The sequence below is a fragment of the Emydura macquarii genome, unplaced genomic scaffold, assembly GCF_026122565.2.
Source record: "Emydura macquarii macquarii isolate MOO-44397 ecotype Brisbane River unplaced genomic scaffold, CSIRO-AGI_Emac_v2 contig_1253, whole genome shotgun sequence".
NCBI classification, from domain to species: domain Eukaryota; kingdom Metazoa; phylum Chordata; order Testudines; family Chelidae; genus Emydura; species Emydura macquarii.
Window position 1 is genome coordinate 14,714,654 of NW_027131390.1, and position 72,089 is coordinate 14,786,742.

At 40.0% G+C, this 72,089-nt stretch overlaps 1 long non-coding RNA gene across 1 annotated transcript; it reads right to left on the minus strand.

Annotated features, from left to right (window-relative positions):
• Positions 1–3,067: 3,067 nt before the first annotated feature.
• On the minus strand, positions 3,068–57,513 carry LOC137153130 (uncharacterized). Its single transcript, XR_010919709.1, has 3 exons — positions 57,494–57,513; positions 8,368–8,466; positions 3,068–3,136 (listed from the first exon to the last, which is right to left on the minus strand). It is a non-coding gene; the product is annotated as an uncharacterized lncRNA (long non-coding RNA).
• Between the last annotated feature and the right edge of the window lie 14,576 nt (positions 57,514–72,089).

Sequence of the window (72,089 nt, forward strand, 5' to 3'; positions counted from 1 at the left end):
TGCTCTCTGCCCCAAGCCCCGACCCAGGGACCTGCAAGGAGTAGCCTCAAACTGTTTAGTCCATGAGACTTACCACCTTCCCTGGGTCTCCTGTTCATGGCCCCACTGCTTGTGGTCTGCTTCCTGGAACCAGTGAGGAGGGTTGTTCCGCCTTCCTCACCTTAAGCCTCTTCATCTCCGTGATCCTCTCCTGTCTGGGGTGAGGTTCCCCAATCTCAATTCCTTCGCTCAACTGCCTGAGCGACTGGGTCCTCCTTCAGGCCTCTGGGCCTATGACCCTCGGCCCCACCGGACGGGCTTCTCCCTAGCTCCCATACCTGGTATTGTGACAGCAACAACCATAGCACTCAGCTCAGCTCCTTCTCTCAACTCCCTTCCAGCCCTGTCTGCCTAAAACTGAGGCTTTTACCTCCAGTGGTAAGCTCCTTAATTGGCTTCAGGTGACCCAACTGACCTGGAGTAACCCTGGCTGTATTACTAAGGGAACAGGGATTTGTTAAGCCTGGGGCTGATATATATGCCATCCAGCACCCTCCTGTAGCCATCAGTTCTGGCCCTGTCACAAAATACATACATGTAATTTAAAGGCTGGCCTAGCACTTGAATCTATGTGAATATTACACACACAAGAGACCTCCTGCATAGACTCTAAACACCCAGGTAACATTACAGTTCCTGTTTAGAAAACATTACTTACAAGTGTAAGGCATATGGATAACTCAAGACACCATCACTGGTGACACAGAGGGATGAATTCATCATCCTACTCTGCCACATGTTAGCCCATCCAGTGAATGCTTTAAGGGGTAAAAAAATAAAATAAAAGAGCGTCTGTAGGTGGGTCAAGTGAAATTTCTGCAGATGAATCTAGGTAGAGTCCAAAGTAGGCTAAAAGGTCATGTTTCGCTCCATGTTCATTTTAGATATGATTTAGAGTACAATAATTCAGCAACTCTTTATATTCTTGCAATAATAACTGCTCTTTGCATATCTCCACAAAGACAGCATTTACAACCACATGCAAAACAGCACTGCTTTATTTTACAAAGCATGACAGACAAAGTCTGGTATTTAATTCCTCCTATCTGCTCTACCCTCAGACTGGTTCCAATCAGAAGAAAAGCGTGTTTGTTTCCAAGCTAACTTGCCATATCTAACCTGAAGTTCCATCATATAAAAAGGCCAATAGTTTAAATATAGACATTTTATGGATGTGTCATTGCATTAACAAGTTCCAATCTCTTGCTCTTATTCCCCTTTTGACTCCATAGACACTGTGGACTTGGATGTATTCCATTTAATTCTGATTAGAAATGTGTGAATAGTAAATGATAGTATTCATTTCTTATTCTTGATAGACAGTCAATTATTCTGACAGCATTTACAATTCCATCCATTTAGTGGAGGATTACTATAGTCAAATAGCTGTTAAAAAAACTTCTGCAACTGCATAAATTAGAATTGTACATCCTCAGCTTCCACACTCCCCCCCCCCCCCCCAAGCAATTATCTCAGTAGATAACCTTCAATCAGGCACATATCACTCCCTCCCCAGCTCAATTCTCCACCCTGCTCCCACTAGGGGCAATTCCCCCCACCCCACTTATACTCAGGAGCACGTGTTATCCCTCTGTTAGCTGAAAGTCATCTGATGTTCTTTTTTCAGAGGCTTATTTTCATATGAATATGGGTAAGGAGAGAAGCTAGGGTTTAGTGGAGTCATTGTTTTTCTTTTGCAAAGTTTCATTTTTGTGGTCTCTCTCTTACCTAACAGCCATTTCAATCTACATTTGAGTTTGTCATCAGACAGAGCTGGAAAAGTTAAGCAGCAGGCAAGAAAACAAGATGCAGAAACTGTATATTATATACCTTAAGTATGGAGCCTTTCGGGGGAACAAGTTACAGGGTCTTGTCCCGGGGCTTTGTTATCGCCCATATATTCAGTCTGTGAAAATTGCTTAGACCATTGCTATTTTGGCATTGGTAATATCCTACTGCTTCAGAATGCTTTGGAAAGACATTACACTAAGCTTGAGGCTTATACATATGGAATATCTAAATTGGGGAGCAGGTCATTTCTCTTGAAGAATGTGAGAGAGGTAGTGATACTAGTACTAAATAGTTATGCTCTGGGATGAGCTGCCTTAGGTGACCACACAAGGAAGTAAGGATGCTGTTAGGGAACTACTCACTCTCCTGCATGAGCTACCCATGTCTGGGGAGACAGCAGCCTCTGTGGGGTTGGTCACTGTTTCTCCTCACATGGGGAAGAATGAGCAGGCGGGGTAGGCAGGAAGGAGGAGGAGCCAAGACTCCCCACCCACCAATGCACAAGCCAGCACATTGAAAGCAACCTGTGTCATTTATAGAGCTAGTGGGGGTTATTTCCCCTAAAATCGAGTGAGGAAATCCAGGAATTAGACTCCAACATTCTTTCACACTCTGGTTCCTAGCCTGCTCCTGGGATAAGCACAACTATGATGCTTCTCCTTGTGCAGGCTTGTAAGCAAAATGACCATTGAACCCTTAAGGACATAAAGGCACTAAATACTTTTCTGCAGCACACATGAAATAAAATATTTTTGCTAAATGATGCCCTATATAGAATAGCAAAAGTTGAACAGAAACTTGGGTTGTAAGAAGAATGTTCAATGTTTAGATACATTATACGCTGTGAAGGGTTTCTTGGAAAGTTTGCAACATACGAAGCACTGGCTAAAATCAAAGTATAAAAAGTTCCTCAATTTGGTGCTCTCTCAGGAAAATAATGTCAAAGTACAATGATTTTTAACACCATTTTTGATCAGCAATATACATGAGAATTTACAAACAAGGTTTCTGTTTAAAATCATAAAGTTCACATTTTCCCAGATTTTTCACAACAGATTTGGAATCAAAATTGTATATTTTGAAGAATGGGCTTTTCAGATGGGAAGACAGGCCACATTATTAATTATTATTTTACACAAAATTGAGTCACTGTAACTGCATGCATTTTTTAAAAAATCTGATTCATTCAAACCTTTCAAGCTTGTAGGCTGTGCATTTCCATTCCCTTAGATGAGTCTTCTGGCTGCTGCCGCCAGCTGATGAAAGTGCCGGTGGCCACTTTTTTCCCATAAGGGCCCCCCAGATCCTTGAGATACAGGGACCCAGAGGAAAGAGAATCAGGGTGAAAAAAAGCAGTTCATACTCCACTTGCAACATACTCCAGAATGGCTCCTTACAAGAAATAAAAAGGTAAAGGGGACACACCTATCAGCACTTCCTGAGGTGGTAGACACAGGCAGCCATAGGATGAATGGACAGACAGAAAGACAGACACAAAGACAGAGAGGGATATGACATGAAAAATCTTTATTCACATGAAATTAAATAGTTTTTAAATGTAAAAATGTTATAAAATTACAATACACACAAAGATATGAATAAAATAAATCAAAACACATCTTAAGCAAGTATTAAACCTGAATCACTAAAGCAGCGGCATCACTAAGTTCACTCAGAATATTGCTAACACACACAGTCATCCAAAAAAGGTGTCCAGGTTACAAGTCAATTTATAAAACATGTAATCAATCCACAGCTGGGCCACAATCAGTGCACGCAACAGCCCTAGCACACCACACCACTCCACACTGGCCATTCTGCTCCGGTGAGATTTCAGAATGGCTAGTTCTGCCTGACCCAGCAAAAAAAGTTAGCCAGGCAGGAAACTGGCCAAATGTGAGCACTGTATCTCACTCCGAGAACAAATAGGCCTGGAGAAAATCAGTCCCAAACAGCTGAAAAGCTGCTGGGGAAAAAAAAAAAAAAAAGGAATCCGTGGGGAGCAATGTAGGGAAAAATGAAACGCCATGTCTGACACCTGACAGAAGGGGCACTGTGCAGACACCTCAGGGGGGAACATGGTGTATAAAATGATTGGTTGATATAACGCTATGTAGGACCCTCCAATGCAAGTCATCAGAGCACTTAAGAAGAGGGGTTCGTACAATGTCCTCCAAGCCTGGGATAGAGTCATCCAGGGACAGAGGCATCCTCCAGGCTGTATCAGAGAGATCAGAGAGGGTGGTGGAGGGGCTATCCCAGGAACAGAGAGCGGCGCCCTGCAGGTCAGTGCACCTGCTGCTGCTGTCGGCGGGGGATTCACTGGGCAGTTCCACAGAGGGCAGTGGGTGCAGCTTCAGAGATGGGGCCAACGGCTGCTCCTGTTCCACTGACTGGCTCCCGTAAGTGCTGTCCTCCTTGAACTCTGTGCTTTGCAGCTTGTTGGCCTTCTCTACTTCACTGAATCCCATGAACTCCTCTTTGACCAGTTCCTTATCCACCTTTCAATTTTCATATTAATCCCCATCTTTTCCAATGTAACTCATAATTCCCCATGTGAAACCGTACCAAATGCCTTACTGAAATCTAGGTAAATTAGATCCACTGCCTAAAAAATCTGTTGTCTTCTCAAAAAAGGAGATCAGGTTGGTCTGGCATGATCTACCTTTTGTAAAGCCATGTTGTATTTTATCCCAATTACCGTTAACCTCAATGTCCTTAATTACTTTCTCTTTCAAAACTTTTCCACGACCTTGCACACTACTGAGGTCAAACTAACAAGCCTGTACTTACCCGGATCACTTTTTTTCCCTTGCTTAAAAATAGGAACTATGTTAGCAGTTCTCCAGTCAGAGGGTACAGCCCCTGAGTTTACAGATTCATTAAAAATCCTTGATAATGGGTTGCAATTTCATATACTATTTCCTTTAATATTCTTGGATGAAGATTATCTGCCCTTCCCTCCCCGATTTAGTCCCATTAAGCTGTTCGAGTTCGGCTTCTACCTCAGATGTGGTAATTTCTACCTCCATATCCTCATTCCCATTAGCCACCCTATCACTATCTCCAGGCTCATCATATGCCTCATTAAAAACGGAGGCAAAGTATTTGTCTAGATATTCAGCCGTGCCTAGATTATCCTTAACCTCCACCCCACCCTCAGTGCTTAGCGGTCCCACTTTTTCTTTCTTTGTTTTCTTCCTATTTATATGGCTTTTACTATTGGTTTTAATTCCTTTTGCAAGGACCAACTCTACTTGGCTTTTGGCCTTTCTCACTTTATCTCTACATGTTCTGACCTCCAAGAGGTAGCTTTCCTTGCTGATCCCTCCCATTTTCCACTCTTTGTAGGCTTTCTGCTTTCTCTTAATCACCTGTCTGAGATGCTTACTCATCCAGCTTACTCTATAATTCGTCTATGAATTTCCTCTTTCTAGGGATGCAGGTTTCAGATCGTTCCTGCAACTTTGATTTGAAGTAATTCCAAGACTCCACCATCTTTAGATTCGTGATTTCTTCAGTCCAGTCCACTTCCTCAACTAATTCCCTTAATTTTTTAAAGTTAACCCTTTTGAAGTCAAAGATCCTAGTCACAGATCTATTTTTGTTTATCCTTCCATTTAGTTTGAACTGAATTAGCTCATGGTCGCTCGAACAAAGGTTGTCCCTACAACCAGCTAGGGTATGAGGTCCTCACTACTCACCAATACCAAATCTAAAATGGCATCCCCTCTTGTTGGTTCAGTAACTATTTGGTGAAGGAATCGGTCAGCTATCACATCCAGGAAAATCTGGGCCCTATTATTACTACTAGCACTTGTCCTCCAGTCTATATCTGGGAAGCTAAATTCTCCCATAATCACACAGTTCCCAATAATATTTACTTCATTAAAAGCCTTAAGAGGTCTCTATCCATGTCCAAACCAGATCCTGATGGTCTGTGACACACCACAACCACTATCCCAAGGGAAACTGTAGTAGTTTTCTTCCCCAATGTGATTTTTTACCCAGACAGACTCTGTCTTATCAATTCCATCACTTCTAATTTCTTTACAGTCTTACCTCATCATTGATATACAATGCTACTCCACCACCTTTGCCTTAATATCTGTCTTTCCTAAACAGCACATACTCTTCAATACTTGTATTCCAGTTGTGACTTCTATTCCACTATGTTTCTGTTATCCCTATAATATCTGGTTTCACTTCCTCTACCAGAAGCTCTAGTTCCTCCATTTTGTTACCCAGGATCTTCACATTGCTATACAAACATCTTAATTTTTGCTGTTTGGCTTCACTCACGTTCCTTACCTGATTTGGCACAGTCATTCCACTGCCTATATCGCCTATTAGACTGGTATCTACGCTACCCTTCCTCCTAATGTCCATTCTGCTCCCCACTGCTGTGTCCTTTCTTACTTCATTTTCCTCCCTCTCAATGCTAAAATCAGGCATGGAGATTACCTGGGCATCTCCCAACCATCTCCCCCCCAGCGCCCTAGTTTATAGCTCTCTTAATCAGTTGGGCCAGCCTCCATCCCAGAAGTGAATTTCCCTCCCTACTCAGGTGAAGTCCATCCCAAGAGAACAGTCCTCTGTCCATGAATACGTCCCAGAGACCATACATCCCAACACCTTCCTTATAGCACCACTGCCTGAGCCATCTGTTGATCAGCAGAATCTTGTCACATCTTTGTTGTTCTCCTCTAGGGACAGGCAGAATTCCACTGACCATCACCTCAGCCTCCATTTCCTTAAGAGTCTTCCCCAGCCTGGCACAGTCTCCTTGGATACGTTCCAGCGAGAATCTAGCTATATCATCTGTACCCACATGAAGGACAATCTGTGGATTCTTTCCCGCTCCCGTTAGGATCCTCTTCAGCCCCAGGTCCACTTCCCGTATCTTAGCACTTGGCAGACAGCACACCCTTCTTGTTCTCTGGATCAGCTCTGGTTACAGGCCTGTCTGTTCTTCTCAGCATGGAGTTCCCAATCACATAGACCTGTCTTTTCCTGGTGACGGTGCGAATCTCCAGTCTACCCCTGTTCTTTCTGGCTGCAAGTCATCTCATCTACTAGTCTCCTTTGCAATCCTCTGCACTGTTCCTGTATCCTCCTGGGGCTCATATTTGGTGGTATCTGCATTGACCCATCCACTCCTCATATAGGACTAGCTGCTCTTCTCTTCTTCCTTGCCCTCCCGTTTTGAGCAACCACCTGCTGTGCCCCTTCTTCATTTTCCAACTCCGCAAACCTATTTCTGAGCTCTATTTCTTCTTCACTAGCCCGTCTTTTCCTCTGCCAGGTTCTCCCAGTCACATGCTTCCACTGGCCACTTTGCTCACCCAGAATTCTCTCCTCAGAGTTCATTGGTCCTGCTTCCAGCTGCAGGTCTGGGTTTTTTCCTTCAGCCTCCTCATCCCTTTGCTCCATCATCTGCTCAAACCCTCTTCTAAACTTAACTAGAGTTTCCACCTGCATCTCCAACCCTCAAATCTTCTCTTCCATCAGCTCTATGAGGCAGCACTTCATACAAATGAAGCTCTTTTGAGGTACCGCCTCCAGGATCATGTACATCCCGCAGCTTCCACATCCAGTCATCTTCCTAGTCTCTTCCACTGCTTGAGTGACTACCACTACCAACTTTGTATATCATTGTGTCTCATTGTGAAGTGGAGAGGTGCTGGTGCAATGGAAAAAAACAACTTTAGTAGCAGGAGTAAACAAGGGGAAAAAATTGAACTGAAGACTGCTTGACCCAGAGTCCCTCCTGTGCCAAATGATTCACAAACAGTTTCTGGGCCAGAAAAATCACTATAGACTTACTCATTCAAGTGACAGATTTTATATTAACACAGCCAATAATCTTACCTACACTCAACAACACATCCTCCACAGTGCAGGAGACAGCAATCACACACCAAACCCTGTGCTTGCGGGGCAAACTGCTAAACACATTTGAAATGAAGCCCATGGAGGAAAAAACTCCCAACCCACTAAAAGAAAGGGGGGGAGGAGAACCAACAACACATCTAAAACAAAGAAACAGCAAGTAACAACACATAAAAAACTCACAGACTAACAGAAACCTACCTAGAGAGAGAGAGAGAGAATGCGTGTTTGTGTATGATGAATAGTGTGAAGAGTTTACACTTGATGACCCTAAGCTTAGCTTATAGATTTATTTTTCATGGTGACATTTATTCAGAGAAGTGCTAAGATTATCACGTATGTTTTAAAAATATGCATTTTAAAGCTGTTTTGCTTGGCTTCCCTTTCTTTCTGGCTATCTGAGGGCATTGCAAAGCAATGTTCCCATGTGACTATTCTGTTGGCCTTTCTCCCTTTTATTTAATATGGATAGTGGGAAGTTTCTGTTTTTCTAAATTACAAATGGAAATTGTAGTACAACAGCTCCACAGACAATATATATTTATATTTATCTTATAAATTTGCATTTCAAATATGCTGCATTTATAACAGAATTACATGTGTCAGAGAAATCTGTTTTTGCTGTTAGGGAGAAGCTATCCTTACCATGGCTCACTGAAGAAAACACTTGTCTGCACTGCAGATTTGACCAGTTTTTTCCAGTCACGGTCTTGTTCACGTCACAGTCTCTTCCTGGTACAAGTGCTGAAAAAAGGGGGCCGGGGTAGGAATGATTTAACTCCAAGGTGTCTGCAGAACTTAATGCTATAATGGAAGGATTATTCAATTCACTGGAAACTTTCAATATTCTTATCTTATTCTTATCTTATTAGAACTATGTCATGCTGGCATTTTGTTGTATTGTAATGATTAGAAGTCAGAGTAATTCAAGTACAATTTGTTAAACCCACAGGAAAGAGTCTTTAGAGAGGAATTAAACAAAATGTCTATTTACTTACCCCTCTTTGCCTTTGGAGGATCTGTTCTGCTCTTATTTATGCCCCAAGAACCTTAACATTTAGATAATTGTTCTTTTAAAAAAAAAAAAAAAGAAAGAAAAATTAGGCAGCTATGGCTCTTATAAAATATTGAGTCCGTATGCTGCCCTTGAAAAACTAGGGCTCATACTGTGATGATTATAGATAGCATACAAGCTCCTAGCATAATCAGTAAGTTCTACTGTATATGTGCACCATGTACTAGACTGCTGAATTTGCTGGAAATAAAATTGTGTGGCTAAAGTAAGGATCAACCCAAAATATAAAGCTTGAATCAAGCCCGTACCAAAGCATTTTTGAGGATCAAACAATGTGAATAACCTTTCACCAAGTGTGCAAATGACTATCTTACAACTAGAAATGCTCATAAAAAATCCTGACTTTACTTTACTTCTAGTTTATGTTTTGCAGGCCAGATTCAGATGTTTGCAGAAGCACCTAACCACACCTCTGATTCCTGTGATTCACCCATCATTAGATGACCTACTTTTTATTCATGCTACACAAAAATCGATTATGCAAATGTGAGTGTAATTTAAGGTAATCAAAATACAGGTCCAGTATAGTCCACATGTTGTAAATGGGACTTGTACAATTACTTTTCAATGGCAGATTAAAGGTAGTCAGAGATCTGCAAAAATAAGCAGCATGGACCTGAGAATTAGCCATGTTCAACTGATATGACAATAAAGAGGACAGTGGCCTTGTCAACAAGGACCATATAATTGGTGTTAGTTAACATATGGCTCCAATACAATGAGTTTTGAAAATATATTCAAATACCATGTCACTAGAGAGTTCACAATTTTTGTCCTGGCTCCAGAACGAAGAAAGCAAAAATAAAAAAAACTCCAAACCTACTAGGTCCCATGGAGCTAACCTTGCTGCTTATGCAGTCTTGTTCTTACAGCACATTTTCCAATGTTTCATCCTGTCTCATTTTAAGTCTCAGCTCAATTTCAGCCATGAAAATGCATCTACAAATAGTCTTCTTCAGTTTATTTTAATCACATTCTCAAGTATGCATTAAAATTAGCATTATGGAGGGTGTAATTAAAGACATCAGCAGAGTTCTGAGTACAAGGCTTATTAGCTAATGTGCTCTGTGCTGGTTACATCTCAAAACACATTTTATGTTAATGTCCCCTTCCCCCTCATTATTATTTTGTGGCAACATTATGCTGCTGTGGTGGGATTTTTTTTTAAGAATTTTTTTTTTAAACTGGAGGATATTCCCTAGCAAAATATAAAAATGTTATGATAGGTTACCGTACATCTTGAGGCTATACTAATGTCCCTTAGCAGTTCAACCCTGCATAATACAATGCGTAAAGAAAAACAGTGAGGTGCACATTTCAGTTCAGCTTAAGATTCTCAATTTTTCATGTCCACTTTTGCATACACAATCGATTACACTCACAAATGTGAAGTTTCTATCACCATTCATAAATGCAAAACACATCTGTGATCACAAAACCCCTGCTTCTTCAGGCACAAGCAATAGTCCGCACAACTGTGTAGGCAAAATTATAAATCTAGGCTAAGAAACTTGCCATCACTTGTTAAAAAGATGCTTCCTTTCAGAGATCTGCACGTTAAGTACAAGGACGATTCATAATGTAGAAATAAACAGTGCCCTGATTTAGTCCAGCTCCAATGGCGGCACTGTTCCATTCTACATCCCCTTAATGATCTATGGATACACAGGGATCTCTGCAGAGATTCATTAAAAGGTATTTCTTTGAGAAGTCACAAAGTGACACTACTACAGACATTGCACTGAAATTAGATAATGTTTTCAATCCTTGTATCGGACAGCTTGCATTTCCCAATTCAAATCAAATGAAACAGTAAATGAATGAGTAACGGGAGAAAATTGGTGTCCAAAAATTAACCTGAAATTAAAAGCAAAAAGGACATTGATGGCATGATCCTGTTATTTTGCGCCAACTCTTCTTGAACTTGAAACAACAATTTCCCTATTTCAGAGATGGCATTTTTATGCTCCTATACAATGATCTTGGTAGTTTTTGATAGTTTTACGGATCAGAATATAACGGGACCACTGTAAAAGGTTCTGGATACAAAGAATACTAATTGTACGTATAAAATAGGCATTCAATTCCCAATACTGATATTTGGAGATTTTAAACATGTACAGTATTTCCTAATAAGAATTAATGGGAGGGTTTTGTTTCTGTAAATTGCTTTTTCAATGGTAGAACAGACACCAAAGTCTAAACCAAGCCTAGAATTTGAATCTAGTGTGATACAGAAGAATTTTTATTTCAGTTCAATGTTCCGTTGTCATTTATAAAAAACTTACAACTTTACATTAAAAAGACTTAAAGGAACTAACTGTAATGCAACATAACGTGTACAAATGTTAAAAATGCATGATAAATATGGTACCTGCTGTTGATTGCTGATATCTGTAAACCAAGCATGGGTCATTTGTGTTTGTGCTTGTAACCTGGCACAATTCTATTATTTTTCTATTTCAAATAATCCTTTGTCTGCATTTCATCTTATAGATCTTCTCCCTCACTTCTCTTTTCATCAATCTGTTACAGAAGATGTCTCACCTGTTTTTATACTTCAAAATAGTTTTGTTTCAAAGACAGAAGATAAGAGGATTTTTAAAAAATCAGAAGCATGCCTTGATAATGAGGCAGACTTTGAAGCTTTGATATAAATACTGCACAATGCTTTTCCAACACAGAGTTTTAATTTAACTCCTACATTAAAACTTAATAATTACCAGAGCCAATGGCAAAATGGGTAGACCCATGGCTTAAGCACCTATCTATGTAATTTCTCAAGCTTAACATCCTCATCCTCAAAGCTACCTCCCCATTTTTTTCCCTCTAATATTATTTTAGTGATATAAATGGTCTTCTGGCAACTATTACTTGTAGAAATCCTTCAGAAAATGTAATCAATCTATATAAAATTGAATCATTCAGAGCTCTACGAGTTATATCAAGAACTATATTGTGAAAGTATGTAGGCAATGTATTTCAAATATAGCTATATTCTAACATGACTTTGTCAAATGTGTAGATGATAGATTTGGACTGAAGTTCTTGGAGATCAAGCAACTTAGCATCAAAATATTCCTGCAAAGACTGAATTATGAAGGAATTTAGTCCCACTCTATTGGAATACTTCTGTCATAACCTCAAGCCCAATAATAAAGAGTTCTAATGTGATTTCCACTCAGTAGTTATTTCAAAAAAAAACAATGCATCTCAGCTGCTGACATGGGCTAAGAGAATAGGTTTCAGAGGACACCAACATTTGCAGAATTCAAAAACATGTAACAAATTTGGTTCAATTACTGTTCGATGTTAGAATTAAAACATTAATGAACTTACATTCAGACTTATTATTTTCAAATGAAGCTTAATCATGTGAGCTGCAAAGTCCATCACTGACCCAACAAATGTAAGGGAGAAAACACCTGCTGGCGAGAACTACAAAGTAATCCAGAAGAAATTAATGTCTTACTGATGTGAGGCCTGATCCAAGGCCCACTGAAGTCATTGGAAAAACTCCCATCGACTACAATGGGTTTTGGATCAGAGAGAAAGGACATGTAATCAAATAGGCTAAAGTGTTGGAACCAGTGAGGTGCTGAGTGCCTTCAAAATACTAATAAATCTCAACTGCCACCAAACTCCTCTTAAGAGGTTCTCAGCATCTTGAAAGATTAGGTGCCCAGTGACAAGAACTGAAAAGAAGCAAGCATAGCTTAGTAGGGTCTTAAGTCTTATTAGCATTTCAGATGATTTCTGACCTAGTCATACAACTGGTTAAAAGTTCTAGCTCGCCTTTTAGCATCAAGGCTAGTGAACTTTTATTGCTTCTTAAAATGCATGGCCAAGCTTTGAAACACACAGCCTCAATAAGAAATCATCTCTGCTAACTACCTGAAGAAGCCCAAATCTCATTTACTCACAGCTGCAGGGTGGTATTTCTGTATGTTTAAGAAGAGGGACAAATGTTTAGGCAAAAAAAAAAAAATATCAGTATCACTCTTGTTTTGTAGGAGTAAAGAAGAGGTGTGAGATGAGATCTCATAAGTCCAATTTTAAGTTACAAGTTTATGTGTAGAGGCTCAGCACACACAATTATATGTGCACTCCAAACTCTAATTCATGTGTGTAATTGATGCAGGCAGATGCTGACCTACTCAATGTTCATGTACAGCTGTGTTTGCTTGGCTGGTCCTAAATATCTGAAAAGAGCACAGAGAAATTGGAGGTTACATCACAGAATGAGGAGATTGGCAACATAAAAGAACTGAAAATCTGCCGTGTGACAATCACAGACAAAATTTTGGAAGAAAAAGAAAGACGTGTGGAGGGAAAAGAAAGATAAGGGAAAAACCTAAGTAATTCTAATCACTTCCACTACATACAAACTAATGTAATACTTAAAAATAATCAACCTGTTGTTACCTCACACTTCCAACTAAGACTTTTCCAAGCAATTTCTAATGTGCATATCTGACAGCCATGATTCAAAGAGATCTGCTATTTGGCATTAAAATCTAGGAACAGAATTGTATGCTGCCAGCATAAATGTAGCCAAAGTGGTGGGAGTTTCACAGCAATGTGTCAAGGTGTCCACACAACAGTCGATCCTGAATATTTTGTCACCAAGTGTGAGGCACAGACGAAGGGGGAAAGGTTTAAAAAGGCATAACCTTTCAAATGAAACCTCTTCAAAGCAATTACAAACCTGCTTCCAATTGCTGTGGATTACTTATTGGGGCTAGAACATCCACAATGCACAGATTTTGAGCCTATATTTTAAACCTCTTTAATAGGCCAATTCTCTACCCATCAACTTTACTTTCCCATTCAGATATATGAGATAATGACCCCATTAGTTACTTTCTTGAACAGCAATGTGCTTGCATAGTGCTCGCTTTGCGGAGCATGCTGCTAGTACAGTAATGATAATGCCTCAGAAAGCCGCTCATCTGAGCAACACTGAACATTCAAACAAAGGTCACTACATGAACAATGAAAAGTAAGAACATGGTCATAGGATAAATAGACAAGAGAGCTGTGAAACTGCCTGTTCTGGGAGTTCAGAGAATTCAGAAAGGGGCAGTTATTTCAAAGCCTGAGAACTGGTGTGCAAAGGGCGTGGGCTGGTGAAGGAAGGAAGAAATGTCAGGATGGATAGGGCAATACACAGCTGCTGCAATGACCCATAAGAGCTTGAGAGTTAGCCTTAAGCTACAACAGCTTCTGGGGTTGCTCTAACTTACCTTGGGAAGCAGAACAGTCCTTGGGTGCCTTCAAAATCTGGGGACCAGGAAAGGTCTCAACTATTTTTCCTAACTGTCCACTAGACCGCTCTGAGCTCAGCTTAGCTGCAGATCGGAGTCAGGGCCCCAGTCCCATCAAGCCATATATAGCTCCTTGTTCATCAAAATGACAACACCTTCCTTATTAGAACTCACTCTTCAAAATTCTATTAGTAAGCCTGTTTCTACTTTGTAGTTGCTGATGCAGAAGGCAAAAGAGAAAGAAGATTGCTTGGCAGAAGCATCTAGATTGGCTCTGCACTGCTGACAAGAATAAAAACCAGTGAACCCCTGACTGACTACATACGGAGCCATTACTTGAACAGGTTGGGGTTTTTTTTATATCCATAGGCAGAAACTGATGATATTTTAGTTATTGTTTAAAAGCAGCTGCGGCAATTCTGTAGGATAAACAACAATAATGGTGGATATCTGTGGAGCCCTCAACATAAATAAATAAAACACAACTGTACTAATTAAGTACGATAAATCCTGTTAGTCACTGATAACTGCTATTAGCAATGTCAGAAACAAGGGTAAATATGGATTACAGTTCTATAATGTCAAATAAAAGAAGGTAGAACTGCTGCCCCCTATTGACTAGAAAAAGTAGTCTCTGGGTACAGAGGGTCATATTCACTGTGGAGTATATGAGGAATTATCTAACAGGATATGAACCCACAGTTGAACCATTAAAGTGAGTCCCTACAAAGCTTAATTCCAGCATTTGGATTTTATACATAATGGCAAAATTCAGACTGTTCTTAACCTCCTGTCCTAAGACAAAGCACCTTCCTGAAAAGCCAAAACAGTTTCCTTTAAATAGAAACAGTTCTTCAACAATCTTTTAATAATTCCTAGATCACAAAGAATCAATCGTACGATTGTCAGGAACAAGGATACAATGTCTATGTTTTGTGTTTGCATTACAACATTCTCTAACAAGAGAGGATTAATTTTAGGTCATTTTCCATTTGTATTACAGTGTTTATCTTATGAATAAATTATCACGGAATTAGAATACTTGAAATGCTTTATGTATATTCTCATTCTTATGTCAAAGAGGGTATAACAAGAACAGCAAATGGTACATTCATCCATTCTTATGACCTTCTTAAGAACATAATCTCCTTGCACTTGTAAGTTGTTTTGTTCTATTTTATTTATTTATTTGGCACAGAGGTTGTTTTTTTTGTCAAGGCCTACATCATTAACTGGCAAAAGTTTAACTTGAAACAATTATTCTAATTGTTCTAGGCTTACACTGGATATTTGTATTCTACTGAACACTGCAACTATACAATTATATGAGTATTATTAAATTAAATGACTCTGTTTACTTAGGTTAGCTATTGTCATTTTAAATCATTTTAAGGAGCTCATGGGGACAGAACTGCTGTTATTTTGCTCAGAAATTTTCTCAGTTTTAGTATAAGCCTAATCACAAACACCAGAAATATCACATTTTAAACACTTTGAAAACACTATTAAAGTGTTTTTAATTTTCAAAGCACTTTGCAGCCTTCAACTAATTAATCACTGCAACATCCCACTGAGCAAAGTAAGCTTGTCTCTATTTTTATGTATGTGGAAACAGACAGAGGTCAGCTGACTTGCCCAGTGCAACAGAGGGAGTCAGTGTTCGTGGGAGGTGCAGATAGATCAGACATGAAAGTGAATGGATGACAGACACAGGGATGGATTTGAAGCAGCAGGCCACAACTGCCCACTGGGGAGGGATGCTATACCTGTCTCCCTCTTTCTCACATACAAGGTCATTTAACTGGGTCCAGGGTGGGATTACAAAGCTCCCACCATAAAACCAATAATTCCGGGTAGACCCTCCTCATCCTACCCCAGGTCTCCACTTGCTTCTGAATTCTCTTACCCTCACCCAGCAGGGAGGGAGAAGGTACCAAGGGTGGACCTTGGTCCACAAGAATTTCAGGTCTCCCCTTTTCCTATAGGCACAGGATCCACTAGACAAGTCCCAGATCTCATTTGTCTCTGTCTGGGAGCTGACCTTTTTAGCCTTTCTTCTTTAGTGAACACTGGCGGCAGGTTGTGAGGAGCTCAACAGTCTTACACTTTGCAATGTTAAACATTCAAGTCCTGTTCCTTTCAACCCAACTGGACCTCCATGACGCTGCAAGGAAGGCGGAAAAAAATACACCAGACATCTGCCAACCCAGCCCAAGGTGAAAAATTCCTTCCTGCTCCTATAACAGGTGATTGGTCAGCCCCACAGCATCCTGCAAAAACACAACTCCTCAACCAATAAAGGGAGGGAGGGTGGGGCACCTAAAGGGACGAGAGGCCCTTGAAAAGCTTGGGAAGAGTTTAAATAAACAGGGGAAGCAGTAGCCCGAGTGCCAAGCAATCTACCCTTTTCCCCGTGGAGGAGATAAGGAGGAGGGAAGACCTGGGGTCTGACTCATCTAACATATGCCGTCCACCTCCCCCTCTCTGTTCCAGGCACAGGACAGGAGATTGGAGGAGGCAAACGTAAGATATCATAGTGCCTGGTTCGGTGCTCAGGCTCCACTGTCTGCAATAGCCAATGTTAGCATTTGCAAATGATTACACGTAAAAGTGATTATGCATATAACAAATATGAAATGTTGTGGCACTTCAGTGTGGTTACACTGCATTTGGGCTGTCTCACCCATACAAAGAGGTTAAAATACTAGTTAGTGTATTGTTTCTGACCTTGACGACATGTGAAATAGCCTCCCGATACTAACAGTATGTTCTGGTGTGTCCCACAATAATGAGCACTACCTTAAAAGAACATATATTGATTTCACTCTCAGTTGTCAGCTGTTACTTAGTCACTTGGTAGCACTACAATAAGATCAGAAACACTATAACCATTTCCCCCATCACTGAAATATAAACTGTGATATAATGCAGAAAGCAACATTTTTACATTTAAACAATGGCCCAGCAGGGCAAAAAGAATTCGTGATTATTGTGAAGACTTATTATAGTAACAGAAGCAATTCCTTCCCAGAGACTGGCAAAAAAATCAAGTAACACTGAAAAAAGAAGATAATATAAAGTTATATGCTCCATTCTATTTAACATGTACTACAATATCATCATCAATTTTGTTAATCTCAGATACGTTCAGAATCTAAAACAAAATATAAAAAAAATGATAATTTACAGATTTTTTTAAAAGGTGGAAAGGTAAGCAAAGTTGTTAAAAAAAAAAACCAAAAAAAAACCCCTGTAAGATGTAATGAAAAGCAAAAAAATTAAATTGGAGAGATGCTGTACCACCATAAGTCATGTCTGACACAGACCATACTGATAATGTCTATACATATGCTTAGTGACTAACTGTGACTCATTGTAACACCAACCTAGTGTTTACTTATTAAAAGGCTGGGAAATAGAAGGAATCATGTGCATAAGAAAATAAAGGAGTATGGTAGATATCTAAATATTTATCTTCTCAATAATGCTGTTAATCTATATAGCCACTGCACTATGTTATGGAGAAGTATCAAATCCTTGGAGTAAATTAATGATGCAACTTTTATCATCTTATGCTGGTGCATTTAATTCCAAGCCACCTTGGCATTAGGCATAAGGTAGCTGCTATTAAAAAGTGCAGCCTTTACCAATGTTTCCCAACCACACTGGTACTTAAGATAGCACAGTTAATAGCAATTCTAATTACAGGGTAAATGAAGGTATCTCAGATAGCAATGAGGGACAAGAGTTGGCCAAGGATGATTTGGTTTTGAAATACAGACCACTGTTATTAAAGACATTTCTCTCATTCAACATTCCATAAAACATATGCTAAGGATGCCTGCTTAAACACAGTTGTCAGAAAATGCCCAAGTTAAGAATGCATGGTAAACTTCATATAAAGGGGGACTTTGGTGCACGATTTTTGCCTACACATTTTCTTGTTAACCTACAGCACTGCCTTTTGGTGCAATACAGGGAATGAGGCATTTAAACTACAAAAGTAATTTGGCAACACATGCATGAACATAGCCTTCTTTAGCTTAGCACTTTACAAACTAAAAAAATATGAAAAAATGTATTGCATATGTTCAGAGTGATATTTAAAGAGATTACAAATGAAAAAAGAGCTTTCTTTAAACAGTGCTATGGAAATTGCTCAGCACCACTAATGGATAACAACTCAAAACACCGAGCATACTGAGCCTGTCCAGTTGTGAAACAAGACTGCACACAGAACAGAAGGAAAATCAGACAGTGCCCGCACATGCCAAAGGATGAGGGATTGGTCCAGGATACAGCAGATGTAATCATGTGTGCTCACAGAATGTTTACTTTCCTAAAACAGTTGTACAATGGTGGGGTTGATGGTTTACTGCGACATTCTAAAACAAATGCAATGGGCTTAATTGAACACACAAATCAGATCAGTTTTAGTGCATTACGAACTTTGGTCTTTTGTAGGGATATCATGTAAAGACTGCCCTGAAATGCAGACCTCTATACTGCAAATGTAGTTCAGAGATTAACAACTCCACAGCTGCCAAAAAGGCGATACAGAGTTGGAGAAAATAAAGAGTCACGAGGATACATCAATCAACGGAATGGTGCTCTCCTATTGCTCCTGTCATGAAAAAACAGGAAGACAGATTCGTGTTTATCTTATATATTTCATAGCAGCAATTCTTAGGGAAAGTATATTTTCTCAACTTTGAAAGGATCTGATGTCTGAGGCTAAGGTATTCTGACGTGTACAGGAGATTACCTACTTCATGTTAAAGAGTTCCCCATTGTTATCTATGCCCTTGGATATGTAAATGTTGCCTTCTATATATTTTCTATGTTTCTTATTTTGCTGTATCATTTCTACCAACTGTATCTGAGGAAGTGAGCTGAGGCTCACTAAAGCTTATGCCTACTGAAATTAAAATTGTTAGTCTTTAAAGTGCTACAGAACTCGTTGTTTTTACTTCTTGTTACTTTCTCATGTAAATTTAATTTTAAAATTTCACATTTAACATGGTATCTATGGCATCCCCATACTAAGTATAGGGAATACAAATACTATTATGGAGAAATCAAGAATTTATATGTTCAGAGGCAGAATATAAGTGTCCAGAGGAGTTATTAAAATAATATGTGCATTGGGTTAGAAACTCAAGCAAAGGAACAAAAAAAAGTGCAAAATATTGTCAGATTTGGGAGCGGTAAATCAACATGGATTTCATCCAAACAAAGTCATGACCATCTTAGAATGCAGTCAACTACAATACTATACATCTGAATTGAGACAAATATTGGCAGATTTGGTTAGAGTTAAAACATTAGGCAAGATCTAAGGGAATGACCTGGCAATTGTCAAAACTAAATTCAGTACTCTAAGATACTACAGTGTCACCATAAAAGACGTTACCAACAGATATTTCATATTATATTATTTTCATATACCAATATATGGTAACTCTTAGGAAATGCTGATTTACACAAGGGTCATCTCTAGCTGTCTCCCTGCTGGAGGTTGTGATTCTGAGGAACCGGTTGCTTTAACTCGAGGCTGCTCTGAAAGACTATGCCTTGAAAAAGAAACCTCCTTACTGTTATTCCTTTGCCTCCAGAAATTCTGACTTCTTCAGGCAGAGTAGCTAAAAACCTAACCTGAAACAGAGAGTGACCAAATGTTATATAACTAGCAAAGAATTGTGATCTGGTTAACAATTCAAGTGGTGACAGTTACACTGCCATCCACTGGTGATTTTCTGTACTGGAAATTGTAGGCATCTGTACAGTTACGTTCATGCTGATGAAGACCAGGCTGCATTGTCACAACTTCCCTAGAAGAGATTGTGAAGTTTTTAAAAGCAAATGTAACTATTTAATTATTATTATTAAATGTTTATACTGCAGTAGCACCCACAGGTCCCATTCAACTTTGGTAGCTCATTTTGCTAGGCACTGTGTCAATACACAAAAGAGGTGGCCATTTCTCTAAACAGCTTCTAATCTATGACACAGGAGGGAGGGAGGAGGATACGCTAATACAGACCATGTTCTATGAAAAGCGTCATTTGCACGCTTGAAAATCCTCCAGGATACAAGAAACACTGACTAGCATTAGCAAATGTGTGAGAGGCAAACAGAGAGGATCAGTGGAGCCAGCGTTGCCACTCCCCTCTCTACCAGTGATTCTGCTTCCTTTTATCACCAAGGGAAATGAGTCAAAGGAGCAAGGGGATGCAATGGCAATTACTGTCACTTGTGTGGCTAGCATTGCCTTTTTCTCTTCCTTCAAGCCTCAGGGGCAGTTGCTCTTCTTCCTCTCAAACAACATGAATAAATTGCCACCACCTAACTATGCACTTAAGAGGTAACACCCACTTACCATCTTCCGACCTCTCCAAAAGAACCCAGGTCCTGAAGAGCAATAAGCAGCACTCGTAGCTGCTCATCTATATCCTGATATATAGAGTTGCTGAGTGGAGTTCATTTTTCATCTTTTAGGTGCTTTTAGTAATGAATGATGTGCCTCAAAAAAGTCAAGGGAAAGTTCTCTCCCAAAGCTCTGGAGGCACCTTCATTACTGTCACAATATTTGTTCTCTCTTGTGTGTGTGAGAGAAAGAGAGAGAACGGGCACACATGCCCTTACCTTAAAGTGGCACCAAGTTCTGCATTTCATTACAAGTTCAAATGTCTCAAAAAATGCCAAGAGTCTGGTTCCCTTGAATGGAGATTTAAAATCTGTAAAAGATTAAATGCAATTTGAAAAACGCACTGGCACATCGCTGCAATTCCAGCAATAATTGGGCTCCATGTCTTCCTTGCAGTTCTTTACCGGGCTTCCTTTTGGCCTCCCCCTTTATAGTAACATGTTCTAGCATCACCATTTAACTCCAAGTACTTTTTGTTGAGGTGTGTTTGGCACAGGCAGCTGGGAGACTTTGATGCCAGGTTCTGAGAGGGATTTTTTTTTTCCAGCTGTTACATCTGCATCTATGACCAGTAGCTTCCAATAGCTGCTTAGTGTAGCAGCTGTAAAACTGTCTCTGGAGCTAAAATAAAGTCACAGACAGAACCAGCTTTACACTTCTGGGTGCCCACAGCGATATGGCTGAGCCTCTCCGTTGAACTTAATTTTTTGTCGGTCTTTGCAAACACCGTCGATTAGACAGCTGTCATATTTTAAAGCAACTGTAGGTTCTACATGCTAATGCCAAAAACAATGCCTGGCAAAGCAGTTGGTCAGGAGCTGCAGATTTCCAACATAGCATGCTTTATCTGAGATCAATGCAAGGAACAGTCTGCGAGATAAAGTTATGTCTGAGTTTGTCAACTGCTACATTGTGTGACTCAAGCTACAAGTTCTTAACGAGAAGCACAGAACGTATCCAAGAGACAAAGCCAGCGATTTCCACAGGCATGCAGAGGGGGAGCAGCTCTGAAGGGGTCATTTCAATTCCTGGGCTGCTGCTTTATCACTGAATTTTACGCCATTTTTTACTGATATTGCAGACATGATAAAAACATATCCTTCCTAATCAAAGCCAGAAACACTGCTTAGTTATTCTACATGCAACATGATCAATTTCTACATAATAGATAGAAAGACTAGGATGTCTCAAACTTCGGAGAAGAATATTAAAGAGTTTTGCAGAAGGAATGACTCTTTTATTTTGGGGATTTTTCTCCTGCATCACAAGGCTTGCTTTAGTTGCTAGCATCATCTCGCACTAAAGCAAAGCATAAAAACAGAATGATTCTTGGCAATGATTTTTCTTACTTTCAAGAGACACTTTCTTTTTTACTTGCCTTGAACTATCATGGAAGTCATGCTATCCTTGGGAAGGATTTATTTTCTGAGGGGTATGCCCAAGGTTCCTTTGCCCTCCAGCAGCTGTTTCCTTCTCATTTTCTGAATTGGAGTGGCTTGGAAAGTGCATGGAGAGAATTATTTGCCAATATGGCCTCCATTTGCAGAATAAAACATACATGCAAATGTGGTAATTATGTGCACAAATTTGGCACAAGAAAAGACTGCCATTTAGAGATTTGGAATCAGATGGTGTTTCCTGTGAATAGTTCTCTCATTTTCCTTTTCAACCACTATTTTAAAAAGAACATCTTTTTTCTCCTTGTAACTGGGTAGATTCTTTCTTGCCTGAACATTGTCTATTAACTGACTAAGTTAGGGCCATAACTCAGTGACAAAAGTGAAATACAAACCCTCCTTGGTTATCTCATGCTAGCAAAATAATCCTGTTAACTGGGCTTGAAGGACACCAGGCCTGTATTCGGGCCTCAGGATTCTGAGCAGTCCTCCCCTTCAGATGTTTATTGAAACTCCAATAATAGTAGCTAGCATTAAAAAGGCAAGATTTATAGCCACAATTACAATACATTAGGATACGAGACACTGCAGTTATTGTCTGTTCACTCTATAGGGAGAGTCCGCACTATGATACATGAGATATTGCGGTAAGTGGGCACCAACAGTATCTTTCTGTACATGTATAGGGAAAAGGAGCTAGACACGCTTCAGCTAAAGTCATCTCGGAGTGAAGTAACAAAAGACAGCTCTGGAAGTTATTGACCATTACCTGGTGTGGGTCTCAAAGTGAAGCTGATCTTCAGTAACTATAAGGCTCTGTTGTGAAAAGACAAGAATTTTGGGTAAGTCTGAAAAACCTCTCTCACTGCAGGCTTCTGCCACTTTGGTTCTCCAGCACTCTGCATTTGCTTTTGGTTGCTCCAGCAGCACAAAGCCAGGGGATCGAGCCACAAAAGAACCCCCTGGTAGCATAGAGTCACCACACAGCTCCTACTCCACCCCCATCCTGTCTGCCAATGCATGTGGAATGGCAAGGGAAAAGACAGGGCCAGAACTCCCTTATGTCTCGGTGTTCCCCAAATGCCAGAACAACCCCTAACGGCCATAGGTAGCCTTCACAAGGCAGAGAAACCTTGAGGCTGCTCTAATTTACACTATGACTGGATCAGCACCTCAACGGCCCCACCAGTGGAGGAGTGCAAAGATGACTTCAAACTGCTTATGTGCCCTCCCCACTTTAGCTGCACTGAATGCTCCTCAGCAGCAGATGAGCATCTGGCCCCATGTGCTTAGTTATTTTGTAGGGTTTTGTTGAGGGTGATGTGACCTTTTAAAAAAAATGGTTTAATTTAGAACCTTCACCCAGGAGTGGCACTTATACAACCAACAAGCCCTCCTGTTCCTGTTTCTCTTCCTCCCATCCAGCTTCATTCTCTTTTCCCCCCCCATCTTCTCCCATCCCTGATTGTTGGTTTTTTGCACAGCCCTCATCCTGGTCTCTTCCTTGCCTTTGACTCTCTTTTATTCCAGACCCTCTCTTCCCCACTTATCTCAAGTGGCTATTCAGACACAACACCTCCTCTCCCCACTGATTTCACACCCAAGAGAAGACATATGTCTTTCAATTCAGCCCAGCAAGGGAGAAGCAGCCTGAAAGTAACAGCAGCAAGAAATTAGAGTGAATTTGATGGAAAAAATATAAGGTAGAAAAACAACATTCTGGGGTCAGGGGAAGGAAGGAATACAGAGTCACCAATTTTATGACACCCAATTCTATTCCTTACTAAGACAAAAATCTCAGTTAAGTTGATGGGGATTTTTCATGAATAAGGAGGTCAAGATTTGCCGGAAACTTGCACCTGTTTCATTTAGAATGATATAAATATCGTACGGCCCAACTTTGATACAAATACTTGGGGTTTTCCTTAAATAGACTGTTAGCATCAACTTAAAATTTAGAATATTTGAATCCAATCTAAAGTACCAGGAAAGTTTGCTGCAGTAAATTACTATTTTTCCCTTGCAATGAAATTTATTGTCAGGCTGTATGTGTAAGTTATATTATGAGAATATAACAAGGTCATTTTGTAGGTTGCTGTGTGTGTGTGTTTCCAGCTAATCAATGTTCTAACAATAAATGGAAGTTTTGGTATCTTTACATTAATTTTTCCTATCCTCAATATTAAGTTTAAGAGAGCTCATTTTAAAATGTTTATTTTTTCTATTTTTAAATGCTTATCTACTGTATGGACAGAGTGAACTCCTACAGGTGTCTGTCCTGGGTCCAGTACTATTCAATATTTTCATTAACAACTTGGAGAATGGAGATGACATCAAGCTGGGAGGGGTTGCAAGCATATTGGAGGACAAGTTTAGAATTGAAAATGACCTTGACAAATTGGAGAACTGGTATGAAATCAACAAGGAGAAATTCAATAAAGACAAGTACTACAGTGAGGAAGGAAAAATCAAATGTAAATTATAAATGAGGAATAACTAGCTAGGTGGTAGTACTGCTAAAAAGGATCTGGGATTATAGTGGATCACAAACTGAATACGAGTCAACAATGTGATTCAGTTGCAAAAAACGGCTAATATTTTAGGGTGTATCTAGAAGCATATCACATGCAAGACATGGAAAGTAATTGTCCCACTGTACGTGGCAGGGATGAGGTCTCAGCTGGAGTGCTATGTCCATTTCTGGGCACCATGCTTTAGAAAATATTTGGACAAATTGGAGAGTCCAGAGGAGCACAACAAAAATGATAAAAGGTTTAGAAAACCTGACCTCAGAAGAAAGACAAAAACTGGGAATGTTTAGTCTTGAGAAAAGTGGACTGAGGGGCGACCTGATAACAGTTTTCAAATATATTAAGGGAGATTTAAATTAGATATTAGGAAGAATTTTCTAACTATAAAGATAGGTAAGCACTGGAACAAGTTTCCAAGAGAGATTTTGCAATCCCCGTTACAGGAGGTTTTCCAGAACAGGTTAGACAAAATAGACATCATCTATCAGGGATGGTTTAGGTTTATTTGTTCCTGCCTCAGCACAGGGGTCCCTTTCCTGAGGTCCTCCCTGCCCTTCATTTCTATGGTTCTATATTATCTCTCATTGGAAGTGCAAGTACCCAAATGCCACGAAAAAGGCTTTTCCATTCAGTGCAGTGTATTCCAAACATAAATGGTGCTAGGGAGTGGTTGGAATCTTACAAGAAGGCCTCTTGACAGATATTTCCAGATTGATTTTTGAAACAGAGCCTTTTTGTTAGTCTCAATTATTCTTCTGTCCAACAGATCAAGGTAACGATATCTCCCCCCCCACCCCCTTTTCAAACACTTAGAATGGCCTCAGATTCCGAGTGGCTAATGCAGCAATGTGCGCACAGAGTCAAAACAGGTAAATGGAGTACAAAATAAGCAAGGAAGTTGGGTTTCAGCCCCAGTATTCTGAATGCTCTCAGGGTAGTTCTAATTGTAGTGTGTCATGGCATTTTCTTGTTGCACTACAGTACCCAGACTCCTTGAAGGAAATAGAGAGGAAATTTGGAGACTGGAAAAATAGAAGCATGGTGGATTGCTGTGTTCAGTGTTTCAGTCTTTCCTTACAAATAAATAAATAGATCTCACATGGGTACATTACATCAGTGACAAAAATCTAGTTATGTAGAAAATCCATCCCCATCACAAACCCAAGTATATTGATTACATTTTGCTTCCTACACCAGTTATCACAATGGAGCAACATTGCTATAGGTTTCCTTTAAAAGGTTTTGCTTCCTGGAAAAACCTACTGTCTCACTGAAACTAGCAGATGCAATTGGCAGATAGAGCTGTAAACCCTAATAGGAAAACACCCGGAATTATCACAAGTCATCTCTCACCCTCATTGGTTCCAGCATGGCAGTCGACAGAGACCTGCTTAATGGAGCATTTAGGCTGAGCACAATTTTAACAATTTCAGGTCCTGAGCAGGCACTTGATTTGGCTTCTTCATCCCTTGTGCTAAGCCAATCCGCAGAGCCTGACAATTTACTTACTCAAACCCTCAGCAGTCTTTCATTACTTTCCTTGCTTAAAAATACCTGTCTCCTCCCGTCTTATCCAGCACCCTTTAATCAGCAAAACAAACAAAACTCTTATATTCGGTGGCTGATTGCAAACCCTATTTAGTCTCTCCCAGCGATAACGAAAATGAACTAACTCCAGCCTTGTGCCGTCTTGTCAGAGGAGCCTTGGCACAGTTAATCTTTGCATTCTGATAAATTGGCACTGGAGGCTTCCTAGGATGATTTTGAAATTAGTTTTTACAGCCAGGTTCAAGAGCATTTTTACTCTCTGAAAAATTGCTGAAAAGCCCATGGGCATTTGTGCCATTTACAGGCCATAGGCATAGCACAGTTTGCATTTCCTTCACAGGTGTGATGATCCACCTCTCTGCTCTGTACACTACAACTACACGCAAGTTTAAGAAACCTGTAACAATGCAGTTACAAATTAGATAGCACCTGGAACCCAATCTCACCGCCATAACCAGCATTAATGTCTTTGACTGGCCTGAGTTTTAATCTGATTGTGGTGACAGAGTCAGGTCCCATTTGCACTCGTTAGTATAAAAGTGGTGCAGTCAGGATCCCTGACTCACTTACAGCAACAGTGTCAATGCAGACTCTATGGAAAGTTTGGCACCTGCAAAGACAAATGTGTCCTTCGGATCATTTTGGTGCAAAGGAAACTCCTCCCATTCTTGTTCCACTACTAAACTAGTTACATGCTTCATGAAAACACAGCTTCGGCATTCAGCTTCACATGGCCACTGGAAAACCAAAGGATGTATTTGAGGGATGAGCAAAGCAGTTCAGACAACATGAAAACTGACTGAAGCCTTTGCCTGTCCCATCAAATTGATCTTTTTTTATGCCTCTGAAACATGTTTTCTCCCTATTCCTTTTTTTTTTTTTTTTTGCAGCTGTACTTCTTATCTCTAGTTGCAATCAAAAGCATAAATGATTAAGTATCCGGAGAATAGCTGTTCTCATGGTCTCGTACAGCCCTATGGGAAATATTTCAAGATTGCCTATCCTTATGTAATTGCTAGATATCAGGGTGTCTGATCTGTTGGGTAATCCCTGAAACTTTGGGTGCTTCTCAGAGTACAGCTTCTGAACTTTGAGATTCACCCATCCAAAGTTAATCCTGTTGCTCATTTTTATGGGTGAATATTATACACAGATGACGAGCAACAAAGAAGACTGGAGAGTGCAAGAGCAGGGAGTTTTTATTCCATTGTCTGGGAAACAAAAGCTTTTAATCTAATTATTTCTTTGGTTTATTTAAGCAGCCTTAAAATATTGCTATGGAATCCAAAAGCCATTTTGCATTCTTCATCCTCCTCCTCCTTCTCCTATTGAAGGATGCAAAAAGGTTTTTTGATTTCTGTATCATACACACCCACCAGAACAGTGTCTTATCTGAGGCACGTCAGCAAATAAACTTTTTCCAGGCTGGAATAAAGTTACCGATGTGTTCTAGGGCTATAACTATTTTGTTCATCATTAATTCATGATGAAATTTCACCTCAACAAGGTATGAGCCATTCTTCATTTCACCTTACAGGAGAAATCATGTTTCCTGCTCTTCTTATGCTTCATCAGGGGGGAAAAACCCTCTCTTTTCTGACAAAGAGGGCAGCTACCTAGTTCACTTTGAGGAACACAGCTCTTCACTGCCTTCTCTCCTGCAGTGGCAATGAACATCCAGGAATTTCACACCTTTGATGCTAACGAAAACTTTATTTGTACACATTTTTTCCCCTCCAAACAAGTGTGGCTTCAAAGAAATTTCAAAATTAAATAAGCTCCAATAAAACTGTTGTTGTCTGCACTCGGATGGTACTGTGTTAGTTACCACTTCCCTCTGAGCTAATGTGGTAAAACCCATCTTATGATATAATTGGGGCGGTCCTGCTTTGAGCAGAGGGTTGGACTAGGTGACCTTCCTGAGGTCCCTTCCAACCCTAATCTTCTATGATGGCATACTAGAGAAATTGGAGGATTTCCCAGAGCATCCCTGAGGATTCACCTGAGTCTATTAGTAAATCTCTTCCAGTGTCAGAGAAATACCTAGGATGACAATTTTACAGACTGTATCACCATCTCATCTAAAGAAGCTAATACTCCAGCAGATAAGCACAGAGTTTTAAATTTCCCTCTTTAGTTTTATTAAGTTGTTCAGAAAGGGTGATAGGAAGAAATGCAGTAACAAATAGCTTTAAAAAAATTGAGTCCAAAAAACTTCATCTAATTTTATATTTCCTTGCATATCATATATTACATTTTTAAAAATAATTTAATATTACTGCTGCCTGCCCAAGAGCCTCAACTAACTTTCCAAACAAGTCCATGCATGAGGAAAGAATAGTTATCATTTGCCAATGAAAAAAAAATACTTCATCAGGTTTTTTTTTAAAGCAGATGTTCCACTGATACGAAGAAATGTACCATAAAAAAAGAAAAGCCTATTTGCAAAATTGGAATGAACACGCATAGACGCCTTTCAAACTTCTCTTTTGAGACAGCTGTGATGAGCAAAGTGAACGTGTTGTCACATTGTGTTATCATGTACACTGGGTTGGGGTTGTACATTCTAGTAGATAGTAGCATATTACACCAATTTGGCAAAGTGAAAATCAGTACAAAGTGTAGGATCATGGAGAAGCTGGCGCTTTTGGAACCAAACCTCCTCATTCAGTTAGCTTTTGTCGACGACAGCTGCATCCAACCCTCCACCATCCCTCTCCTTCTCTCCCCCTCCCCCGCACTTCCCACCCCCAAAAAAAGAACCTGAATGCACCCAAATTTGCAGGCTCTGGAACTCTGGATCCAGAGCCAAAAGTGACATTTGAGGCCCATGTCTAGTAAAAGTGACAGATTTCTATATTTACTGTCACTGGCTGGAATTTGCTTGTGATATGAAGGAGCTATGCAAACACAGTAAGACAGCAGTGCAGGGGCAATTGTGCACCTGCTATGCAGCCTGGAAAGCACTTTTGTGTTGGCCTCCACACTGTGGATGCATGGGATCAGCACAAACAGATCCAATTGCCTCAACACCCTGCACAACTGATGTGCTGAGGTGGCGGCTGTTATTCCAGTTGAGGATGGGGAAGGGTAGGTTGGCGTGTGTGTTGATTTTTACCTACCCATTCCTTCTGCCTTCCCCTGCATAGAGCTCAACAACTGAGGTTTTATGCAGGTAGAAGGCATTTCATATAACATGTGCTTGTTTCAGAAGTCAAAAGATTCTTTCCTGAGCTGCCAATACTACAAACGCAGCTGGATTCTGAGAAATCACACTCTGCCCTCCCTGCTTCACTAGTACATCATCACCAGGAACAGACTCTGCAATCTAGCTGACACTTTTGTTATTAATAGGATTTCCATTATTACTTATACAGTGCATACAGGCATGTTAGGCATTTTGTTGTTGATGCATGAGGCAGAATAGATTAAATCTCACACTGCCATAGCAGTATTTGGTTTACATTGCTCAGAGCACCAAGAAACATGCTTGTGTTAGTAAAGTAAGCAGATGTGACTCAAGGACACACAGGGAGCACGCAGTAAGAAGGTTGTCATTCTTGCATTGCTATTTATTCTTTGTTTCCCATTATCATGGAGGTACAATACCCAAAAGTAAAACCAGCCCTTTCCCAAAGAGCTACCAATCTAGAAGATAACACTTGTTACAGTGCATGCTGCAAGGCCCATCTTTGGGGAGGCAGGAATGAATATATACATATATTTTTTAATACTATGCCAGAGGCACCTAGAATCCAAAACAAACAATCCCTCCCCCTGATCCTGTTCTTGTTATAAATCTGAATAACTACAGAGGAAGACAGAATGCACTAGGAAAAGCAGAGGTAGTAACATTGACAGCATGCTGTGGGAGGGGCAGGAGGAGTGTAGCATTTAAATTCAGTTATCAATCTCAGTTCCTGAAAGCATCACAGCAAATAGACGGAAGGAGTTAAAGGGAATTCTCTGACTACAGTCACACTAGGATTCTTTTGATTAACAGGCAGAAGGAAACACATATAGCTCTGTTTCCGTGAAGTTGCAGAGACACCCAATGGCAAATAATGGATCAACACTTCAATATAGGTGGTGATTTAGCTTTTAGTAATTGAACTGTGGTATCCATTGCAATAAAAATCACCCTGAACTCTTTGGGTGTTTGTATGAATGTAACATACAATTCCCTTGTCATTCTGCAAGAATTATATACACTTATGTCAAATGTTAATCCTAGGTGATTATTTTCTATCAATACACCAAACATCATATTAAATTACAAGTATACTATGTTCGAAGGCCAGATCCTGATACCCTTACTTATGCTGCATAGCACCTTAATCTGTGGGTGGTCTCAATTTCAGCAGGACTGCTTGCAAATAATACATTAGTCAATCCCAGTGAAGACATCAGAGCCCCAGCCTACGTGAACTACACTTTGGCTGTTCTGTACTAGTATTTTTTTTCCCAGCAATGGGGAACAGCAGCCTGTCATTTCTGCAGATCCAAAGACCTGATTCTGTTACACACAGGCTATTGAATCCAGTTTGACTATAAATCTGACAGGTGTTTTCCAAACAAGCTTCGGTAAGTGTTCCACTCATTCTAGAATTTTATGATTAGCCTTATGCTTGCAAATGCCTAATGGCAATACTTCTGTATGTATAATTTATACAAGAAAAAATTACCCATTAAATACTAGTAATTTTTAGATAGGAAAGAGTGAAATAATGATATTTACCATGAAGAATTCTGCTTCACTTTTATTGCCTCTGTCTAACGGTGTTTTTATTCTTCTCTCAATGTGTGAACCTAACTCCAATTAACACTGAAGTGAGCGACATATGCACAAAGAGAACATACATCCAATGCTTTGGACATTTCAGAAGGACAATTTTCTTTCCTGAGTTTCTATTGCATTCATTTGCTTCTTTACTGGTGACTTCATACATTTGCTATACATCTTATACATTTCACTGAGCAGAATGATTTTGCAGGGTTCCCTCTGACAAATTACTCTACAGATGAGGCTATCTGAAGAGATTCTTCAAAACAAAATATAAATATTCAGCATGACAATCTGGTCTCATACCAAATTAATGCAATATAAAAAATTCTACAAATCCCCCCGCATCTCTATCTTCCCTATGCAAAAAATAGGTATTTCACGGACCGCTTCCGACCACTAGGACTAGAAGGAAAATTAAAAAGGAGTTAAAAAAGGGGCCCACGTGTTCTAACCAGCCTTAGCACACGAGATCACATTGTCTTCATAAATATACACTAAATGCTATTGACTAGCCTCTCTGCTTGTTCACCTCCAATACTTATATGATAATTCTATTTTGATTGTTTTTTAAATTTCTGTACCAGATAAGAGTTAAAGTAAAGACTAATGGAAGCGAAAGGCCATTTTTTTACCAAGTTACAGAGATTGCATTTTTCACTGTTTGTTTTTTCTGCATAGAATGTAAGTACACTGTATATTGCGTTCATTAGATCCTGACCTAAATCCATCTCTCTTCATTTCACTGTAACATGGCATATTTTCTGATGGTTCTAATCAGCCTAGTGGAGCTGCCCACCTTGATTCCATGAGCTAAAAAGTTAGCCCGCCCACACTGACATGATGAGCTACTAACTTTTATTTTTGTGTCTTGCAACCACCATAAACCAGGAAGAGAGAGCAATTGTGTTGATATAAGGAAATTTTGTTATTTATTCCAATTCTCTCTCTCTTTTGGCCCTTGAAAAATGAGGCTGACTGAAACATATCACTAAAACATATTAAACAAGGACTCCACTCAACCTCCAATTTATTTTCTGGATCTCACCATTATACCATACTCTCAGATTTCCGGTGTCTTTTTGGGCTCTGGACATGCTGAGAAATGCCGAGATGTCCAAAATGTCCTGAGATTTGATTTGATTTTAAATTCCATCTATCTGGAGGACAGCCTTCATCAGAAGAACTGCTCTGTTTTAAGATTGTTTGGTTGCATACTGAATCAACACAGAGTGAAAGAGTATCACATTTCATTTAAGATATAAAATGATCAAATATAATCTCTGACTAATTGCATCATGCATAAAATGTTACAAGAAGATACCGTGATGTAGGTCCAGGGTAACACACTGCATACTAGTGTTTATTATTTTCAAATATATATTACTGTTTTTCCTCCTACTGAAGCAGCATTAATTGGGCAAAAATCAGGTAACTACTCTCTAGCTGCAAAAGAAGTGGATTGGGGGGAGAGGAAGGACAGATAAAGGAGAACATATACCACAATAGAAGACAAATAGGGTAAAAGCAATAGCCACCTCAAAATTTGCTACTGCTGCTGCTTTAGTTAACAGTCACTTTGTTAGAGCATTAATGGTCCATAGTGAACTAACAAACCAGCAGTTAATTGCTAGTAATGACTGGTTTCTTGGGGATTATTGCCTAAATAAATCTTGAAAGTTGCGTGCTGCTAAGTATCTTGCTATTTCTTTGATTCTACTTGATTCTACACACAAAGCAAAATATACGTTTCACTGGTCATTAAGTTTCCATCTTGAAAAATTATTATTTACTATTTGAAAGGTTAAAGAAAAGCCAGACCAATAGTCTTTGTTTTCTAGCCATTTTAGGAGGTCCATACCTCTGAACATACACATATCTGTTGTTAAAAAAAAAAAAAAAAAAAAAAAGGTTCAGTCTTTTCCTCCAAATGCACGACACCGGATTGTTAGGGAATCATCAGTTTGCAGAGTAATGCGTTATTGGGGTTGTGCGTTTAGTGTTTTGATTTCAAAAACAAAGATCTTATGAAAATCTGTCTGAAGCAAGATCAAGAAATAATTATCATCTCTGGGTCCCCCAAGAATTCCTATTTATACCAAAGCTTTTAATATCATACTTTGTGTTGTTATAACCTTTATGCTATGGTTAAACATATATTGTATCTACTGGTCAGTTTTATATCTTGGTGATACAGAACAATACCACAGTAGAGAATCAAAGGGAAGGAAGAAATACTGTTTGCTTGTACGTTTATTGTTGAACCTTACATATGCACATTTCAGCAAATGGGATCTTTAAAAATGGATCTGACCCTCACTCACCTTATTAGCAGCTGAGCTACCAGGCTCAATGCCACACTCCCAAGACACAGGACAGGACAGATCAGAGCTCTGGTAGTAGGTTACAGAGCCTGTGAGGGAGTGACCAAAATTGGTTACTACATAACTGCATGGTGGACTAGGAGACATGAGTTAGTGCTTTCAATTGCGTTCAGAGTAGACAATTGCCAGTGTAACAGACATCATTGGCCACAAAGGGTGGTACCAGTGACAAACTATGCTGAAAATTCATAGATTCAATGGGCTATGAAGATTGAAGTACTCTTATAAGTCCCTTCTCCTGTATAGGGCTCTGCTAGCATGTACCCCCGCACTCATGAAGAGTCTCATTAAAGGCAAACGGCATGCACACAGGCACCGGGGTCCACATACTAGCAGAGCCTGATGCGCATTCAAACCTTACTCTCTAAAAATGGTCTCTTGCAACTCAGGGTTGAAACGCTGTAGGAGGACAATATGAGGAGGCTTGTTGCATGTCTGAAACCTGTTGCATAAATAAATAAAGAAGCTGAGCCTTCAAGGATGATAATGCTCACCCAGCAACTTTCAGTAGCACCCGCTGCAATCAATGTGAAAATCAACACACACACTGTTTTAAAGTTACATTCATAAGTTACAAACAGAAAAAAGTTGTACACATTTATTGAAGGCGTCATCTTGCAAAGACTACAGAGGGTAACAGAGGATGAAATCTGTATGAATAGTTGATTTAAAGGCTTATTTTTTATTAGTTAAAACTAGGTGCTTCAGTCCGTGTAATGTCTAACTGTACAATGCATGTTAGAATAGTTAGAAAGATTTTGAAGTATGTAATTATCACCATTCATCTATTTTGCAAACATTCAATTTTGCAACAAGTACAGCAAAAATAGGCAAACTGAGGCACAGAAAGGTTAAATGACACACCCAAGTCAGCAGCAGAACTGAGAAGAAAAGCAGCTTCCTGATGCCTGAGTCTCTAAACACAGTCTCTCTTTTAGAGATGACATCTTTGGCAAAGGTGCCATATCAATGACTCTTTGTATCTCAGGTGGCTAGACAAAAACAAAATTATATAAACCAAATTAATTTACCGACTCCATTCACTTTGCTGGGATCATGTCAGGGATGAAAGTCTCCTCAGTGAAATGTTAAATTTTTTTAAAAGAACAAGTGACCATGCCTTGCATATAAGAAACAAAATTTGTATTTGCTTAAAACTTCCATCAAATTTGTATTTATTACAAGTCCACATGTCATCATGTTTCTTGCCATTTTTCTCAATGCCCTTCAGTTAATAACCCCACTGAGCATGACTTCCCATAAATATTTACCTCTTAAAAAAAAAAAAAAAAAGGAAGGCATGTTTTTACTTTCTTTATCGCGTTCTTCTTACAACAACACATACCAGAGGAGTCAGAACTTCAGTACTCGATTTTCTGCCTCAGGTTTTCTTCTGGTTTTGTATCACAATAGGCTGGGTGAAACAATGGAGAAATCTCCAAGAAGCTTGACTTCTCTGTGTCCCCCAAATAAAGCAAGACTCCTCTCAAGTGGCATCAAGTCTCTCAAACTGAGCCTGTTTGGTGTGCACATTGGACCTAATTGACTTCACTTGGGCAGAATACTATGCAAATACAGTAAAATCACATAGCATTGATTTACTATCGTGCATAATTATACATTCTAAATGCTGTGTTTTCCCCTGGGACATTTAATATGCCAAAGGCTAAAAAGAAAAAAAAAAAAAAAAAAAAGAGATAATGCAAAGTACACTCATTTTCTTTCAATAGACATTTTCCCCACCACATATAAAGCATAACACATCTTTATGAAAATATTGATGCTGATTGTATTTCTCTAGGTATTAAATAAAGCAGTCAGAAGAAGCTAAAGGTAATATGGATGCAATCAGAAGTCTAGGTACAGAATAATGCCTAATATTAACTGGTACTGAACATCTATGAAATGAGTTGCCTGAATGTTTTGAAGAACATGAGTTTTCTAGTTCTGTTGCCAGAAGGTTCACACTTTTTGTGCCTTCAAAAGAGATTTTTGCTTTAACCTAACAGAATTCACCAGTCACAAGAATTGGATATTACAGACAAAGCAATGGTAAACCCTGTAAAAGTTTGCCTGAGACCCAACCACTACTCAAAAAAAGACAGCAACTTAAATGTAGTGTTAAACAATAGAACTTTAACAGAATCCACACTTTTTGTAAACATCACAAGAGCCTTTGCAGACTAACTAAGGCACTGAGAAAATTTAATAGCCATGAATTAAAATAAGCATACCTGACTGTGAAATTCATGTTTTTAATGACAAACTTCAGTCACATGACCATCACAACATGAAAAGGTTACATGAATGTCAAGTAAAGGTTAATTCATTTGATTCAACAAAAACAAAATGTCAAGTAGAGAGTTGTGAACAAAAGGATCTCAAAACAGGTTGGTTAGGGTTTTGGATTTTTCCCCCTCACATTGATGAGAGTAAAGACAGAAAAAAAGAGCATCTCAGAAACTCAGTGTTCTATCCCATTCCACACCCTCCTCCCAAACCTTGCAGAGGGCTTCTAACAACCTTTGAGTAAGTGATATTGGAGAGTATGTATTGCAAGCAGTTCAAGGCAAGACTCCCGATTATTTTTATTGCTCATTATTTAGTGGCAGAGTATCAGTCTACAACTGAAGACATGGCTGCAACAGAAAAGTTTATAAAAAGTCTTGATGAAATATGCATGAGTGACTATGAAAATGTAATAGTATGGTAAAATTCAGAATAACTCTGAATCCACGAAAGCCTGTTTGCCTACTTTATAGCACACAATGAATTTATGCTAATAACTTTGGGAAAAAGGTACAGCAGTGCTGCTAAATATGCAGAGCAGCTGTTTCTGTTATTATAAAATGGCTAATTTTTACTCATTTGTGACATGGGTTCATATATGGGTAACAGCTGCAGTTTCAACCAGCTGCATCCTGATGCTAAATGCACATAACTAAGCAGTTAGCTGAAAGTATAGATTCTCTGACTTTACAGCACTAAGTATTAGTGCCTTTCCAAGAAACACCCTGAAGGTCATTGACAATTAAGGCTCCCCCAGGTCCCTTTCCCTCAGGGAATGGTGGCTAACAGACACAAGGTCTCCAGAAGTCAGCCACAGTATTGTAACATAGCAAGTAGCAACTGAGCTGCATGAATTAAAGAGGATGTTGAAAGGGCTTCCTACCTGGTACAAGTTGCTACTTCCCCTCACAGCCTGGAACCCTAGATGCTGGCTCTTCTCCTTAATTGCTGAGATAACACGAATTTCTCTAGTAAGAAGTGGAAAAAAAATAAGAAAAGGTTCTATTGGCTACTGCCTTCTCCTTAAAAAGGTTACTTCAAATGCCTCTGTCTCTCTCTCTCTCTCTCTCTATTTATTTTCTCTCCCTCCCAGAAGAGCAGTTTAGAGGGAGAGTAACGGAGTGTTTATCCTGGCTCTGAGGATGCACGCTTGTGCGATAACTGCTTGCTCCCTGCAGTATAGCCGGCATGATGTGATGTGCATACTAAAGCAGTTTGCATTAGGCAAGGCTTAGCAGAGCCAGCTTCCCAGTCTCCACCTTCTATATCACAGAGCACGCTTGCTTTTTAGAAAACGGTGGTGCTGTAACGGCACAAGAAGATAGAGGAACCCAGGTTTTAATATAACTGCACTTTCTTTGGGGATATAGTATGTAAGCACAAGGCTGTATTTAATCTCACCTACCCTCTGCAAACATAAAAGGAACTAGTTTATAATTATAAATAAAACACACAATACAGTCACACGAGTGTGTAAAGCCTCCATATTATCAGCTACTGTATGACAGATGACACTAAAAGGAAAAACTAATGAGACATCCCCAGGTACAAAACATTTTATGTGCTGCCATCTATCAAGCAGGCAAAGGAATAAATAAATAAAACCCCAAGAACACGGAGGCTTACGTATCTAAAGGCTAAAAAGATAAATGCCTCGTTTTTATATACTTTAATGATGACTGAACAATGGCTCACCTATGAACAAGAGTTAGCTCCGTACTAGACTGGTCATAAATCTGAACAAACATTAAAAATGGGCTCAAACTGTAAAAGTCAAACACGCCAAAGCTCACAAGCATGTGCGTAATGGGGTGTACTCCCCTCTCGCATGCGCCCCCTGGTCGAGTGTGTGCATGCCTGCAGGTTTTCAATTTCCTCCATTCACATTGCCCTCTTGGCCACCCTGCTTGTCAGGCAGGTCTGTGGTGATTCACCCTGAGGTCACATGCAGTTCATGGGTGAAACATACAAACCCCTCCTGGGTATTAGTCCAAAATGTCCAGCAGCCCTCCCTGGGCTCACTCTTCTCCCGATCCAAAAGGGCCCATCACAGTTCCCTTGCTTGGTCAAGCTAGGGTGCAAAACTCCTACTCCGATATTGAGCAGCACCCGGAGGGCATCTTCCCTGGGACCCCTTGCCTCTAACAGATCCTAATTGACCTCAGTCTTCCTGCTGAGCTATCCCCTCTTGGACTCCGTTCTCTGACCACAGATCCCCGCTGAGTCAGTCCAAGTACAGCAGCCCCCCTTCCCTGGAATGCTGCTGTTCTAATTCCCTTCCTTGCAGCATAGCCACTCCCTCCCCCCTCCCCCCAGTGGCTGCTGGGGGTGACCCGGTTCCACCAAGGGACCCTTAAAGTATAGCGGCCTTGTGTTGCATCTCTTTACTAATTTCTGCTCTACATTTCCCTGGGCCACTTCCCCATATCCCTTCTTAGTTAAGTCCCAGCCAGAAGCTCCTTCCTTGCTCACCTTGGTGCCTGCCAATAACTGCTTGCTTCAGCCCCAGCAGCCAACCAGAAGCACCTCCTGCTCACCCAGGCCCTGACAGCAGACTGAACTCACTCTGTTCCTATAGCTCCTACTAGAAAAACCTGCTGGGCCCTGATTGGCTGGTCCCTGCAGCCTCTTTCTGATTGGCTATGTCCCACACAGCCGCTCTAGGCAGCTTGGAGGACCTTCTCCACTCCCTTTTCTGGGGTGGGATGGGATGTAGCAAGGCTGGGAGGCTTCCAGTAGGGGGTCTCAGAGCCTAGTCCACCTGGTCACAATATGAATCTGGGGATTCGATCCAGACCTATCTATATTAGTTACACCCATCTGCTGGCGCCTCCCCCCACCACATGCATGTACAAATAAAGCTCTAAGATCATACATGAGTGTGTGGTGAAAAATCCCATTGCTTGCCGGTCATGTAGAGTATGTCTAAATCACAAGCTGCTTGTATTCCTTTCAAATCAGAGATTCATTTCTTATCTAGTCAGATTATTCCAGCATTCGCTCATTTCATGACCACATTACCATGCTCAGAATGGATTGTAACTTTATGGTCCTACTGTTGCTTTTATTAATGGAGTGTCCAATAGCATACTGAATGGTCATTTGGGTATGTGATGATTACTACCTAGCAAACAATTAACTTCAGTATTCAGTGTCCACAAAATAGAAAAACTACACCAGTCTTCCTTCCAGTGTTTTTTGTCTTGTTTTTACTCCCCTCCACCAGGAGGAGTTAATCCATCTTCCTGCAAACTGGTATTTATGGCATACCTACCTTTTTTAGTAATGCAAATAGATGTGCAGGCTTTGGACATCTGGAATGAATCCGTTCAACCACATACTGCACATTAACCACTCAGTTCCACCTTTCATTTTTTAAGAATTCAACAATATTCAGAGAGGCACCTTCTTTCTTGAGTTGATATAGAAAACACAGCTTACACCAAATACTGCCCTTTCTAGTCTGGCAGAACTGTGGAGTTGCGGGCAAGGTTTCCATATCAGATGTAGAGGCAAATATGTTCAATTCATATCTAGCTACACGCACTGACATTTTGTTTTCTCCTAGTACAGTAAATGCTACCCCTTTTTAAAAGGAAGGACAGTCTAGTGGATAGGGCACTGGACTGAGACTCAGAAAACCTGGGTTAAATTCCTGACTCAGCAACAGATCTCCTTGAGCAACTCATTTAGTTTTTCCTGCACTGTAATTCTCAAGGTGCAAAATGGGGATAAGCACTTCCCCACTTCCACAGCTGTTGTGAGAATAAAATTAATTTGCGATTGTGAGATGCTCAGGTGAAGGCCATATAAGAACTTTGATAAATAGAAAGGATTCCTAAATCCAGTCACAAGAAAGGTCATCATGATTCATTATGAGAAGAATAAAAAGTCTGTGATTGAAATTGCAGGATCCAACCATGCAATAAATTTACAATCAAGAAACACAACCTATATTACCACACTTCATACCTTAAACTATTCTTGCAAATACACACACCACATACCTCACATCACCACGTGAATTTCATCATGCTTTGGAACTTTAGATTTCTGAGATCAACAAGCCCCAGAACAAAACTGTGGATCTGAACATCCCCGTTTTTTGAAGCTTCAGAATCCCAGCTTGGGTCTGGATCCACAATTCATGACTGGTCCTCACCAAATTGTTTTTAATGGTCTGAGCCAAACCCTAGATCTAAAATACCCCTAAAATTTTGTGAGGTTCAAACATCCAGATCTGGATGAGAATTTTGCAGCTCAGGTCGATTTCTAACTTCATGTGGTCAGATTCTGTTACCCACGTTGAGGTTGAGTAGTACTCCCATTGAGTTCTGTGGGATTATTTATGAATTAAGGTATTACTCAACATTAGTAAGGGTTACAGAATCTGACCCATGGCATATCTCATGCTTCTCACCCAGGGATGGGTGATAATCAAAACAAACAGACCATCATACAGAGTCTGATCCAAAACCTACTGAAATCAATGGGAAGACTTGCATTGATTTCAGTGGGCTTTGGATGCGGGCCATAGTACACAATAACCCTGTAGCATTATGCCAATTGCTGTTATTTATATATTGCCTTGTAAATGTATTCAACTTGGACAAAAAGCAGAGAACATTAAAGTTTTCTTACTGTCCCCTGCAAATATCACTGCATGCCAATTGTTTGTTCATTAACATTGCTTTTTAAAGTTTCCTTTTAATAAAAACTTATTTCCAGGGACAAGCATGCGGCAAGCTACAGTGCTCTCCTGGAACATTTAGCATAAAACTATTTCCATTCTTGTATGCTCACACACAGTTAAAATTTATAATAGTTTTCATGGTATTTAATTATCTGTGGCAGTTAAAAAACAAATCTGCATTTATGGATCAAAGGAATCCATCCATTGACTTATCTTCTTAACATTCTCCAGGGATTATCAAAAATGCACTTGCTAGTCCCTAGTTCTGACTTTGTATTTGGGTCTCTAATTTAGCTGCTGTAACAGATATGGTGAACCCATTTCCCTATTGGCCTTACCTCTCAGGAGAGCATAAGTTAGTCTTTCGAAAGTCGATTGTTAATTACATAAGTTTCAAGTATAACTTATCAACAGAGTAGGTACCCAGAACTAACACACAGTTTGGGACCAGTTTCTCTAGACAACTGAATTTTTTTGTTTGTTTAATTTTTTTAATTTTTTTTTTTTAAATATTTTTGAGAAATAATTAATGCTAGCATCTCAAAACATCTCATTTTCATAATCAGTTTTCAGATTGAAAGTAATTTGGACTCCACGTGAAAAATTACCATTTCTTGAAACGTCACAAAAGGCAAAACGTGTGGGCTGTGAAATGTCCTGGAACAAAACCATGAGCATAGCTATACTCTTCATATTCCTATATTGGTCATTGTGAGTCTGAAACTGGCACTACAAGTTTGCAGCAATTATTAGGTATGTAATAGAGCAGTGACCTCCATCTTGAAGTCACATTATTGATAATGTGAGGACTAAGCATGCTTAGGAGAAGGAACGAAGACAAGCAAATGCAAAAATAATGAATGTTTGAGTTACTGGGCATGCTCTGTCTGCACAAAGAGCCTGTAGCTGCATTGTCAGATGAGTAGTATACACGTTTCAGGGCCAGAATGCCTCAGAGGAACCAGAATGAGGTAGATAATATCTTGATTTTAGTAAGGCTTTTGATACAGTCCCACTTGACATTCCCAAACAAGCTAAGGAAATGTGGTCTAGATGAAATTCCTATAAGGTGGGTGCAAAACTGGTTGAAAGAAAGACCATACTCAGAGCAGTTACCAAAGGTTCACTGTCAAACTGGAAGGGCATACATAATGGGGTCCCACAAGAGCCAGTCCAGGGTCTGGTACTATTCAATATTTTCATTCATGATTGGATAATAGAGTGGAGAGTATGCTCATAAAATTTGCAGATGACTCCAAGGTGGGAGGGGTTGCAAGCACTTTGGAGGCCAGGATTAAATTTCAAAAAACCTTGACACACTGGAGAATTAGCCTGAATTCAACAAGCTGCTATTAAATCAAGACAAATGCAAAGTACTGCAGTTACGAAGGAAAAATCAAATGCATAACTGAGAAATGGAGAATAACTGTGTAGGCCGTAGTACTGCAAAAAAAGATCTAGGGTTCATAGAGGATCACAAATTGAATGAGAGTTGACAATGTGATGCAACTGCAAAACAAATATTCTGGGGTGCATTAACAGAAGTATTGTGTGTAAGACACAGGAAGTAATTGTTCCCCGCTATTCAGCACCAATGAGGACTCAGCTGGAGTACTGTGTCCAATTCTGAGCCCTACACTTTAGGAAAGCTGTGGACAAATTTGAGAGAGTCCAGAGGAGAGCAACAAAAAGATTTAAAGGTTTAGAAAAACTGGCCTCTAAGGAAAAGTTTAAAAAAAAAAAAAAAAAAAAAGGGCATGTTTAGTCTTGAGAAACGAAGACTGAAGGGGAACCCGTTAACAGTATTCAAATAGGATATGGGCTGTCATAAAGAGGACAGTAATCAATTGTTCTCCATGTCCACTGAAGGTATGACAAGACACAATAGGCTTAATCTGCAGCAAGAGAGATTTAGGTTAGATAATAGGAAAAAAGAACTTTCTAGCTATATAGGGAGAAACTCTGAAATAGGCTTCCCAGGGAAATTGTGGAATCCCTGTCATTGGAGGATTATAAAGAAACAATTGTCAGGGTGGGTCTAGGTTTACTCAGTCCTGCCTCAGCTCAGGGTCTAGATTTGATGACTTCTCAAGACATCTTTCAGCCCTCCATTTCTAGGATTCTATTAAGTAGCAGCGGCAGGCAGAGGCCCAGTGAACCCGGGACCCATTCTGACCATTGTGTCTGTGCCTACTTCCTTAAACTAAAGCTCAATGCTAAAAGAGTCCATACTGATTTTAAATAGAGATGGACCAAGAGTCATAAGTTACAGTGAGTTTCTGAGAAAGTGTTAAGCCATTTTCCTAAAGCAGTGGATCAAGAGTTAAGCATTGAGGCAGCTGTCAACACTTGCCATACTCAGCTTACTCTTTATACTGGGTAGTATGATTTAGAGAGAGTTTGCTCTTGTGGTCATGAAACTGTGAAATCCCCCAATAATCTTTTATTTCAAAAGTATTTCTAGTTTGTCTGTAAATACCACATCCTATGGAATCAAGACTAGGTTTATATCTAGGCATCTACATGATAACTCCTCCATTCACTTGAAATCCCTGGGTGGAATTTCTATGTCATTTTATAGATTTTTAAAACATTGTGTCACACTTAAAATTTATTGAATTTTTGTCACCATGAAAATGGAATATATAGTTATACTATTAGACTATTTTTAGTTTTCTAAAATATTTTATAGCAAGAGTTGTATTCTCACAAAGTGAGACATTAAGGAGAGAAATGAAAGAGAAAGACATTTAAAATGTATCATGTGATATTGCTTTCTCTTTTTTACCAGGTGTCATTTGTGTTTTTGAAGTGGGGACTGTCTTATTAGGTACTAGATGGCAATTCTAATATGTGTTACCAATTATACTTTGTACGTATTTTCCTTTGGGGCTTTTATTCACAGTATATTTCTAAAAATTGTTTCTAAATGATTTGGAGATTGTCATTAGTTATATATGTTAGAAACTAGTGAAGTCTAACTGCAGCACTTGACATAAGGAAAAGGTGTCTTTTTCAAATTTCTTCTGATGCATTTAAGATCAATCATATGTAAACTTGCAAGACGCCTAGCGATAGTTTTTCACAATAGTTTCATGTCCAGAAGAGTTTTTTGTAGAATTATCTCAGTATCTACATTTCTCCATCAATTAGGGAAGGCTTGAAAACAACTTGTCGCCTGTGGTTACCAAAAAGGAAGCAATAGAAAAAAAAAAAAAAAAAGAAATGGAACAGCCTGTAGCTGATATTAATATAACCTGTTATTCTTCCTATCCCGTGACAGATGTGAGTTCTGAGTGAAATAGAAGTAACATTTGGCTGACAAAAAAAATTTTTATAGACAGCTCTGCCAACAGACATTGCACATTAACACTGACAATGTCTGATGTTCATTGTGCAAACATTCTCCTTGTGCTTCAAGTCAAAGCCAAAAGATATTTTATGGCTTCCATAAAATTTAGTGGCAACAGCAAAAGATTTTTTTTAATGGACCAGTAGAGGAAAGTCCTCCCATTCTTGAAAAGGCTGTAGGGAAATGGTTGGCAGCAACAACCAATCACAAAGAATAGATGTTGAAACAGTGTATAAAATTTATGTATGAACTTCACACTTCCCATGAGGGACACAAAGCACTTTTCAATGAAACTTTCAAAATATGAATGGGTACAATGTAGAGGACTTTTGCTTGTATTTTCAAAGCTGACTTGAGGATTTAGATACTCAATTCCCAATAAAATTAAACTAGGTAGCTTTGAAAATCTCAGCCTAAAAATTCAGGTTCTGTTCATACAAATAATTTAGACATTTATCCAAACTATCTGAATCTCCTGAGTCTGCAAAACTGGACAAGTGAACAAGTGAAAGATTTCGGATTTTTCTGCATTAGGTCCTGGCTAGCAATCATTTTTTGCAGCATTTTAGTTAGTTTCTTGAAAGAACCAAGGCACAAAAAGGCATATGCAAAAATGAGAATCGAATCATCCAAAAAGAACCGCAAAGTTTGTATTCAAGTTTTAACTCTAAAATAAATTGACATTTTATTCATAACAATCTTATTGTTATCGCTAACAAACTTTAATATTTTACTTGTGAAAATGTGGCATGCATGTTTCAAATTGCCTGTGATAGCGCTTTCAGCTTGTTTTCTTGCCTTTGATGCTAGATGTCATGCATAGCTGGACATCTTAAAAAGGGCTCAATGTCTCAGAAGCCACTGCATTTTTAAGCTCCTGCAGTAAAATCATACCATTGAATTGGCAATATCTCAGTTAGTTTGATGGTGGGAGACTGAAATTGTTATAGACACTGATTTCCCTGAATGATTAAGAAGAAAAAGCTTGGTGTAGAACAGTGAGGAGAAAACAGAAAACAGAACTGTGATAAGAAATTGGACTCATTTTTTTACTCACTGCAAAGTACAAAGGAGTCTTTAAGCAAGTGATCAGCATCTCAGCCCACTCAGATACGTCTAGAACTTCACTTCCACTCCAAACTAAAGATCCTGACTACCAGTTCTCTTCAAGAAAAGTTCTAGAATGTACATATAGTCAGCTTACCTAGCAATTGGCACATGACCAGAAAATCTCGCTATGGTAAATGCCCATTCAACTGCAATTAGTTCATGTGGTAAATGCCCATTCAACTGCAATTAGTTCATTACATTAAACCAACTACTCTACACGAATTTGCAACAAAGATGAAAAAATCCACTTTGTCGTCCAATACACTGGTTTTGCCATAAACAAACCACTATGGGTATTCATAAAACATCTTTGCATTGAAAGAAGAAAGCCCCTGTTTGCTACACAGTGTAGCAAAGAAGAGGGAAAATACTAATGGACAAAGAGAAAATTCCATATGATTGGCTCAGATATTCTGTTCAGTGTTAAAAGAAAATGATCCAACTCTCATTGAAATCTCTGGAAAGACTCCCATAGATATCAACGAAAGTTGGATCAGTCCCCTAAAGCTAAGTTTGTTGAGATCCACTATCTGATTCTTTAGAGTTGTGATTTTCCAAGTGGCCAATGGTAGTCAGGCACCCAACTCTGACTGAATGTCAATGAGAACTGGGTACCTCACTCCCCTAGGTAGGGTTGCCTCCAGGATTGTCCTGGAGTCTCCAGGAATTAAAGATTATGTCATGCGATGAAAGCTCCAGGAATATGTCCAACCAGAATGGCAACTCAAGCCCTAGACCTCTTTGAAAGTCCCAGTCTACTTAACTAAAGAGTAATTTAATTATACAGTTTTATTTTTAAAATGTTTTGGTCTGAAATTTTAGCTCTCTGCCTTAGAAAAGGAGAGCAAGTTCTACAAAATAGCTCAAGAGAACAATAGGAAAGACCTAAAATGTCAAAACAAGATAGTTTTCTTTTCAGAAGAGCTAATCTATGGTTAATAATAGAGCACCAGGAAAGAAGTACTTGTAACAAGCAGAGAAATATTACAGTGTTTCTCTTGCTAAGCAATGAAATATAGTTATTAAATCATTGAAACCTCTGCACTTCTTAAATGTGCAAAAGAAAATTGGTCCCAATGAGATATGATCTTATTTCTGTGTTTCAGAATGGCAAATATGGACAGCAAAATTGAGAACAGTGTTTTTCAATCAAACTTTGGGGTATAACCACAATTCTAGTAAATCAATTTGGACTTCCATAGAGATTTATGCAAAGATGTATAACAAGGCATAACTCTCCTGTGTCCCAGGATTCACAACTTCTGCAAAGTGAAAGTGTTTGAAGCCATATTCATCCTTCAAAACCAAAGTGAACAAGTTTGATAATGTGATACATTTCAATGGACTGGTGTGTGTGTGTCTCTGTGTGTAGTATCTTTTATTGGGCCAATTAAGCATATTGTTACCTGCATGGACTACAGAGGCAAACCATAGAGGGTCAGATTCTATCAGCCTTACTCAGCCTGCATAGAGCTGTGGATGAAGGAAATTAGGCGTGGCCAGAACACCACTGAGCTTCAGATATCTTTGCCTGATTGAATGGCTCCCTAGGGCAGCTGGTCACAAATTGGAGCAGCCCTCAGAGATTGCTCTATGTTCCACTGGGGGCCAATTCAATCCCAGTCAGACCAGGGACCAGGGAGACAAAAAGCTGGAGGAGAGTCACATTTTCAAATGTATCAGGAATACATGGTTTTCTGTGTGCTAGCTTGCATCGTGCAAATTAAAGTCGGAAAAATGTAATCCGAGCAGTTCCCCAATGTAAAAACCCCAAACCCTCTGAACAAATGTTTTATTGCTTTCCTTAGAAATCAGTTATGAGGGAAGAGAATAGTATATCTACAGCCTATGAGGCATGCAGTAGAGTGCCAGCTTTCCTTTTGTGCATCTGCTCAGCAAAGCACAGCCAAGAGATATTAACAGATTTGTTTGAAGATGGTAACACAGCAATGAAGTAACAATTGTCACGAAATGGGTGCAAAGCTAACCCTCCGGCAGGTGAGTAATTAAGCTTTTACAGACCATATTCAAATAGATAGCATTTCTACGTCTTGTTAGAGAACAAATTTTAACTAGTAGTGATGAACCAGTTACCCGCCTTAGAAATGAAGCAGTTTGAAAACAATCACCACCCCTTCCTCTTTGTCAGAAATGTGTTTGCAAAAAAATCTATTTTCTTTGCCTTAAAAATCACCAGCATCCTATAACTTTAAACTCTATGTGGATTTCTTGTCCTGAACCACCAAAAATAAAACAATGTCTACAACTACTATTTCCACTCTAATTTTATATAGTGCTACAGCCTTCGGCAGCTTTCCACCTACTAATTCCTTTAACAACAGCTACTTCTTGGTACCACATACTACAGTTCATGGCTTGCTTTTTAAATCAGGTTTTATTGCCCAAGAGGAAACAAAGCATTTATTCCTAGCACTGTGGTGAATGTGGGCAGAACAGCTGCAGAAAAATAGTAACTAATGTCAATAGGCATTATTACCTTTTTCAGCAGCTCTATCACCAGCAGAGCTACGGTACCTTGCCACTTAAAGCATCAGGTGCTGTATTTCATAAACTCAGACTTCAGTAAATTTTAAAAAAGTGGGTCTACAAGAATCTTGCTGAAATTAACAAAAAGCCAGGAAACAAAGTTAAGGCCAACAATGTGGCTTCAGATAAAGGCGTACCTTTGTTAGAAGATCAGACAGAAGGCATGTTTTGTGAGCTTAGGACACACCACCTTTGTACTTGAATTTTCTTAAAGAGCTTTTGTTGTTGTCGTTATTAATTTAACATCCATGAAAACGTCTATGAAGAGTGACTTCTGGCTGGGAAAAAACGTAGATTTTTAAGAATGCTGCCAGAGGTAAGTTCACTTTGGTGTAACGGGGCGGGGGGGGGGGGGGGCGGGGGGACACTTTATTTGCACGGGCTTTGTATTTGCATGAGTATAATTAAGTACTCAGCATATTGCATAAGCACATTAGGTGCTGAGCATGATGGGAAAATGGTCAATATGTCTGGTATTGTGTTACAAATCACTTTTGTGCTAACTGCAGGGGTAATGAAATGTTGTCCTTCGATTGTATGAACAAATGGCAGCAGATCTGTGTTTAGTCTGTTCTGATAAAAGATTCACTCTCAGCTAAACAGAGCCCAACAAGACTGGCGGACGGATGTTCCAGAATTGTAAGGGCAGCAGGGAGGGGGTGAGAAGTCTCCTGTGGAGATTGCACTAGCCCTGGCAAAGGGCTACCCTCAGGCATGGATTGACTATCTCCTACCACTATTAAAAGGTAGAAATAATGATTCCTCTTCAAGTCTTTTGTTCTGCTAAAAAGCCGGAACATTGCTCCTGTGTCAGCAGGTGGTTTTCCCATGAGCTGAAAGCTGAAATTACGTAAGAGCTGACAACCAGTAGCGGGAGTCAGGAGCAGGGGGCATCTGCAGATGGTGGGAGCCAGAAGCAGGTACTTGGCAAGGCCCAGAGCTGGCAGGAGGCAGCAGCGGAAAGGGCCTGGTCAAGCCCATGTCCGGCAGAAGCTTGCAGAAGGGGACTGGCTGAGCCCCAAGTGAGAGGCGGACACTGCAACTATGATGGTCAGTACAGGGGAAAGCAAGAAGGGAGAGGCGAAGGATACGTCTCCATACTCTAGGGTGGGTTTGGCTCATTGAGTTCATGAATTCAGTTTGTACTGTTCCCCAAGCCAATGCTGTGTTACTTCCCTTCAGTTATTAAAAGATTTGCTTTCTACACTCAGACTCTGTGCTTGCGAGAGGGGAAGTATTGCCTTTCGGGGATGCCCAGGGGATAGTGAGTGATTTCCCAGGTGACTGGGTGGGGGCTCAAGCCGGTTTGGTGTTGTATCATTGACAGGGACCCCAATATAGAACCTGGCCCTTTGCTGCTGCCAGCTCTGCCTGGCAGAAGGGTTACAATAAGGATCACAGCAGTTCTTGGTCAAGTTTCAGCTACCATACCTCACAGGTCCCAGACACACAGCAAGTCTGGCCACCAGATGAGGGGAGCCACTGATTGTTTCATTCATCAATGGGCAGACACAACAGTGTCAAATCAAACTCTCATACAGCATTGCACTCAAAAATTTGGGGGTGAGTAAACGGGAGCATCCTCCAGGAGTTCTGGGAAGTGTGGACAGGCTCCAACAAATTGCCTCCAATCCTTCACTACTGCAGGTTGGAACTCCTCAGTACTTCCCTCCCTGACCTTCAGCCCTTGCTTATTTGGTTCTCATTTTAGCAGCATAAGGGAGAGGGCCAGTGAATGAAACGATGGAGCCAGTTTTCATTATACAAGCTAACTCAAGCACAAAGTGAAAACAGCATTATGGGTGAGGAGTACTCTGGATAATTATTTATTATGCTTTCAATTGTCAAAATCGAAACTTCTGTGTTAGTAACAGGTCTGAGGAGAAACCTTCCTTGAAGAAGTGATTTTAGTGCTTGTGAAAGATCCGGATTAACAGCCTTGCAGCCAGAGGTGTAAAAGTGTGACTCACTAACCAACATGCCCCCTCATGACTAGGCCTGGCATAGCAGGCGCTCCTCACCTGGCACCTGTAGCCAACAGGCACTGTGACCCTACGATAGTCTGCTTCCTCTTGTGACTTAGCTCTCCCACCAGAGCACGTTAAAAACTCACTCCTTCTGGGCTATCAACGTCCCATACAAACACAGTTCCACACAATACTAATTATCAACACATGCCCGTCATGGGTTCCTCTGCAGTTCCCCCCTTCTCTGAGAGTAGTGAATTCCCAGGCTTCTCTCCAGCACCCTCGGCAACAGAATGCAGAAAACCCCAAACCAAACAAACCCAACCTTCACCCATTCGGGCTAGAGCTTTTAGTCCTGCCAGGTTCTCCTCAGCTCCCTCTTCCTGTTGCAGAACACCGATACCCAGGGCTACTTCCCTGGATCCTGACCCTTTCCCAGGGCTATCACCAGGACTATCCTGGGAGCTGTATAGCTAGTTTACAGAGAAAAATATTTTAACACTGTTTGAGAGACGGGGGTGGGGTGTTTTTGTTTCTAATTTAGTTCTATATTTCATATCACTCCACATGTAATACTAGGTTGCCCTACCGCTACGAGTCCCAACTCTACAGACTGACAAGAAAATAACTTATAACAGATACATTTTAGAAATCTTTAAAAATTACCCAATATACCTTATCTAGACACAGTAATATTGAAAACCTAGAAATAAAGGAAAGTGAAACAAGGAATAAGCACCAGACTTCATTCAAAATTTGTAGTAAGAAAGCCGTAAGACAATTTTTTTAGGTTATTGGTCAATTAACTTCTCTCCCTCTCTGCTCTTCGCACTCCTCTGTACTTACTGGTTCCAACGCAGCATGAGAAACATTGCGATGGGTATGCCAGGTAGGGCAAAAAGTTTGCAGAGGTATGTCAACTTCTAGGGATTTGTGAGGTCCAATGAAAGCTTGAGACTTGCCCATCACTGAAAATAATGCAGTTAATGAAATACACAGCCTCCCCTCTTGTAAGATGTAGGGAATTCTGTTTAGGGCTTTAGCCAATTCTATTTTTGAAGAAATATAGTAAATCTACAAAACTATTCAGAAGGAACAAAAGTGCCTCTATATATTTAGGGGGTTGGAGAGGAGAAATATGTTTAGGCATATTGGACTTTAACATTGGACCCATTTGAACTGCCTTTTCTCCTGCAGTCATCTGACATGAAACCTTAATATCATCATAGAATTAATATTGTGAGAAAACTCAATTTGACTTTACTGGAGGAAAATAAATTTTAATCAATATAATCCAACTCGACTCTGCAGCTACATGTTTTCATTTCAGAACAAAATGAAAAAGGAATTCTCGTGGGTAAAGAATTACTAACATATCTGTAGAGAAGAATCATACAAGATGATTCAATATGAGCAAGATTAACTTTAGCACACCCCTCACATGCTCCTTTTGAAGCTCAGCACAAGGCCTTTCCTGGCCAGTATTAAAAGATGATTACAGGAGTAGCTCCTTTCTAACAGATGTTGGGTTGTGCATGGTACAGTACACAAATACAAAGGAATAAAGGAGGGAAGAAATAGGCCACAGGAGCTAACAGCACTGGGAAAGTAATAGCAAAATAAACTTGCAAATGTGTCTGACTATCCACACATTCATACTCTTTTTATTTGCTTAGAGAACATCAGGGTGACTGTTCTTCGTTTGGAGAAGTGTTGAACGACGAGCATTTACTCATGAAGACATTGTGTTCACACTGGAAGTGCAGACATGTCCACACATACACCCATATAGGGTAGGTTGGCAAGGTGGAAATGCACTGTCTCAGAAGCAAAGCTTGGACCAAATTAATTCAGAGTAATAACTTGGTCCCGGCTTTCCTCTTGTTCCATGGGGGGAGTAAACAGAACCAGCCATTTTCCTGCTACAGCCTATCTCCTCCTTCATGTCAAAATAGCTGTTCTGGTCCACATGCTGGGGAGGCCAGGGACAAGGTGGCAAGCTCAGATCTAGCCCCACTTCTATTTCTGCATATCTACAAACCCTGTGTGAGCTCATTTCATACTGAATTTGGAAGGGCTCACACAGCATTTGTGTTGAAATATTTGACTAGTTTACGTTGTGCAGACACACACATATGGCTTTCTAGAGAGGCACCACTAACAGGGAATTAGAGATGGGTAAATAGCTGCAAAATAAATTCTATAAACATTCATTCAAACAAAACACTGAATTTACTTCAGTTGTGTTTGTGGCCTCCGTATGTTCAGTTTCCACTACCATTCTAGAGAATGAGTTCACAAGAAATATGCCTGCAGAAACAGAAAATTTTGAGGGACTATTAAAGAATATTCATAGAAAAGAAGTGTTCAGCTTATAAACATGAACACCGGTGCAAAAAACCTGGTCCTCAGAGGAATACTCATGGTACAGAGACATACCATCTGACTTGTGTGTCCAAAACTAACCAAGACAGTTGACACTTTATTTTCATTACAGAAAGGTGTCACAATATTCTTATCCTAAAAGAATGATGCCACATGCGTGAAAAAAAAAAAAATCCACCAGCTGATCTTACTGGGGCAAGACTCCCCAACTCTTTCATTCTACAGCACAAAGAAAAAGCACATATTTTCTCCCTTCTCATCCCCATCTTTCCTTAGCATTGTATAGTGTCTATTACTCCCACATAACACACGCTATAACCCAGACCTCAGAATCCTGACCAAGTTTCAGAAACGGCCACGAGGCACTTCTTAGTTGGTGGAGGGCAAGTTACCAAGTTCTGTAGGAGACGACGTGCTTTTCTCCCTCCCGTATAAGAGAGTGCTAGCATCTCCTGCCAATGAAAAGAAATCCTAAATGTCTTGGAAGTAATTATTCTAATCATTTAATTTACACTTGCTGTTTCTGTTCCTAATTCTGCCTTTCAGTGAAATGGTGTTTATCCCTTTTTTATTGTTAGTATGCAAATGTTGTCTCCATTGCCTTGAATAGTAATGCCATTGTTATATTGCAAGATACTGTACATTAAAGTTAAGCAGAGGTGTGTGCATGAACACAAATTAAATCAATCTATGTCATTAACCAATTGTGCTGTTCTACAGGGCCTCGATACACAACAAACAGATCACATTCTAGCATTGCGCTGTTTTCCATCACATCACAGCAGTGTCTCTCATTCACCTGTTTTTTGTGCAACAGAGTGAAGAGCCAATTAATCGAGCAAGAGGAGGAAGAGTTTAGAGAACAAGAAGATGGATTTTGGTATATTGTGGACTTTATGTATTTTGCACAGAAAAATACAACAATCTGAACTGAAAGACAGCTACAAAGCATGCCCTTTGTCTTCAGCCTAAAATTGTTTGGGTAAAAGTTTAAGAAATAGGCTAATCATGCAAACTAAAGTCTACCATTAAGATACATTAGTGTGCAAGCCATATGTGCTTAGTAAATAAACCTGGAATTTCATGCCTTCTTGTTATGCAAGAGGAAATTACTAAGTAAACAGCAATTCTCTTCTTTTCCATATCAACACAAAGGAAGAGATACGAGTCCTGTATTATTATGCAGCAGACACATTATGAAGCAGATTTTATTTGGATTCAGTGTGATAAACTGTACATTATTCAGACCTTAATCATGAAAAGTTGTCCATTGGACTATCAAAATTATGCAGTTTCAATGAATTTGGAACAGAAAAATTTCAATCAATTTAAATTATGGAGTTTCATTAGATTTGTTCTTTCTTCATGCTTATTAACTTCCAGACAACTCACAGCAAACATGCAGTAAATGTCTCTAAATTTGTCTTTAAGATGCACTCTGAATGCTTTAAGTAGCCACATCCTTTTTCTGTGAAAATATACACTATTACTCTATACACATGCACACTGACTTATTTGTACTCTGGAAACATCTAGGAGCCCCAATCACAGACTGAGACCAGTACTCATTGCCAAGTTTTTTGTGGGGCTCGTAGTAAAGGAGGGACAATAAGATGTGTTTGCAGATGTTAATGAGGAGCTCCTCCCCTACGAGGGACAACATGGAAAAAAGTACAGAAGACTTGCATGAAAACAAACACAAGCGAATGCAAGACTCCAAAGAGATATATTTCTTTATAGTCCAGTCAGGCTAAGGAATTCATTACTAACCAAGACAAACAACAGTTTTAAAATCTCTTTCATGCAGCATTGAATCTTGACACATCCTCACTTATGCTCAGAATTATCAGGGTATTATTATAATGATTTTTATAATAAATGCCATATTTCTGAACAAGGGCAAAGACACAAGATGAAAAGGAAAAAAAGTTTACAGAAAACAGTATTTGACAAGCAGCTATGCTAATGCAGGATAGAACACACACTATCTTCTTGTCAATTTCTTCTGACTCAGACTTAAACAGCAAAGGCATTAGTAAAAACAGAACCTTATCCATCAGCTATTACAAGGAAGGAATATGATAAGAGTTGGACTTGGGAAAAGAACATGCTTGGGGAGATTAAAACGTATTAGGAAGGGCCACATTCTCTTCTGAGATTTGATCCCTTTGCACTACTCAAGTGGTACAAAGGGAGTGTAATGCAACCGCAAATTGCCAGCAAAGAATTGCACTGACAAAGGGGAATTCTCTACAGGAGCACGTGTGTTGGATCAGGGCCCTGCACCTCTGCCTCCAGCCTCTTGGTGTATGTGGCATGTCAGAGTGTGGGGTATGGAGGGTGTAGTGAAGCTCTGCTCTGCTGTGCCCACTGTCACATACAGCTGGCTGACCCCACCTCTGAGTACTGTCAGGGCTGGCCTAGCAAAAAATTATGCAAACTGTACACCAAAAATAGAGCTCACCAGCAAGTCTTAGTTGTCTTCAGTTCATGCATGTCCCAGAAAGCCAGGTGATGATACGGTCTGTGTTCAGTGTGGGAAAAAAACGTAGAGTCGTGTGGCACCTATATTCTACAGGCACTAAAGTCCATGAGTCAGATATTCCACTGGTGCAACTTTAATATATACATCTCCAGCTGATGATCTGCCCCATCATTTCTAACAAGGAGTCCACAGAGTCTTGGGACTTCGCAGGAGAATGATCTGGAATTGAAGGAGATGCTACCCACCACTACCCTTTGCATTCTGTGTAAGAAGAAGGATAGAAACATAGGAAATGCCATACCAGAACTGAATAGTGGCACATCTATATCAGTATCCTGGTCTCTGGCAGTACCCAAAAACAGGAGGATTCATATCTATTATAATCTAAAGTGAATGTGAATGAGAGAGTCTGTCCAGAGTTGCATTAGACACAAATTGGAGTCAGTACAGCCTGAGTCTGTGTCCACTTACTCCTCATCTGTCTGATGACTCAATATCACCTCATCATCAACTGTGAGAAATGCAGCAAAATACTTTTAGCTGCAGTTATTGGGGTTTCCATTTTCATCCTGACACCCCTGAGAGGTAAGTAAAAGTAATATCCCTCTCTTCCACAGCCCCAGACCTTTACTTCAACCAGATCCGTTCTTCCTTGATGAAAATAGACAAATAAGAGAAACCTAAGAAAAACTGAAACAAAGTAGCATAGCAACATTTGTACACTTACAGAACTGGATATGTAGTAACCCCCAAAATGGAATAAGAAGGAAATGAGTCAGTGTTATTTTTTAATAAAAAAAATTGTTATCAATCAGTGTCAATTTTTAATCCCCTTGGAATGCATCTTGCCAAGTGTTGTACAGGATCCTGGTTATTATAATTTTGTGTGAGAGTAAACCTGGCTGGGCTATTAACCAAAAGTTTATCTATGTGATGGAATTTTCTACTGTATATAGAGAACTTTCCAAAACCACAAATGGCTCTTAAATGTAAGAAATGGCTGCTGGCAGATATCCAATTTATTTCCATCTCTATGTTCCAGCAAGGCTCAATTACCCTGAAAACTCTGATACATGTCACCGGGATCAACGCAGCAGTGCTCGGAGGACTTGCAAATCTGCAGGATTTTTTTGTTTTTTTTTTAAATATCACTATTACAATGAGAAAAAAATGTTAGCCTTTATTTGGTAAGTACAAACACATCTATGTGCTTTCCAGTGTTATTCCAGGAAATAAAAATCTATATATTAAAAAATGGCACTCAAGAAACAAGTGGATCATCTATTTATCCCATTGCTATTACTATAGTAATTTTTAAACATACTGTACCCTTTTCAATTTGTTCACCAGCCACACTACCCAGGTATCACTTTTCTATGAACTATTTTCTGCCCTAAGAATGTTTGACCAGAAAAGTGGCGTAGCTTGAGTGCGACGTTAGTACAGTTGTAAAAATAAAATAAAATAAAAATGGGGCCGGGGGGAAAGAGAGTACAGATTTTATAAGACCATTTGAAAACTCAGTTAAACTGGCACTGGGAGCCATATTACAACAGTATAATGGGCACAGCCATCCAGCAGCTATGGCAAGGGAAACGTAGCATTTGCAAAATGTATGGCAAAAAGATAACAATGCTTGGTGGTACCCCAGTCCAAGTTTTTAACATAAAGCAATAGAATACGCCTATAGGGACTGATGAAGGTTAACTTCGAACCAGGCAATACACTATACTACAGCCAAGTGAATTGCCAACCCATCAAAGAAGTACAGTTGATTTAAAAAAATCTAATAGCAAGGGATGTAATAACTGCTTTGAATCCGTAATACATTCACCTCAGTGCACAACTGTGCATTCATTTTATGCTTTTAGGTACAGAGATAAAGACTGAGCATTTTTCTTCCTTTAATTCCATAACAGAAAAAGAACAAATTAAGGGCCAACAACTGTGAGGTAACAGAGCAAGGATTCTACAGTGGAATAGTCTGAACACTACAGGAAGCAGTTAAAGCTATTGAGGGCTTGCTAAATGATAACAAATCTCTTTCCTTCTGATTTTAGATGCCAATAGAACCAGCTTTCCTATGGTCTTTAAGTCATAATCCATGTGAATATACACACAAATATTTTGCATTTTCAGCCTGCAGCTGTTCAACTACCACTGAGAAATTCTAATAATGGAAAAGCACATACAAATATACCCCAGTTTTCTAAACTCTGTATTTTGTGTTATCTGAAATGTATCTAAAATTTGAATCCAAAATGAAATTCATTTTTGAAGAATCCCAATTGTCTACAAGTTATTGATATCCCTTTATAAAAATCAAGGTTTATCTATAAACTGGACGTAAGCCTGAATCAAATCCCCAGATCCAAAAACTTTGGGAATGCCTAGATCTGAATTCAAGGCAGGATCCTGAGTCAATCGGAGTACTCATGGGTATAAAGTTATAGTGTTTGCAAGAGTGGGGTCTTAGAAAATTGCCAAATCCAGATCAGAATATTGTAGGTTTGGCCAATCATTAATTTGGTTTATTTTTATTATTTGAGTTGTGATATCTAAGAGTCACAGTCATGGACCATGACCCGGTTGCGCAAGGCACTGTACAAACACAAAACAAAAAGTCAGTCTTTTCACCAAAAAGCCTACTTCTATTTCATACAATTATATGCTCACAGCCAAGTTGAATACGTATTTTGTGTTTGAATATTTTACAACTCACATAGGCCAAATACTAATCCTAGTGTGGATAGCACCTTTCTGGTAATTTAATAGTTTAGTACATGATATTTTAAATTTTCTGGCCTGAAATGTGTTGTTGCCCTCTGTAAGAACAAATGTGACTATAAATCCCAGAGGCTAATACTGTATACTCCTTAGCCTCACATTTATATAAAGCCAGAGGGTTGTGCCACTGGCCAGATTGTGAATTAGAAAATGGGACATTTTGCAACTAGGTTTGTTTTAACAAAGTAGAGCTGAAAAGACATTGCAAAAATAGAAAGTATTTCTATTATAAAGAGTCTGACGTTCCTACTATATAAAATAACTGTTGAAAATACACAACAAATGCTGATATTTGGCCTTCTGAGCCAACTACTGTAACATATAAAGAATGATAGCACAATCTGGCTGAGGAAGAGAGTGACCTAAAGCAGCGTTTCTCAACCTTGTAAGTAGCAAATACCCCCTAACTTCTGAACATTTTAATAAGTGCCCCAACACTCTGGGAGCTGGGATCGGGTGGGAAGCAGGCGGCTGCTGCCTGCCTGCCTCCCTTCACTGGGTTTTTCACCGCATACCCCTGCCTGTGTCTCACATACCCCTAGGGGTACACGTACCACAGGTTGTGAAACTATGACCTGAAGGTCACTGAAAAGGTTAACTCAGAAATCTAGCCTGATTGTATCACCCCCCTTCCCCAAAAGGATTTAGCAAGGAATCTAAGGGAGAACCAGAGAAGGAACCATGAAATCATCACCTCCCATCCCCCAAACTCCTACCTCTTACGCTACAGAAGTAATCACTCACCTTACAGAAGTAAAATTCTAAACAGCCAACAATTGCCAGTGTCATGGGTTCCCCTGCGGTGAAGCCAGTGTTTACTCATGCTAGAAGATGCCATCTTGTTGTCCTGTGAGCAAGCCTGGTGTGCAACTGACTGACAACCCTGCACTGGGTGGCAGAAATACAGTATTGCAGACTCCCTTTGAAGTGAATGGGACATTGCAAACACCAATTTAGGTTTCTTCTATTTTTCTCTTCTCATCTCTTTACGGAGGATAGTCGTGTTACTCTCTTGCTTTCTTCTGGCAGCAGGAGGCTAATCAGGCAGATCCTTTTTATTAGGAATCCAATTGGGTAAGGCAGGTTCTTCCACCCATGATCACAGAGGAGCTCCATGTTTTTGCTAAAACTATTGGTAATGATGATACTACTGCCAACATGAGAAACTATTTCATCTGGCATCACTGTTAAAAGTAACATCCCTTTGATGTGAATGGCCTAATACACACCTCTCTTAAGATACAATCAGAAAATTCAGTATCACTTTAATTTGGAAGGCCATATTTGTAAGCATAAGTGCCAGAAACTTAATTAAATCAAGTGCCAATTTTGCAGGAACTGATGGGACTACCAGAGTAGTGCTCTTTTAACATGCCTGGAGTAGTTCTTTGATTACAGTCATTTAAAAACTGAAGGGAAAAAAAAATCAATGGAAAAGTACAAAAGTAGAGAGTGCTCATTGACTGAAGAAATATAGTTCATGAAACTGACTCCAAAAGCCAAACTGCCAGCTCTGCAAACTGTCCTAGGCCTGGTTTGAAAGTGTTCTGAGTCCTAGCTGAAGATTTTGTAATGGGTTCCCACAGAGACCCAACTCCACAGAACAGCAGTAAATCCAAAACAAAAAAAACCAAACCAACTGCCTCTTCCCCCCACAGCCTTGATTGAGGAAGGGAAAAGGAATGAAATGAGCAAACATATGGCCTCTGTGATCTGGTTGGCAGGAAATCTGCTCCTGCTGTCAGCCCTCCTGCGATTGGAGCAGGAATTGTGTGGGCTGTTAGAAACACAGGTGCTATGCTGCTATGCTGGATTACAGCAGGTGCAGAGGCTGAGCTGTGGGTTGGAGTGCAGGCCAGGCAGCACTTTAACTACAAAGCTCCTGGGAGTCTGCACCACTCATGAGAATCAGCCAGGAAGGAAGGAGGTTCCTGGCTGGTGATGAAGAGACTGCTGCTGAAAGGACGCTGGGGTTGTTAGTTTGCTGATCAAGCTAATTGAGTTTTGCTGATGAAGATGCTGGAGTGATTACTGGGGTAAATTCTGCCTCCCTCAAGCTAAGGGATGGGTCTCCACCCCAAGGCAAGAGGTGGCAGTTTGGGAATTATTATCAGTAGGGGAGCTCCCACCACCACCAGTAATGTGTCATGAAGCTCTAACAGCACTCTACTGCCTGCAGGGCTCCCCAGCCAAAACAGAGGGGTACAACTTACCTTCCCTGTTGAACAAACCTGCTCCATGCCCTGGATTTCTGTAGTCCTCTCTAGACTTGTCACAGGTTGTATTTACCAACTATGTCATTTTGCCACATCTATCATTTGACAGCTTCTACGAGAAGGTCAAATGATTCTTCTGCCATGAACTAAATTCCACTCATACTGCAGGTTTATTTCCAGGGATGTTTGACTGCTCTTCTGAGACGTTTGGGTACAGTTTCTCTTTACACAGCTAGCAAGGGAACACTGCCAGCTGCTTTTTTGCTAGACAGCAGCACGTGCCAAAGACACTTCTTCACCTTATCTCGACTCATAAACCAGCCAGGAAGTGTTGCCACTTGCCTTCTCCTTGAATTTAGGAGTAATTGGACTCTACTTAAACTGAGAATTCCTGTGCCACTATTACTGCCCATCAGTGGACAAGTGGTGGCACTGCACAGACCGAAACTGAGCTGCACTGTAAGCCTCTCTGAAAATGAGTTATTTATGTTTGTACTTGTGATTGTGAAAACAAACATGCATGGAAAAGTTGAGTGTTATTTGTTATATGTCCCTACAGGAGCCCAAGGATGCTGTAAAGCAGTGTTTCTCAACCTTTTAAGTAGCAAGTACCCCCTAACTTCTGAAAATTTTAATAAGTACCCCAACTCTCAATTTTCCACTCTGAGAAATACAATCTTTTCCCCCTTTACTGCTGGACGACTGTATTTCTCATAAAGCAGGAGAGTTCTGAGTTCTGCAATGCTGTGTGGCTGTGGCAGACCACAAAATCCCCTGCTGTTTCTCCCCTCCTCCTCGTCTCCTTCCTCCATATAGGAGCAAAGGTCAACACCAGCCAAACACTATGGCCTGATGGCAGGTCACATGGTGTTCTCCTCACACAGGTGGGAACTTGTGAGGTATGAGCAGGCACTAGCGGCCCAGAGTGGATAGCAGCGCTCCCCATGGCCATCTCTAGTAGGGTGTGGGTCTGGGGCAAATCACACTGTGTGGGCCCCTCTTAACATTTTTGGTATATGGTAAAATCTGGGCTGTCATAGTTGTCAATTGCACTGCTCAGCTAAAGCAGTGAAATTGACAAGTAAACTTGTGGGTAGAGCCTGGCTCCAGGACTGGGCAAGCCATTGAGCTCTCAGTCTGGCTTTCTGAGCACCGGGCTGTGAGTCGGGGAGGGGAACTGCCAGCCGAGGAGGTGGGCGACTGCCACCCAATCCGAGCTGGGGTGGAGGAAGCTTCCAAGCAGACTGGGACCCTGGGATGTGGGCAGGCGGCAGGCAGCTGCTGCCCATCTTCAAGCCAGGGCGTGGGAGGCTGTCCCTCGGCTCAAAGCCAGGGCGCGAGTGGCAGCCACCCAGCTGCAAGCCCAGCTTCCAAGGCACGGGAGGCTGCTGCCACCCAGCTTCTCACGACTGGGGCTGCTGCCTCCCGCCTCCCAGCTGGGAGCTGGGATTGGGCAGCTGCCGCCTGCCTCCCCAGAATTTGGCAGCTGCTGCCCACCTCCCTTCACTGGGTTTTTCGCCGCGTACCTCCTGCCTGTGTCTCGCATACCCCTGAGGGTACACGTACCACAGGTTGAGAAACTATGCTGTAAATTATGCCAGCTGTCAATATCCTCAAGGAGCCAATAGGGCAGCTGGGAAATAATGGAACAGAGTCACACCCAGTAGGTTAGCAAGACAAAACATCAGGTAGCTATATTCACCAACTTCCCTCCCTGTCCCACTCTGTTCAGTATCTTTTTTACTGAGAAGCTTATAGGACAAGAAACAATAGGAATGAAAGTGCTTCCATCACATTACACACAAACATGCAAGACTTTGGAAGAAAGAAGAAGATGGAAAAAAAATTGTTAAAGGTCTAACAGCTTCAAATTTCTATATCTCACAAACTAAAACAATCTAAATTTTAAGACCAACTGCTCATAAACCTAATGAAATTTTGAAAAGTAAGTAATCCATATATAGGAATATATATGCCCATTTGAATATAAAAGGAAGAAAAAGACACAAAAATTAAGAATCTTATCTTGTGTTTACTCATCCCATTTGAATAGCTATCTGCATGCACTAAATGAACACTTTCTTTAACCAATAGTTCTGATTAAGTAATGTAATTGTTATATAAAATCAAAAGTAATAATACAAAAACCTTGCCAGCATTAGGGAGTTTCTACTGAAACATTTAAGTGGTGTCTAAATGACAACAAATTCCTGTAATTTGTCTTGCAAATACAAAAAAGTTGGTCCATAAATAGGAGAAATCCAAACTCTCCCAGGCCTTTCAGAAAGAGCAGGATCTAAAATGTCCATGTTCCTCACAGAAAAAAGATAAATTATTTGTTTTCAGTGTATTTTTTCACCAGAATTTTTCAGTTTTCCATAAAAACTGATTTTTTATTGGAAATTTCCACTTAACCAGCAGAGCTATTCTGTTTTCAGTTACTAAAATCTAGAAAATTTAATGGAAAATGGACATTTCCTGTGGAAATGTCTATTTTGACTGAAAGTAATTTTTAATTAAAAAGCATTTTGAATAAAAAATGTTGACCAGTTCTACTCTCAGTGGCTTTCAGAAAGGTGCATCATTTCCAGGTCCTCACAGCAACATTCTTTGAGCCTGATTTTCAGAAATTCTGCACAAATGGAGCTTCCATTGCACTGCACACAGTCAGCATCCCTGAAAATCAGACCATAAGTGATTAGACTTAGATGAATATGTAAATCCTTGTACTTGTTTGTAAGACTTAGGTGAGAGGAAAGCCCTAAAGGAAAAATTGAAGGAGCCAAAGACAAAACTATCCCCCTATAGGCTTTTTAATTATCTGCTTAATTCAGGGATTTGTCTTTTTTTTTTTTTTTTTTTTTTTTTTGTAATATTTGGCCTCTGCATATTCTTAAATCTTTAATTCTACAGCACAACCACATTATTCATTTAACCTGCAACATTTTTAGTGGCCATGTCTGAGAGCGTAATTAGTACCTGCAATTGCTAAAAACGGTGTTTAAAATACTGAAATGTCTGAAGCATTTTTTGTTCTTTTGGTTGCTCAGAAGTAACACTTCTCATGTTTCAGAATGGTCTTACAACAGCCCAAGCTTTTCTTAAATCCTTGGTTTTTTGTTTAATTCTCCACCTACACACCTGCTGACACAATTATTTTTATATTCAATAACAGCTTTTAGCTCAGTAAGAAGCACTTTGATGATATTCATAGAAATCAGTCAAATTTCTTGGAAGGTCTTTTCTCTATGAAGTGGATCCTACATGGAGGTTAAACTTATCCTACAAGAATAAATATCCAATAATAGATCACAATTTACCAAACTACCCCACTTATGGCAACATTGTAAGAATTAAAAAAAATATCACCTGCTAGGCAGCAAGTATGCTTGAAATATAAAGCTGACGAGTTGTGATGAGACTCTCAAAAGACTCAAAAGTTCATTTTGGATAAGCACCCACAAGTATTGATGCCTTTTTAAACTTACCTGGATGACCTACATGTGCAAAATTGGGCTAGAAATCTCCTGAAAAAAACCTCTTGGAAAATATTTCTACTTCTGTTTCTAGTCAAGTCAAAAATAGCATGAGGACAGACTTTCCAGTAGAATTTTAACATCAGCTGGAATCTGGAAGTGAAGAGATGGTAATGAAAAAAAATGAACAAAGTTCAACGAAGTGTTGGGAACCTCACTAAGATTCAGAGTGGATTTGCTTATAATTCTAAGGAAGAGTTTGCACTGCCTTTTAATTTATTTGCATTGTCTCACTCTTCCTTGCTGCTCAACAAGCTCCTGAGCTTGGGGAAGGTTTAATCCAAATGGATGTATCCAAGAGGGAAAAAATAATGGGGAGGAAGGATAGTCCAGTGGTTAGGGAGGTAACCTGGAGCTTTGGAGTTCAATTCCCTACTCCACCTCAGACTTTGTATGACCTTGGGCAAGCCACATGGGCACTTTTGAAAATTGTATCCTGAGTGACTTAGGCACCTAACTCTCATAGACCTAAATGGAAGTTAGGCACATAACTCATTTAGACGTTTTCAAAAAACCCATCCTACGTGTCTCAGTCCCTTAGCTTCCCATCTGTAAAAAAGGGATACTAGTACCACCCTATCTCACAGGAGTGTTACGACGCTAAATTCATCTAAGATTGTAAGGTGCTTCTCAGCCTATGGATCTGAGGGCCAAGTAAGTACTACAGGTATCCAAATGAGGTAAGAAGGGGTAAAAACTTAAAACATTACATAATCATCCTGGAAAACATTTTGCTTCAGGGACATGGAACTGTATGTTATGTGTTTGGAACTGTAATTATGTATCATAACTAAACAGAGGATTCACTTTTTGTATGCAGACGCTTCAACTCCGTTAATGTGAGCTTTTTGACAGGGAAACGTGCTTGATTGACACACAGCTGTAGAGACTGAAGTAGTCAGTGTATTAACAAGACAGATACAGAATGGTAACTACAGAAGACTTTGTAAGTCCTGCCAAAACGCCCTATCTTTGACCTGAAGTAGCCACCTCCAGAGGCATCAAGAATGTGGAGACTTCCTGGCCTGTTCAATCCTAAAACTATCAAAGTAATGTGCCAGTTTAATGCCAGCTTCAGTAGTTTTTGTGACGTGGACCCATGTTCCGCAGGAGCTAGTTTTAGGTAGAGTTTTTATTAAAGTAATAGAACCACATTTAGTCTTTGTCTTAGCTGGCACAATTCCAGGCAAGTCGGTTGTGCAAATGAAATTTTGCCACAATTTATTCTATGTGAGCTCAGGATATACTTTTTTATGTAATTTCTGGTGACCCACCACTCTGTAAGTTTTGAGACAAAAAAACCCCGGATATTTATAAAGGAAAACCTACAACATGTGAGAGATATGGTGCTATATACAGTATTCCAGGTCTGAAATATTGTCTGTTTGAGAGGTTTATAGGGGCAAGAACAGTTTTCCTTATTCCTATATATTTCATCCGTGTAATAACCAAAGAGGATATCAGACTGATGGCTAGTAGACTCAACATTGAATAACGGACTGAACACAAGTCTGGAGATCAGGCATTCATGAGTTCTAATCCTACTTACTCTATTTAAACTATTTATTTATAGAGTAACTATCAACATTGTACTGAGGCAATTAAATAAGTGTATTAATATAGTTGAATGCTTAATGAGATTTAATGCTGATGAATAGCAGTACATAAGGGCTAGATATTATTATTATTGACCCTTCCTCTTCCTTCCCTGTGTTTGATGATTTGGAGTATGGTCAGGTGACAAAAGCCCAAAATATAAAAAAACATGACCTTAACAGAGGGCTAGCTGTTGAGGGGTAAAGGGAGGAATGGAAAGTTCCAATAGGGTCACAGGACCATCAAGAGAAAAAACAGTGCAAGGATTACGGGAAATAAACATAAAGAGCTGGAAGTATTAGTACATAAGCATAAATTATGACTTAATTGGCATCACTGAGACTTGATGGGATATATCTCATGACTGTAATATTGATATAGAGGAATTTAGCTTGTTTGGGAAGGATAGGAAGGGTGAAAAAGGGCTGTGTTGCATTGTACATTAAGAATGTATACAGTTGTTCTGAGGTCCAGAAACAGATGAGGTGCAGACTAGCTGAAAGTCTCTGGGTGAAGATAAGAGGTGGGGATAATATGGAATGATATCATGGTAGGGGTCTATTATAGACCATTGTTTCTCAACCTGTGGTACACATACCCTGGGGTACATGAGACACAGGCAGGGGAAAATAGAGTGAAGGGCAGGTGGGTGGCAGCTGCTGACTTCTGGGGAAGCCGGGCGGCAGCCCCCTGCTTCCTGCCCAGTCGTAGCTCCCATCTGGGAGGCAGGCAGCGCGTGCTTCTGGGGGAGGCGGGAAGCCCGGTGGCAGCCTCCTGCTCTGAGCTGAGGGACAGCCTCCCGCGCCCTGGCTTGAAGATGGGCAGCAGCCACCTGCCCACATCCCTGGGTCCCAGCCGGTGCTGAAGCCTCCTCTGACCCAGCTCGGATTGGGTGGCAGTCGCCCACCTCCCGGGCTGGCAGCCAGGCAGCAGCCGCCTACAAGGGAGCAGCCCCCCACCCCGGCTCAAAGCCCAGTGCCCAGAAAACTTGTCAATTTCACTGCTCTAGCTGCGCAGTGAAATTGACAACTATGACAACCCCAGATTTCACCAGTTACCCTCTTTTCCTGTCTCTCTCTCTCTCTCATGCCCTCCTTCCCTGTCTCTCTCTCATCCCTTCCTCCTCTCAAATCTATGGCAAAAAATTTGGCATGGCGCTTTATATTCCCCAGCTTTGGCATGCCGCTCAAAGCCTCCTGGCTTTGGCCAACGTCATCTCTACCCCAGTACATACATGAGTTGCGCACCACTGGTGTAAAGGTGGTAACCCTACCTCACACTAGATCTGACATCTGTCATATCATGGCCTTATATACTCAGCCCTTCTTCCAACATATGGCTCACATTAGTCTGTAAATATAAAATCCCATGGAAAATTGGGTGTTATACTTATTAAATTTTTCAGAAGTTAGGAGGTTTTTGCTACTCAAAAGGTTCAGAAACACTGCTATAGACCACCAAATCAGGAGGAGAAGGTGGATGAGGTATTTCGAGAACAAATAACAAAAATATCCAAACCACAAAACTTGTTAATAATGGGGGACTTTCACTACACAGACATCTATTGGAAAAGTAGTACAGCAAAACACAAAATGTTTAATAAGTTCTTGGAATATCCTGGTGACAACTTTTTGTTTCAGAAGGTGGAGGAAGTAACCAGCAGGACAGCCATTTTAGATTTGATTCTGACTAACAGGGAGGAACTAGTTACAAATCTGAAGTTGGAAGGCAATTTGGGTGAAAGTTAACTTGAAATGATAGATTTCATTATTCTAAGGACAGGAAGGAGTGAGAGCAGCAGAATAGGAACAATAGACTTCAAAAAAGCAGTCTTAAGCTCCCATGGCAAGAAAATCTAAGGGAAAAAGGAGTTCAGAAGAGCTGGCAGTTTCTCAAGGAAACAATGTTAAAGGCACAACTGCAAACTATCCCACTGAGAAGGAAAGACAGGAAGAATCGAAAGAGGTCAATGTGGCTCCATCAGGAGCATTTGACCTTACAATCCAAAAAGGATGCCTACAAAAAGTGGAAACATGGACAAATTGCTAAGGAGAAATACAAAAGGATAGCGCAAACAAGTAAGGAAAAAATCAGAAGAGCTAATAATGGATTGTTGATACTGGACACTTTGGGATCAGTGTGGATACCAGTGAGACACGGTACACCTGATTTGCAGATCAATAAGGTTTAATGTGCAAGGTTTTCTATAAATATACTAGTTAGATACAAAGCCTAAAATGAACTACAATATATCATACTCTCAAAGCCTGGAGAGCTAAGCAGTCACTCAGAAGGCTGTATACAGGAACGACTTTCTTCAGGGGCCCCACCAGGGGGTCAGTGGATCCTCTGGTCCAACCGGTCATGCAAAACCAACCTAATGTTGATGGAGCGCTCCCCTTTGTCTAAGTGATGACTCCTTATACCCTTCCATAAACAATCTTCACCTAATTATCTCTCTCATTAACATATATGCTAATCACCTACATTGGGTTTCCACCCTTAACTACATTCCATTCTCACCATGATAATTGGGGTCATCAAAACAACATCGGGTGATAGGAGGGATGGAGTAAAAATATGCCCCTTGACAATAAAACAGTGTACCCCCAGACGTTCAAGGATAACTTGTTGTTCCCATCACTGTTATCTCTGTGCAGCTGCAAGCATACAGTATCTGTATTTTGTCTTTTTATGTGCCATGGTATGCAGAAACTGAGACATCTGCAAGGTTCCTCAGTAGTCCTATTCATCTCTGCCAACTGGAAGATGTCATGCTACAAGGATCATAATAGCCAAGCAAGCAACTGAAGCAATGCTAGGCCTGTAGGACAGTGGTCAAGCAATGTAAATTGTACTGAGCCTCCACCATGGATGACATCAGGAAGGCTGAAGAGATTGATGCCTATTTTGCTTCAGTCTTCCAAAAAAAAAAAAAGATAAATAGTGACCAGACACTTAGCACAATTAATATCAACAATGGGGGAAAGGAACACAAGTCAGAATAGGGAAAGAACAAGTTACAGAATATTTAGCTAAGTTAGATGTATACAAGTTGGCAGGGCCTGATGAAGTTCATCCAAGGGTATGTAGAGAATTAGCTGAAGCAATCTCAGAACCATTAGTGATTATCTTCAAGAACTCATGGAGGATGGGCGAGGTCCCAGATGACTGAAGGGCAAACATAATACCCACCTTTAAAAAGGGGAGCAAAGAGGATCTGGGGAGTTATAGACCAGTCAGCCTTACTTCAATATCTGGATTGATTCTGGAACAAATTGTTAAACTACCAATTTGTAAGCACTTAGAGGATAATAGGATAATAAGTAAGGCTAATACATTGGTGCAGAAGTCACAGTGTTCACGGGAATTGTGAAACTCAGTAAAGTCTGTGACCCCTGCAGCAGTGGCTCCTGGCTGGCCCTGGCTCTGGCTCCGGCATTGTGACCTGGCCCAGAGGGACGGGCGTGCCAAACCCTAATGGCACCGTGACCACATGGGCCAGATTGTAACGGCCTGGAGCCAGGCCCTTCTCCAGGAGATATGCACCTCCACTGTGGGGTGAGTGTGGTGTGTGCTTTCTCTCCAACTGCCCCCCATAAGCTCCCCAGTTCTCTCCCCTTTCCATGACAATTATTTTCCTGTACCTCCGCCATGATTTTATTAAAAATTTCTGTGATAAAAAGGTAGCAATTTAATAATAATTAGTAATAAGTAATAGCCAACAAGGAGTTTTCAAAAACAAATCATGCACAACCAATCTAATTTCCTTCTTTACCACACAGGCTTAGTGGACTGAGGGGAAGCAATACAGGTGACTGACAATCGAGGTCCAAACAGCCCACATAAGCAACTGAATCAACTGGTTGAAGACAATGTTATTGCATATAAATATATGTCAGGTAAGTTCTTTTATGAAAACTTGTCATGATCTGAACCTGATGGTTATTAGGAGGTATGTATACAACGTATGGTTATGAATGCATGCATGTGTATATGTGTAAATTAGAACATTGTAACTGTAACTAGTATGCAACTGTAGCATCACCTCACAAGAGGGGGTGAAGTAATCTGTGAGGAAGTGTCACATCCCAGGTTAGCTGTTTACAGGAAACTAACTGCAAGCAAATAACTGCACAACCCAGGGAAAGACAGTGGTGGACAATTAATGGGAAAGTATTAAAATTGAAAAGAAAACTCCAGTCTTTGAAAACGAAGGAAGGAGAGAGTTTAACCTCTGTGTAACCCTGAATTACCAGAGTCTGAAAAGGGAAAAAAAACCCTGCGAACCCCATTAAAAAAGAAAGGGATTTGAAGTGAAGGCTATCCAGAAACTGAGGGCCAGCATCTAAGTGGTTTGCTGCTGTCTGTGAAGCACTGGATCCACTCTAGGATAGCAGGCACACTGGGAAACTGTTCAGAGGCAACAGATAACTTGTATTATAAAACGGAATTTAGCTAGTGAAGAAATGTAAAGCCTGTGATTGTGTCTTTATTTTTATTTTCTATGTAACTTGACTGTTTGCTTTTCCTTCCAATTTCATCTTTGAGTCCATAATTTTTCTATTAAATAAACTTTTTGTTTATTTATACCTCAAGCAGGTCTCTGTTGTGCAAATTGGGAGGAGTGTGCATGCCAAATTGAGCTGATAATTGGGGGCAGGTTCCACACCTTTGGCAGTGACGAACCAAGAACTCAGGGAAATGGATTTGGGTGCACTTGAGCACAGAAAGGATTGCTGAGATCACCCTAAAAGAAGAAACTAGACTTGTGGAAGACCGGGTGGGACCATATGCGTATAGGCTGGTTACTGGTGTCAGAGCACTGAACCATAGCAGCATAGCATTAAGACACCGAAAGTTACAAAGCAGGGGGTGACAGAACCACTTATTGGTGGGCGTGAGCCCCAAAATGATAATATTTAATTGCCATTGTAGATTCAAATGGTTGCAACACTTTTCTTCAGTTTTCTGTCAAACTGTTGTGTAGTGGAGCTGCAAGTTCTTGAAACAGTCTTGCAGTTTCAATTTTGTATTTCGAGATTTGTATATGGCTTATGTAACCAAGTTTGGGGTCATTAAGAACAGTCCTATATACTGAATTCAATCATTATTAATTATTATCTGTATCATTGGGGCACGCCGTGAAAATGGGAGAGCAGTATCTTTCTGAAATCTGTGGATCAGGAATCCGTAGATAGACATTTAAAAGTTGGAGGCCATTTGAAATGTCTATACTCAACCAAATATTTCTGAGTTTACCTATTAGTCATATGAAATTAAAGGACTCAGCTGTAGATTTGAAGTCTCAGCTCATTCTTGGACTTTCTATTAAAAATTGAAATGTTTTTTATTCTCCCCACTTCCAATGTGTTTTAATAGTAATGAATGCTAATGCAATATTAGTTCCTGATGGGAAATCTTTTTTTATGATACAGAGCACTTTAAAGGGTTTTTTTTCCCCTCTTTCACCAACTGTAATGGTATTTTAATCATGTAGCTTTAAATGCTCAAGGATTTAATGAGAAATTTAATAGACTAATTGAATGAGATGCAGCCAAATATAAAAACTTAAATAGATGCTTCATATACTTTATGATTCCTGACAAAGGTGCCTGAACAAAATGTGTACATTGTTCTCCAAATTGAGGTAGGATCCTTTGTCATCGGGTTGCCAAGTAAAGATTTTTTCATTTTCTACAATCCAGGTGGGGACAAAGAAAGGAAGGAAGATATCATTCAATTTAAAGTCATAATTCAGTCATCTCCTTCTGAACATTATTCTACAGAGGCAATATATTCCACACATTTTGGGGCTTTGCTCTACACTTGAATGCTAATGAACACAGAAACTTTAGCTGCTAGGCTTGAACATCACAGATCAAATCTTGGGCGAAAAGTTGCAGCTCTACTGAAGCTAAAAGATCTTGTCCTACTAGAATTTTTAAGCTAGTCTTGAGAACACAGGCCTTGATTCTCCTTTCACTTCTAGAAATGCAAATTAACAGTATCATCAGAGCGTTACTGTTATAGTGCAGTTATAAGACAGTAACACCTCTGTGAAAGACGAATCAGGCCCAGAATCAAATCTGCAGTTATATTGTGCTTTTAAAAAAACATAGTGGTAATAAGATATCTGATTGACAATCCTGGAAGCTAAAGACTCTCCATTTAAAACACAGAAGTTGAATACTGCAGGCAGCAGATGGATAAACTATTCTATAATGTTCTCCACCGCATTGTCTTAGTATTGCCATCACTACAGGTAGCAGGGTTGTTAAGCACTATGGTAATTCAATCTTTTCCTCTATACTGAGACAGTCAATTAAAGGCACTGTCTTGTCCACTGGCATCTACTGTAATAGCTATGTTGATCACACAATAAAGTGTGAATGGACATCCACAGTAAAAGTACCAAATCATATTTAATATTCCATTGTTACAAAATTATTAAAACAATACCCTTTATCAAAATTATTTAATAATTACAGAGATCTTCATATAGTTATTTAGTAAGTCAACCTTATTAACCTAAGTCCACAGAAATCAACAGTCTTCTGTTTACTCAGTGATATAATTTATAACTAAAATTCTTTGTGTAAACTTGCCATTAATTTACCTTCAAGATGCCATCAAGTGTGTACATGCAAATAGCTTTAATTTTATTCTAACAGTTCAATTTGCTGGATTTCTTCCAATACAGTGAAACTGCCATTTAACAACATATTGTAACATTTAAAACAATTTTCCTTCCCTAAAAGTCCCAGAAAAGTAGTTCAATTTACTTCAATAGTTCCATTTACTTCAACTGAGATATGATAGTTTCCAACAGCTGAGGTTCTGTTCCTCTTAGTATTAACAAAACAAAATAGACTATTCTGAACCTCCTGCTAAAGTAACTAAAACAGTGAAAACCAAGCCCTCTGTTGGGACCACCTGGGTGTTCCATGAATTGTTACCAGTCTGAAAGACATCCTTCTGTTACACTTTTCGAGCCACCTTTAGGGATGTGCTCACTGCAGTCTGATGGAACAACTGCCATGAGTATTTGATCTTAACGCCCCATTAACCTGAGCAGAGAATGCTGATCAAACCCAGATAGCACAATATGACCCATGGAGTGGAAACAATACAATATCATGAAATCGCCAGATATGAATGATTCACAGAACTGGAAAACAGATGTTGCCATATTGTGTCGGACCAGACATGCATCTTTTCAGATAAATTATCTCCAACAGTGGCCAGTGCCAGATGCTGCAGAGGAAGGTACAAGAGACCCAATAGTGGACAATTATGGAATAATAGGCCCATGGCCCTCAACCAGTTAGAGGATTAGCCAATACCTTGAAGTTTGAGGTAATTTTGTTAATCTTATCTAATATAGCAATGGATGTTCTCAAAATCCATATAAATATAAAATCTTTGAATTCTAAGCTCTTGGCTGCAGTGATATCTTGTGGCAATGAATTCTGCTGGATAATTATGGGTTGTGAAGAAAATGGATGCAGTTAATTCACAACCCAGGAAGGTGTGCAGCTAGTTCAAAATAACCCTTCAAATATGCATTACTTTGCATGGGCTGGTTTATGTCCACCTGCACGGCTCAATCATCTGGCCTCCTGCTCCCTCCCCTCTTCTCATCTCTGCCCTGTAGGCAGTTTACTTGTCCTCTCCCCTGGCTGTAAAGCGTCTAGAAAAGGTCAGGAGTCAGGGTGTACAGCGCAGCCGGTTTGGAAGCAGGGCTTGCAGAGACAGTCTCCGAGCACTCTAACGAACAGCTGGCCTGTAGTAGGCTGCCTGCTTGGTACTGGCTGTCCCATCTGAATGGTTTGAAGAGTCAGCAAACCATCTCTTAAACCCAGCAACTGTCCAGTCGCTCCTGTGCATTTGCCCATGGGTGCCATCGCTTTCTCATCTGCTTGTTCCCAGCCTTGTTCCTGTGTGGGGCCCTAGTCTTAACCCGAACTGAACCCACAGCTCTGACTTTGG